At 46.7% G+C, this 72,089-nt stretch overlaps 1 long non-coding RNA gene across 1 annotated transcript; it reads right to left on the bottom strand.

Annotated features, from left to right (window-relative positions):
• Positions 1-22,227: 22,227 nt before the first annotated feature.
• Positions 22,228-53,212, bottom strand: LOC144123582 (uncharacterized). The gene is made up of 3 exons (XR_013313116.1): positions 53,108-53,212; positions 28,034-28,098; positions 22,228-22,551 (listed from the first exon to the last, which is right to left on the bottom strand). It is a non-coding gene; the product is annotated as an uncharacterized LOC144123582 (long non-coding RNA).
• Positions 53,213-72,089: the final 18,877 nt, after the last annotated feature.

Raw genomic sequence — 72,089 nt, 5'->3', positions numbered from 1 at the left:
GTATGCATTAAGAGACAAGCAGGGCAATGTCATTAGCAATATGGATAAGATAGTTAACGTAGCCGAAGAGTTCTACACAGAGCTGTACAGTAGCCAATGTAATCAGAGCGCCAATGAGAAAGACAGCAGTACACAGCAATGCGTCATCCCGCCAGTAACGAAAGATGAAGTAAAGAAAGCCTTAGAAGCAATGAAAAGGGGAAAAGCAGCTGGGGAGGATCAGGTAACAGCAGATCTGTTGAAGGATGGAGGGGACATCGTGCTAGAAAAACTAGCCACCCTGTATACGCATTGCTTTATGACCTCGACTGTACCAGAAGCTTGGAAGAATGCAAACATTATCTTAATTCATAAGAAGGGAGACGCCAAGGACTTGAAAAATTACAGGCCGATCAGCTTACTATCCGTTGCCTACAAAGTATTTACTAAGGTAATCGCTAATAGAGTCAGGGCAACGTTAGACTTTAATCAACCAAATGATCAGGCAGGCTTTCGTAAAGGATATTCCACAATAGATCATATTCACACTATCAATCAGGTGATAGAGAAATGCGCAGAATATAACCAACCTCTATATATAGCTTTCATTGATTACGAGAAAGCATTCGACTCAGTGGAAACCTCAGCAGTCGTACAGGCATTGCGCAATCAGGGGGTAGAAGAGCCTTATGTCAAAATACTGGACGATATATATAGCAACTGCACAGCTACTATAGTCCTCCATAAAGTCAGCAATAAAATTCCAATAAGGAAGGGCGTCAGGCAAGGAGACACGATCTCGCCAATGCTGTTCACCGCATGTTTGCAGGAGGTATTTCGAGGCCTGAATTGGGAACAGTTGGGAATAAGAATAAATAGAGAATACCTAAATAATCTGAGATTTGCTGATGACATTGCCTTGCTGAGTCACTCAGGAGGTGAACTGCAAATCATGATCAAAGAGTTAGACAGGCAGAGCAGATCGATGGGTCTAAAAATTAACATGCAGAAAACCAAGGTAATGTTCAACAGTCTAGCAAGGGAACAACAGTTCACAATTGGCAGCGAGAGCCTAGAAATTGTGCCGGAATACGTCTACTTAGGGCAGGTAGTGACAGCTGATCCTGATCATGAGAGGGAGATAACTAGAAGGATAAGAATGGGGTGGAGCGCATATGGCAAATTCTCGCAGATCATGAGTGGCAGTTTACCAATTTCCCTCAAGAGGAAAGTGTACAACAGCATAATCTTACCGGTACTCACCTACGGGACAGAAACGTGGAGGCTAACGAAAAGAGTTCAGCTTAAGTTAAGGACAACGCAGCGAGCCATGGAAAGAAAAATGATAGGTGTAACGTTAAGAGATCGGAAGCGGGCAGAGTGGGTGAGGGAACAAACACGGGTTAATGACATCCTAGTCGAAATCAAGAGAAAGAAATGGGCTTGGGCAGGGCATGTGATGCGAAGGCAAAATAACCGCTGGTCTTTAAGAGTAACGGAGTGGGTTCCAAGAGAAAGTAAGCGTAGCAGGGGGCGGCAGAAGGTTAGATGGGCGGATGAGATTAAGAAGTTTGCAGGCAAAGGGTGGATGCAGCTGGCAAATGATAGGGTTAATTGGAGAGACATGGGAGAGGCCTTTGCCCTGCAGTGGGTGTAGTAAGGCTGCTGCTGCTGCTGATGATGATGATGATGTATGTGACGTTCTCAATGAAATTTTCACGCGTATAGGACGAACATTCGCATTGCCATGCGTGACTGCCATTCTTGTCTTCCAGAGGCTGCGATGGCTCAGGACCATGATCATATCTTACGAAAATCCACCCTCGTTTTCAACCGGAAGGTAGCGGAGGCCATAAAGAGTGACCGATGGCTCTTTTTTGTAAAGTTGCTTGAATGAAGCCCCATGTGGAAAATAGTGCCCCAACATTCGATAAGAGCAAGTTCCATCGCTCTAGAATTTTTCACAAAGGGGACGAAGATGCCTGTCGCATCGATCCATGTGTCTACTTGGTACTCGTCGCTTTTGCTGTGCTCATGTGATAAATGGCGCATAAATGGCGGGGATTGCCCAATGCTGCAGGCGGCAACTTGACAGATGCTCAGAAGCGGGTTTCACGAAAGTATCCGGTTAAAATAAGAGGAAATCGCTTCCTTTTAGATGGCGGACTGAGTGCTCCATGTTAAGAGTATCGGATGTTTTGAAAACGGATAAATTTGGTGCATGAAGCGAAAGAAGTGCGAATTCAGAAAGATTTCGACATGGGAGCCGTTAGGTCTCTAAAGCGTAGTTCTCAATGGCGGAATGCACGTTCCTGTTCGTGCCACCAAGCGTGGAAGCTCCAAGGGAAAGAACAACCCCTTTACAAAAACCCAGACCGAGTTGTTGAAAGGGCTTTTCTAGCAATCCTAGTAAAGGAAAGTGGCGATAGGACGAAAAAAAAACCCGATCGTTTCACGCTGAACAAAGAACTGGCCAAAGTAGAGACCATCAGACCTAGGCAGGCGGAAGTTTGAGGTACGCGAGAAAGTAGTTGCTTGAAAGAAGGCGCAATCTTGCAGGATAGCCACTATTTACTGCTCCAGCGGAGCAGAGAATCTTGGTAGTCAGTAGAGGAAGCGCTGATGCTACAAACTCTTGCGATAGCATGTACAGGTGCGGCCAAAATATTTCGGAGCATGCTTCGGCGTTTGAAATTTTTCTCACGTGTCCTGTAGAGGAGATATGAGTGTGTCTTTTGTTGATACGCGAATGCACCAGTGACGTGCTCTAAGCTGTGTAAAAAGTACCTGCTAATTTTCTTTAGGTAAGGAATGGCGAGAGTTCGAATCACTGAAGCGTGCTCCGTAATATTATGGTCGGGACTGTACACATCTGCAAAATTTAGCAGCCGTAGTCTGTCGCTGTTTTTATTGTTGTCCTTAAGAGGATAATGACGCGTACTCACTGTTGTTGTTGTTGCCTCAAAAACGATGTCACTGTTGTTGTTTTTGGTTGGAAATCATCGTCATCGAAATCCTTCATCCGACCGTACTGCTCCGCGAAGTTTTGTTAAAGCCGTTGAAGATCGGGCGAGGGCTTGACACGTCAAAGAACGAAAGAATCGAGAGAAATTTAGCGCTCTGACCAGCACGAAAGAAAGGATCGGCTGAACGCAGCGCCACACAACGCACCAAAAGCGAGCGTGGAAAGCCGATCGTTCTGTGTATAGCTGAAAAAGAAGCCACTGACCACGGAGGCTCCGTCAAGCCGCGAAAACAGCCGGCGAGGCCAGCGTGCTGCCCAAATGGAAGAAATTAAACGGGCGAAGGTCAAGGCATGTTCAGCAGCCAGAAGACTTGACCACTACTCGAATGTGCATACCGCCGTCTGTGAGCTGTCCTATATAAAACGTTACGCCTATCCTGCAGTGAATTTCATGCTTACACGTACCCTTAACGACGAAATAGACTGAAAATGTCGATATCTCAGTCTACAGCGCAGTCTTAATTGATTTTCAGTATATCAAAGGCATCGAAATACGCATTGGCGGTGTCGAAAAAATCTCTAAGGAATCTGAATATCTTCTCACCGTACCACATTTTAAACTTTGCGAACGACTAGAAATGAAATAATAATAATAATTGTTTTTTGAGGGAAGGAAATGGCGCAGTATCTGTCTCATATATCGTTGGACACCTGAACCGCGCCGTAAGGGAAGGGATAAAGGAGGGAGTGAAAGGAGAAGGAAGAAAGAGCTGCCTTAGTGGAGGGCTCCGGAATAATTTCGACCACCTGGGGATATTTAACGTGCGCTGATATCACACAGCACACGGGCGCCTTAGCGTTTTGCCTCCATAAAAACACAGGCGCCGCGGTCGGGTTCGAACCCGGCTACTCCGGATCAGTAGTCGAGCGCTCTAACCACTGAGCCACCGCGGCGGGTCTGGAAATGAAATGAAAATTGGGTTTTGGTGAAAGGAAATGACGCAGTCATTGACATATATCGGTTGACACTTGAACCGCGCCGTAAGGGAAGAGATAGAGAACGGAGTGAAGGAACAAAGGAAGAAAGAGGTGCCGTAGTGGAGGGCTCCGGAATAATTTTGACCACTTGGGGATCTTTAACGTGCACTGACATCGCACAGCACACGGGCGCCTTTTGCGTTTCTCCTCCGAAAGGCACCCGCCGCGGTGGCTCAGTGGTTAGGGCGCTCGACTACTGATCCGGAGCTCCCGGGTTCGAACCCGACCGCGGCGGCTGCGTTTTTATGGAGGCAAAACGCTAAGGCGCCCGTGTGCTGTGCGATGTCAGTGCACGTTAAAGATCCACAGGTGGTCGAAATTATGCCGGAGCCCTCCACTACGGCACCTATTTCTCTTTCTTTCACTCCCTCCTTCATCCCTTCCCTTACGGCGCGGTTCAGGTGTCCAACGATATATGAGACAGATACTGCGCCATTTCCTTTCCCCCCAAAAAAACCAATTATTATTATTATTATTACTCCGAAAGGCGCCCGTGTGCTGTGCGATGTCAGTTCACGTTATTGGTGGTGAATATCTGGAGAAATAATGGAAAGATAGAGGGCGGAGGATATTAAGGAACAAATTCAAAAATTAATTTTTGCGATTTTACACCTTAGAGTGTTAATTTCTAGGACGGTGCACTGTCTCGTTGAAAGGGACCTTTCTTAAGGAGCAGCTAGCTTAGGTCTTTTCCTCTTTTTTTAAGGTCATAGCTGTGAGAGCCACCTCACCAGGTTTTGCGGAGTAGTAGGTGTTCGCAGAGGGCAGGATGGCGCCTGGTAAGGAGGTAAGGCACGTGTAGGAAGGGGGCATGTGCGAGCACGAGAATTTTCTTTTTTTTTTTTAGCCACTGCTGAGCGCAACGCTCGCTGTGATTAAGTGGCTGGCAATGTGCGGCACCTATATAGTAGTGGCCGCAGCAGTGACGAAATCGCGACCGCGACGCGGCAGATCACCTGAGTTGCGAGGAGGGACAAGGATGCAGCTAAACTAGAAGCAGACCGTCGCGAGGCAAAGGTGACGTTACGAAAACTAGTGTGCCGGTAAATAACGATGATGGCCGGCGGCGGGATGTATTGCTCTGTGCCTGTGTGCTCGATTTTACTTTTTTTGTCAATTGCCGTTCTCCAGCCCCACCGAAGTAGCCTAAGTAACGGAGATATCCGGCGGAGGGATTTATTGCTCGGTGCTTGTGTGCTCGCTTTTTCCCTTTTTTTTTCAAGTGCCGTTCATCCACAGTGGCTCTTGTGATCAATGAGTGAGTGTCTGTGCGTCTCCGGGTATTACCTGTTGGCATTTTCGGCGACGAACACATCACAGCAAGCGAAGGAAGCATGTTGTCATTGGGCCTCTCTTGGCGCCTAATGAAGGCAATCGAGCACTTCATGCGTCAGTGCGCGAACACTGAAGGGAGGAAAATTAGTGCGAAATACGCCCTAGTGCGGTTAACCACTGTTCCGGTGACGACTTAAGAGTCCCCGTTACCACTAGAGTAATGGTTGTGCGGGGAAGAAAAGTTGAAATTGAAAAAAGATCCTGACCGCCTCGTAGCGTCCTCATATGCCCGTACGCCGAGGCTCGCATCTCCGGCATAACTCATCTTGAATGTATGACACAAAGTTCGATAGATTACCGTGAATGTTAGTGCTTTGATCTGCAGTCGCAGTGTGCATGTTGTGTGTTTTGCTTGGCGCATCGCTAAAAATTTGGGTGTTCCTTATCGGCCGACGGCTGGACATTCATGCCGTGTATGATGTTGCTGTTCGGGACGCGTGCAAGCTCACATCTCACCTGAAAGATCGCCCTAGCTATCATTGGGATTTCTCCCTGTCTGCGTGCCTTTATTTCTTTGTCTTCATGCTGTAAACAAGCAGTGAGCCAAGTTATTTTTTTAGTCTTGAGAGCTAGTGGTGCTCGTTGATTTTTTTTTTCGTATGTGTCCGTGTTCAGCGCTGGTTTTATGAAGTATATGAATCCCATACGTTGCACCCACGTGCACGCTGCAACTGACATGCAATGGGCAAGAAATCTTTCATTATGAACGGGAACTGGCTGTGAAAAAAGTGAAAGCAAAGTGTTGATAATAGTCAGCAGGTTTTGAGCAGGTGCAGGAGTGATCAGCCCTGTCTAGAGCGCGCCGACGGTGCTCTGAGGATCAAGTCAGCGCCATCTAACGTTAGGCAATGGGTTTGAGTTATGCGTCCCGTGCGCATGCGCGGCCAAATATATAGCGGTGCCTGCTTGCCAGTTCTCGGCCTCATAATCGCTCAGTGCCTGAGCTTCGCGGCGCCAGAGCCGCTCTGAATGATATGCAACAGTAAATGAAAAACCAACGCGTATCGCGCGAATCACGAGGCGGCTATAGGCGAGCAAGTGATATCGGGGGATCGCACGTTTCAAACGCAAGTGCAAGTGATAGCGGGTTATCGTGCGTCTCAAACACGCACCAGGCTTAGAGTGCGAGAATTGATCCTAGTTGTTTGTTTGGTGCCTGTTTTCGTCTAGTCTGCAAAGGTTAGCTACACTTGCAGAGGCAGCCAAATTGGCCGGTCTGAACAGACGCGAAATGCACCGTCCCTCGTAGCTAATACGCAGCGTAGGTACACGCCGAAAGCATTATGGCTGCGGCGAGTGGTGCGTACGCAGAAACGCGCGATCCTCCGCTAACACTCGCGCTTGCTTGCCTGGCCGTCTCATTACACTCGTGAAACGCGGCGGCATGCAGACGCCCTGGCCACCGTCACAAATGCAGGCAGCGCGGCCCTGGCGGCACGAAACGTACTCGCAAGGGGGTGGCTGGACAAGGAAGTGATGAACAAGCATCCCTCTGCTTTTGCACACATGCGCACGGGACGCATAGCTCATACCCAGAGCCTAACGTTAGATGGCGCTGACTACCTCCGCTGAACACCGTCGACGCGCTGAAGACAGGGCTGCTCATCACTGTACAATAGTAGTTGGATTTCATTGGTCTCGACAATGCAGCTGCTTCTGTTTTTTCAATGCGCTGGTGCCAGCAGCTGCAATCTAGAGAGAGTGGGGACCATTTAAAGTTTGCCTCTTAGTAGCAGTTCGTTCCCGCTTCTTCCGTTTATTTTTAGCCTTCTCACAAAGTTATAAGGGGTGGTGATATGATGTGCAAAACAGAAAAAAACACCGCATAGTGTGTTGACTAACAAGAAACCCTTTTCCATAGCTGTGATGCCTGATCAATAACTCTGTGGTCTTCGAAGTGTCCGCGTACTTGGTTCAAAATGTCCAGCAAATATTAGCACAGCAGTTAAGACATATTTGTCATTACTGAGAAGTCAAGTTTTCTTAACACTGCCAATGCTGAGCACGACCAGCCAAATAAAACAATGAAACAGTAGTATCTTCTGTAGAATTTGGGCTCTCCGACATTGGTTTGTCGGCTTGAAGTTTTTGCCGGTGAAAGAAATCCTAGTGTCCGACTCGATTTGACTAGTTCCTTCCCTCAACACGTATCATATTAAAATTGAGTTTTCTCCTTGCATCGTTCTGTACGTATGCAGTGGTTTAAGAAAAAAAAAGAAGCTAGCAGGATTTAAGCAACATTGCTAACATCAATGACAATACCAAAATAGCTCCTTAGAGCGGACAAGCCATTTTTTGTTCATATCGTGCCTTTTACGTCGTTGCGCATCTATGTATAGTATCATTGGGGTTCTTATTCATTTTACATAATGCCTTCTCAATGCTTACTTGAATCTCATGAGTTCTCTATTTTAAGTGCCTCTGTAAACTGTTTCTAGTTTCTTAACCCTTCTAGTAGCATCACTCATCGCTTGTTCGTCTCATATATGTCAACTGACAATTGTGGCAAGGCCTGAACTTGATGCTGCACTGGCTTGTTGTAGAAGGTCATCATCACCAGGGCCCGATGGTGTGACATACTCTGCACTTGCCAACCTTGGCCAAGAAGCTCGACGGGCTCTTTTGGACACTTACAACAAGTCATGGACTGCTGGCATAGTTCCTCATGATTGGAAGACCAGTCGTCTGGTTCCACTTCTTAAGCCGGGGAAATCACCGCTCGACCTTTCATCATACCGTCCAATAGCACTCGCCAGATGCGTCGGCAAAGTCATGGAAAGAATGCTGCTCACATGCGTGGAGTGGTACTTGGAGCGATATCAGATTTATCCAACCTTCATGTCTGGGTTCCGACGGGGCCGCTCTTCTATCGACAACGTGGTTGACCTTGTAACGTCGGTGCGCCACAGCAAAAGTTTGAAAAGATTGACCGTGGCATTGTTTTTGGATATCAAGGGCGCGTACGACAACGTAACGCATCAGGCCATTTTGGATGCAATGGAAGCTGCTGAGATCGGAGGCCGCACGTTCAGCTGGATACGCAGCTATTTATCAGAGAGGTCGTTTTTTGTCCTGACTGCGGACGGACCAACGTCCTTACACCGAAATTCGCTCGGAGTCCCTCAGGGTGGAGTGCTGTGCCCAGTTCTCTTCAACCTTGCTCTTATCGGCCTGGTCGACGTATTGCCACAATCTGCTCAGATCTCGGTATATGCAGACGACATTTCTATTTGGGCATCAGGGGTGACCCGTCCTAAAGTTCGTGCAAGACTTCAAAAAGCGGCATCGATATTGACGTCTTATCTTCGCTTGCAGGGCCTGAACATTTCGACCGAACAGTGTTCACTTGTGGCGTTCACAAGCAAAATAATGTCACATTACACCATTCGCATCAATGGCGAACCCATTCCCTATGAGAGAAGCCAGAGATTCCTTGGTGTTGTCGTCGACAGGAACCTCTCGTAGAGCCCACATATCTACGACATGAGAAAGAGACTAATTTCGATTGTCCAAGTCCTCTCCTTCCTCGGGGGAAAGTCCTGGGGCGCATCAGTGCGCTCGATGCTACAACTGTACCGTTCCCTATTTCTGGGCTACATGTGGTACAGTCTTCCGATATTCAGTTCCATTAGAAAAACAAATATCAAGACTCTTCAAAGTGTGCAAGCGCAAGCTCTCCGTATCTGCCTTGGACTGCCTAAATGTGCATCAACAGCAGCAACTGTTCTTGTTGCCCGGGAACATCCTGTTACTACATACATTGCTGTTGACACCATAAGAACACATATTCGGCACCTCACACGGGTTCCCTGTCATAACCTCGCAACACTCCCAATAATTAGGCCGCGTACTGCATTCGCCAAAGTCATTGAAGCCCATCGCGCATATCTTCCATCGCAGTTCACCCCTGCGTCAAGACCGTGCTCACCCTTATGGAGTCTTCATGAACCTCAGGTTCACCTCTATATTCCTGGCATTACAAAGAAAGCTGGTGTATCACTGCCGGCTCCCAAACAACTGACATTGAACAACTGACACCTGCATTCTTACCACAGTCACCGCATACATATTTACACAGATGGATCAGTTCACTCGACCAGTTCTGCGGGGTCGGTGGTGATACCGGCCAGATCCATCTTCATGAAAGTGAAGACGACCTATCCAACATCTTCAACTGGTGCGGAACTCGCAGCCTTACGGGCTGCGGTAGAAGTCATCAGTCAAGAACCTCCACATGACTGGATGGTTTTCACCGACTCTAAAGCAGCCCTTCAAGCCCTGCAAGCTGCGCTACGCCGCGGGTTTCAGGAGCAACTTGTTGCTGAGATCCATCTACTGTACCACGGCACCGTTTCCAAAGGTCATGACATCGTTTTTCAATGGCTGCCAGGACACTATGGTATTAACGGTAATCACCAGGCCGATGCGGCTGCGCGTTCTGCTAACAACGACGGACTTCCAGTGAGGATCCCAATATCGAGACCTGACGCTGCGTGTGGGCTTCGCCCTTTGGCGCTGGAGCTCACACTTTCAGCGTGGAACACGGGAGAGTTTTGCAACCTCCGCCTCAAGGCACTGGACCCTGAACTGCGCCTTCGTCTTCCACGTAACTTAGAACGTTGCGACGCTACACTGTTATGCCTTTTATGGATCGGTGTTGCATTTACCAATTACTATGCTTTCCGGATGGGGATGGCCGACAGCCCTGCCTGTGAGAGCTGTGGTTGTGAGGAGACCATCGCTCATCTTCTCTATGAGTGCCCTGCATTTGCGAGTGCAAGACATACACTGTGTTGTGCCCTGGACCGCCTCGATCCTCGCCCATTAACAGAGCAAAATATTCTCGGTCCGTGGCCACAGCAGTCGACTGCCCTCAAGGCATACAAGGCACTCTTTGCCTACTTGAGAGCGACTGGATTGAGCGACAAATTGTGACAGCGTTGTGCGTGTGTGTGTGTTATGCCTGTTTTCTCTTCTCTCTTCCTCCTTTTAGTCCCCTAATCCCTCTTCAGCAGTGCAGGGTAGCCAACCGGAACCCCTTTCTGGTTAACATCCCTGCCTTTCCTTCCTCCTCTTTATCTATTTATCTATGTGGCAAGGTCGCGTACCGATGCCTGCAATATAAATAGGCAGCCTCCCCACCCCCAGGAAATTATGGCTGTGCAGACATAAGGATACCAAAAGCTTAGTCAGCTACAAGAGCCAACACCTGTAAATTGCAAATAAGGGGCTTTAAGGATTTTTCATTATAATAGTGAATTGATTCTTAGATCTAGGGGACAGCATTTTTTCCACTGGCTACATTACAATCTACTGCTTGATATCTGTTATTGTGTTAGCTGATTTATCAATACGCGTTGTTTGCTTGCTTGTAGGCATGCGCGTGCATTTTGGGCTTCATCTCAATTAGTAATTTTATCCTGAGGAACATGCTAAGCGATTTGACTCCACTTCGAACATTATGCGTAAGGCGGGTGGCCCTGAAATTTTATGCAAATGTTGGTTTTCGGGAGATGCCACTTCGATGGCCGCTGTACTGGCACATATATAACGGATCGAAAGTAGAGGTATCAACTGAGACGCCACGCACCCGCTGTTGCTATGTGATGTAGTGTGGGATGTGGTAACTGTTTTGGTGAATTCGTCCTTCACTGCAGGCAGATGCGCCCTTGACAAACGTTAGTAGTAAGAGCTAACGCTCTTAAAAAAAGAAACGGATCTGCGACCTTCAGTTTATTTGAACGAACTGAAACGAACGTGCTTTTGCAGGATATTCTCAGTCGTCCCCGATTCTCTTTTAACGTGCTGCGAACAAATCGGTGCCGGATAATAAATTTTACCGCTTGGAACCACAAGCTGCCGCGAATTTTCGTTCCGCATTACGTCATAAAGCAACTGTTGAAATTTCTTTTTGAAGCACGTAAAGCATCCGTGAGAGCAAAACATTTCGTTATTGTCTTCTACGTCCGGGTAAAATAAGCACCTCAAGTCAATTTTCTCACTGCGAAACGCGATAATTGCCCATGGAAGCCATTGTCTGCTAGCCGTGCTCACATTCAGGCTGAGATTGCGAAAGCGCGCCAGTCCATGCTGCTTGAGCACCGGAGGCGCCGCTTACTATCTGTGACGTCAGTCCAGTGAGAGGAGGAAACACCCACGTCTTGCATGAAGAAGGCGCTGACCCGAGACTGCTCGAACAAACAAAAATTGACAAGATCCTCTCGATAGTGTCCATAAAATCTTGAGTCCATAAAGCCTTCATTGTAACCCTCCCATAACGTAAGCAAACACGATCACCGTAGCGAAAAAACCTGATGTCATCATCGCGTTAATCAATTCGCGAAATAGCTAGCGCTGAGCACTCGCCGTACGCTTCGTGTAAGCGCTCGTTAGTATTTTCTTTCGTCAAGCAGTCCGATGGCATCGTACAGAGCGCTCCTGTTTTTCTTTCGCTGTTCTGCAAGTTGTCGATAAAGATGATCAATGGTTGCCCCAGAAAAGAGGGGAACGCTGGCCACTGCCTTGCCGTGCGACAAAATGGCCCTTGTTTTCATTGTAGCGCGTTGTGCGCTGCTTTGACTGCTTCTTTTCTTTGGAGGGCGCTGTGCTGAATACATGTTTTGTCCACAGTCAAAAATCGTGGCACAGAAGTATTGCGGAGCCGCCGCGGTGGCTCAGTGGTTATGGCGCTCGGCTGCGGACCCGAAAGAAGCGGGTTCGAACCTGACCCCAGCGGTCGAATTTCGATGGAGGCGAAATTCTAGAGGCCCGTGTACTGTGCGATGTCAGTGCACGTTAAAGAACCCCAGCTGGTTCAAATTTCCGGAGCCCTTCAGTACGGCATCCCTCAGATGGATTCTTTGTCACACAGATGCAGACTCAAAAAGAATTACAAGAATTGATGCATAGGAACGGGAGTTATTCAGTGAAGAAATTTCAAAATACAAGCAAACAAAATGCTGCCCTCCACTCGATATTCGCGCAGCTTCCCATTCCCATTTCACTCTCCCAATGACGACACTTGAGGGGACCAATCAAAACAGCCTATCTGAGCACGTCGCGGAAGTTTGGACTCCGTGGCTGCCTGTTCTCTGTAACTCATTCGTGCCAAGGCTGGCAGCGCCGTTTGCATGGTTACAACAACCATGTGAACGCCCAGCTGACCCAGCGATGCTTCATCCTCACGTCGGCGGCGCAGAAGGGAACACTGATCAGTGACGTTCCCATACTTATGGATCCGAACGCGATCCGAACTGGATCTGAACTCGAGCGCGAGGTGCTGTGACGGTGTGACGGCCTGCGCAAGATAACAGACACATTTAGCATAGCGCGTACCGCTACCGCGACTGCTCACAGGCTACCATGGCCTGTCACTCCTAGCGCGCTGGTTGGTCACGGCGAGCAAGGAGCGCGCGCTGTTGACTACTGTTGATACGAACGTGGCGCCATCTGGCGCCGCCGCCCGGTGATCCTCCACAATCTGGCGATACGCACTGCTAAATGCAAAAGGAACGGCTTTTTTTCTTTGCATCCTTCCTGGGACCGAAACGAACGCTTATAGAGTGCAATGGCTTGATCGAATCGATTCCGCAAAGCCGCTCTCAGACGCATTGAGAGTAACCATAAGTATTGTGTGCTACGTCGTAGGATGTTTACAGAGAAGCGCAAAGTCCTTCGATTCAAAGAGTAGCCAGAGCCTCCGGTGGTGTATTTTTGTTTTACTCGGTTTTCAGTGCCTTTATTTAAGGTTACTCGGGTTCTTTAACGCGGACTGACATCGCACAGAACACAGGCCTCTAGAATCTCGTCTCCATCGAAATTAACCGGCACGGCCGGGATCGAACTCCCGTCTTTCGGGTCAGCAGCCGAGGCGAGCTAGTCTCCTGCCGCACTTCCTGTGAGAATGTTGTAGTTATGGTTCAGTTTACTTCCCAGTGAACACCATCTTCAAACTAAGCAGGATATACGTCGCTAAGTTCTGAGCATTTTCGCGCGTCTGAGCAGCTCTCGATTCACCGGCGCCCCTCGGCGGTTGTACATTGGGTTCTAAATAATGACATTGATCGTCGCCGTACGATGTTCATGAACTGCGATTCGGCTTGAGAAGCTTGAAGAACATCACTTCAGATTCACTGAACATCCGTTGTAGCTTAGTTCAAGAATGCTACTACATATATGTAAGTGAAAAAAAAAGTACGCTTGTTTGCTTACGTTTTAGCTTGACGTATGGCGTCACTGCGCTTGATGCACTCTGTATTCCTTCTCCTCGCTCATGCTGGAAAGCTTTCATTTATTTAGATAGCAGGTGTATTTTTCTCATCTTGAAGTGTTCCTCCTAATGATATTCATTCCTTACCGCCATGTAGTCGAATGCAGGAGGGGGCATAATATTTAAATAAAAAGCAAAAACATGGCGACATACGAGATGGATAAGCAGGGGAGGCTGTTATCAGTAACGATCGAATTTCAAATGTTGGCAAACGCTCTCCTGTTACTCATAGCATCGTGTTATCACGGTCATTAGCTTCTCTTTACTACAGTTGTCCCGCACTTTAGCAGTGGATGCAAATTGCATCCTGTCGGCTAGCACGCTATTTGCATGCGCAGCGTTTTCCTGGCTTGCGTTTCCTTCTTTGTGAAGCGGACATCATTAGCCCGACCTGCTTGCTTTCACCGCTATTGCCACGCACCTACCATTTATGAAGTTTGGTCTTTTCGGTCACGATGTACGTCGACAACACAGCTGTCCCGGGCAACGAATACCCGTGCGCGTCTACACGTAGAGTTAACTTACTGCAGAGCGAAAGCCGTGGCAGCACTTCATGCAGGCCCCTTGCATAATGCGGTTGCTAACTGCGGTGGAAGACATTATGGAAACGCCTCTTGATGACCAATCTCTGTTAGCTCCTGATCCTAATATATTCCATCACGGCCGCTAATACCACAATATTGAAACTATTCTACGTTACTCTCTCGCAGTTTTTAAGGTCAAGGTGTTCGGAACAGAACATTCTCATCAAACGGCTTTTCGCGCTTGTCGAAACACAAAGTCTAGCGTCCCTTTTTGTGAATACATTCTGCTAAAATAAATGACGGTGGCTGCACCTCTGCGGATAACCACGACAGTATCATTATGGTGCGGCAGAGGTTCAGCATATGATCTTCATGCGGCAGTTGCCTGCTGCGGCTACCTCTGTGAAAAGAATCCACTTCAGCTCTTTGGTGGGGTTCTCCTTGGCAGCGCGAACGTTGGAGCGAAAATGAGTTGCAGAAACGGCGCTTGGCTGATCGATTGTACTCTCCGAGGTCAGCATTCCTACTGGAGAACATTCTTGAGAGTTCATTTGTTCACGTGCCGGCAGCAAAAGAAGCCCGAATGTCTGCCGATCACTCACATATCTCTTCGCTCTCAGTGCTACACGTTTCGGTTGTGGGCCACTTTTCTTATTGTGCGATATTCCGGCCGGGAAGGCTGGATTGGAGTAAAGACGGCGCAGTGCTGATTTGTGTAAGAGCCTCTTATTCTAATTAAGTGCGTGTCTTTGTAAAGGTAAGGAAAAGAAAGCATCAAGTGTAAGAAACCACCGCTTATGCAAGGAGAAATTACACGGCAAGGCTAAGAGCAATATTTCGCTTAGTGAACAGTGCAGGAAAAGCTTTTGCGATCAAGAGCAACGGCCGAGAGTAACACTTAAGGCTGCAACACTTGCGAAATCGGGCTGCCAAATATTCACTTTCAAATTTCTGCGCACGTGCGATGCCTTTTATGAGTTGAGCGCAATACTTAGACGATTGTAATTAATGGAATTGCGTGCAATTGCATGTGCACCTTCTAAGTAAGAGTTTTTCATAAATTGCTATTTCCAGAATTGGTGAGCGGATGGATTTTGCAGCTTTGAAAGCCATTGATTAGCCTACAGATGTTGCGCATAGCACGTTGACCGCTGCTTTGCTGACGTGAAATGCTGGAAGAGGGGAGAGTGGAAAAACAAGCTCTTTAAATTGGAACCAGCGCACATGGCTTGCATCATCGGGAGGTGCGCGCCAAGACCACCTTTTTGGAAGGATTAAAGTCATTCGTTAGAAGAGAAAAAGACGTCACGACTTACGCGAGGAAAAAAAAATGCCGCCCTACCGTCGAACACTGTCCACGGGCCGCTGCTGCATCCCATGTTTACTTTGATTGGCATGAGTGGTCACTGACACCGACGTTCTCCCCATGTGAGGCACTTTTTCAGGCGCTAAGTAGTTCAACTTACCAAGTTGTGTACGAGAAATTGCATTTTAAGACAACTGTTAGTGTGTAAGGATACAGAACACATTCTTTCTAAAAGCCTAGTTGGAGCTTCCAGGTTGCCTTTTGGGCATAGAACGCTGTTTGAGTGTTTGACTCAATGCTACTGAGTACACTTGAAGACATACGTGTGGTCAGGGTTTCTAGATATGTGGACGACTTCTTAGTATTTTTAAATTTAACAGAAACTGACCAGATCACCCTTGTGGCGGACGCGATTTTAAACGTTTTTAGCACCTGTTTTAAGAGCTTGGTTTTAGAATTGTCTTTTTTATCTGATCGACACGTGTGCTGGAAATATGCACCTAGGTCTAAAAAGGCGCTTTTGCCGTTCTAATCAGCACATTCGAAGTTCGTAAAGCGAAGCATCGCGAACTTGTTCTTTTTAAATGCTTTAAAGAAAAGATGCCAAGAGAAGAACGAAAGCCTAATATTCGTCTCAAGGCGGACATTACGCACACTTTTTTATTACAGGCGCTGAGCTATCACTGAACATATAACATTAAAAGTTGTCTCATAAATTGCAAACGAGGAAGGTCTGAAAGGCTTGTTAGTCAAGGCAATCGCCTTTCCATCTAGTTTAATATGTTAAAGAGCAAAAAAATTGCAGCGAGCATGTGTAACCATTATTCATATAAATAATAATGACTATGAGGAAATAAAAGGCGCAGTAACTGCATCACTCACTGCTTTAGTCCCCACCGTGAGACAGTTAATGCGGCGTTCCTTTGTTCTTAACCTTTATTATTTATTTTAATGAAGGCTAAAAGCGCTTGCAGGAATGTCACTTAGCGTTTAGTAAACAATACGTAAACAATTTTATGTGCATCGCGGCGGTTTGCGAGAATCCCAAACGAATAGAGAAGCCTGCTTTTGCTTATGACTTTGCATAAAGTGTTTTCATTTAATATAACTAGTTCCCTTTAGCGGGCTACTTGGTATGATGCTTACGTGTTGCGGTGCCTTTGTGGCGGTGGTTTAGGAGCTCTGACTATTGAGTCCAAGGTCGTGCGTTCGGTACCTGCCATGGTGGTCACATATCGATTGAGCAATATGCTAAAGGATTGTGGACTGAAATTTCAATGCGCGTTAAAGAACTTCAGGCTGTCGAAAATTAATGCGGAGCTCTAAGCCCGCGGCGTTGTCTTTGCACGTGGAAGTCCCTCGACCGGATGGCACAGTGCCTCAGTGCAAAATGGCTCTGAGAACGAGACAGGGACAAAGAAAAAAAGGAGAAAACACCCCCACGTCCCCTTCAATTGGCCCCTACCTCTCCGGAGACAATACGCCACGCGAGCACTTGTGCCGCCGTGTGGTACTACCTCCCTGACGTGCTTAAGCGCTGGGAAGAGGTCTTTCTTCGAAGGTTACGCTTCCGTGTCGCCCACGCGCCAACGGTAATCTGGTCTTTGCCGCCGCTCTACCATGCCCTCTTTGGATACCCCTGCCCGTTCTGTCTTTCTCCTGTCTGCCAGGCAGGCATTAGACACTTGCTCTGGGCCTGCCCCTCTTTGCACGCCTTCTGCCAAAAACACCTGCTCCGATGAGGCCCACCGTCAGGTGGACCACCGGATTTATAGAAATCTGGATCTCTGGGACACACTGCCGAACCTCGTTGGACTTCCTGCGAGAATCTGGAGTTTGTCTCTTTATTTGTAAATTAATACTTTATGCCATAAAGCAAGGTGCAAAAAACAAAAAAAAACAGCACATATATGCCATATGTCCTGCCTGGTTGTTCTGTTTGCTTCCCTGTCACTTTTGTGCGGCCGTTTTGTACCGAGTAGGATATGCTATCTGGAGGAATTGCCTGCATAGGCCGGTGCATGTTTTTTAATGGTCATATGCGTCATAGCGGTCACAGTAATAACACACAAAAAATACAAAGCACTTAACAGCCACATTATGAGACCTGAATTCTTGCGCATTGTTCATCAATCAGCGATCAACCATGCAGTCATCTCTGCAATGCATGTCTGCATTCCAGGGCACCAGATACGATTTAGGACTTTAGACGCGGCAGGTGCATTTTTTCATCGTGCGTCAAGTCTTGCATCTTGAACGGCGGCCAAGGATTTCCGTGTAAATAAATTTGCACCCCTTTCTGAAACGACTTATTCGTCCGCTTGATTTGCGATTTTGTTTTTTTCGATCTACTCGCGATTGGATGCTGATTCAGGTTTACCGGAATTTCCGGTATCTGTTTCAGCTTACGGTGGGAATTTATTTGCATCTATGTTACTTTACTTCTGGACTAACGAAACCACTTGGTTTATGTTCAAACAGCTCGTTCGTAATTTCTGCGGCTGTATGATAGGTATTTTCTGTATATCGCGTGTATTTCTTTTTCTTGCTGCAATGGTACCACGTTTGGTAGAAAACCTTGTGGGACAATATTCGCCCAGTCAGCGATTCACAGCGCGTACAGGTCAAGAGCCCAGCTTTGAGAACAACGTGGCTTGAAAAAATATAGAATTTTTAATTTGCTTACCCTACGGTCCGAGGTATTACACAGGTGAATGGGGTAAAGTAAATACGCAGATAATTAGCGCAGCTCTTCAACAAATGAACAGAATTGCATTTTAGTGTCGAGTAGATACGCTGTTGAATTTTTCGACCTTTATGGGATTGAAAACTTTGCTATTCATTATCCAGCGTTAACGTCTGGTTCTGTTGTCGAGCCCTACTGAAAATTTTTGTCATGGAACAGTAATTCGCCCTGTCAGCCATCCTTCAACAGTTAATTTGCTTCTTAAAATCAAGAACCTAAACTCAAAGTGGTTAAAAAACCTGTACGCCTTCTAATTACACTGATTAAATCGACGATGCGTTGCTTAAAATGTTCTTACAAATTTCGCACCGTTGGTTCCACAGATTTCTTTTGCGCGACCTGTGCCGATAGAAAGGCGGAGAAAAAGTAGCACTTTCCAGACAATTTGCCGCTCGAATACAGGCAGACCAAAAACCATGAAATCTCAACAAAATTTGTTTTCAGGTTTCATGCCGGAGTTTCAAAGGTCCTAATGAGTCTTCGCTGGCTTCCCCAGGACTGGAAAGTTCCGCCAAACACTCACATTGCCTGCGAGCGCGCTTGAGACGAATAAGCGTAAAATAATGGGTATTTCAAAGAAGCGATGGAGAAATATTTGGGGCGCCTCTTAGACACTGTGCCTACTTGTTATTCGGAGCCAGTAAGAAAAAAAAAGCGAACGGCCTACAAACAAGCACGCCAAGAAAGTCTCCTGACTAATTCTCTCGCAATTTCTTGTTTGTCTTTCATCGTGCGACTCAGGGAATGAAGTCATATCACAAGCGCCAACACGAAGTGGTTTTTAAAAGAAGGCGCATGCAAGGGGTCTAACATTCAAAATAAAATTCTTTGTCAACGTTGCGAGGGGGAGCCGTGGTTTAACAGCGCCTAAAAGACGCTCAGACATGCAAAGCAGGGCAGCCAATTTGAGAAAAATTCACGCTCTATTTGATACACCTACGCGTTTCTACAGAAAGGGCGAGAAAATTTTTACGCTGCCTAGAAAGTAGCTCGGCACGGATTAGACTTCCTATCTGGCAGCGCCAGCGCAAAAAAAAAAAACGAACCCGAGGGACTGTTCCGGGTAAGCAATGGTTAAGCAGCTCCATCGCTACAACGCTACTACGGGAACCTTACAATGCCGTCCAAAAATAAGTGCACAAAAGCTATGCTCGTTTCGCTTTCCGCGCGTTCTTGGACTGAGGCAACAGCAAACAGTATAGAGCTGGCAGCGGAGTCTACTGTTTTCCTCACGAAAACCACTCAGTCGAGGGACACTCCGCTATTGTTGTATCCCTTCTGACAAAAAAAAACAACAAAAAACTCCGGTTTTGACCGGTGGTATAATGTATCCGAGAGCGGCGAGGAAATGTCGATCTACAGTGAAAAGGGACGACGAAGAATCCGCTTTCGCCCGTAGCGCTTGTTCGCTTACTGAACAATATTTTACCTGCGCGGTGGCTTAGTAGCTGTCGCGTTCTGGTCCCGAATTCAAAAAGGCGGACCGTGAGATGTTGGTGAGCGTTAAAGATTCCCAGGTGGTCTAAATTGATCCGGAGTCGTCCACTGCGGCGTCTGTCACAGCCCATGTTGAGCTTAACGACTTTGAACCGCAGATACTTCTCAGCAGGCATTTCCTTACCTGATGTTGGTGAGAGATGAGGGGATGTAAAAGGAAAACAGCGAAATGCACAATTATAATCTGTCGCACAAGCAAGGCGCCCTATGGTAGCGAAACAGTGCTTTGTAATCCTTGAGGGCCGTGGATTGCTTTGGCCACAGTCAGAGCATCTTACCCACAGCCAGAGGGAGATTGTCGAGATTGTCCAGACCACAGCACGGCGTACCGCAACACCCTTCTGATTAACCTCCCTGCATTCTCTCTCCTTATCAGTCTCTTAGCTGATGTCATGGACTTCGCCCAATCCCTATGCACAAAAAAAGTTTGTGCATAGTTTGTTTAAATTCTGCTAATCATGATCATGTACACGGGTGAGACAGTCGACTTCTGTTGGGACATTACTAGTTTAGGTTACTCACAAACGAAACGCTTTACAAACGGCTACGAAGCGAAGTAGCTCATCTCCACTGTGATTTGCATTAAAAGGGTCCTAGAGGTGAAGTGATTGAATTGTCAGAAATCTGACCCAAGTGCAAGCAATCGGAGGCGGGGGGTGGGGGGTGGTGCCCTCTCTAGGAAAATGTAGGGGGCGACCGCCGCCTTGCCCCCCACCCTCCCTTTTTTCCGGGGTCCCTGCACACCACACCACACTACACCACACCTCAACACAACACGCCACGCAGCATGCCATGCCATGAAAGATATTTATTTCTTCGGTTCACTGGAATATATATAGATAGGTTACGAAGTAAGTTGTAGATTTTACAAGTCTCTGATAGGTGCTAGTTAGGATGTGCCACACGCTTGACTGCGCATGCGTACAGGTCTTCAATTCGTGTCGACAGTCCGAGTCATTGCTAAAAGCCTGAATGTCCGCAGTGCGAAACTGTCTTCGCCGCGTTTACAGAGCAGCTTCGCAACATGATGCTATCGTGACTGTTTCACAGCTATCGCATTTATCAATGAAGCTGGAGACGCGCGTATGAAAACTGTCTCTGCATTCTCGTCGACCCGTCGCGATGGCTCAGTGGTTAGGGCGCTCGTCTACTGATCCGGAGTACCCGGGTTCGAACCCGACCGCGGCGGCCACGCTTCGATGGAGGCGAAACGCAAAGGCGCCCGGGTGCTGTGCGATGTCAGTGCACGATAAGGATCCCGAGGTGGTCGAAATTATTCCGGCGTCCTCTACTACGGCACCTCTTTCTTCCTTTCTTCATTAATTCCCTCTTTTATCCCTTCCCTTGCGGCGCGGTTCAGGTGTCCGCCGATATGTGTGACAGATACTGCGCCTTTTCCTTTCCCCAAAAACTAATTCTCTTCGAAAATTTTGTGTAATCAGCTGTATAATAATTACAGCCGTGAAAAGCGGCGCAGCTGCTGTAACAAAATATTTTCGAAATGCTTTACATAGGTCGCCGGCTATGTTATATATGCGCCGCTTATTCCGCAAAACTGAGCGTCAAGTTTGGGTTAGAGGAAATAAGCTCTCTACCGCCCTTTTTTTTTAGCTTATCGCGCTAGACAAAGTTTATGACTATGGTCACCGAACCATAGAGTTTCTTACTATTAACTAGAGGGAAAGCTGGCGGCGCTTGGTGCGGGACAGTCGTTTTTTTTTTTTTTCAGGAACACAGAGTGGCGTTACTGAGGCGTCCCCTTCCGACAACGGCGCGTCCCGCGCGTAGATGACTTTGGCGCAAACGTAGTGTTGAAAATCCATAGTAGCGAAAACGCAACAGCACGCGACGCCAATAAAAGATTTTTATTTTCCGAAATGCCATGAAAAAAAAAAACTTGTTAAAGTGTTGAAGCGACAACATTTTTTTAAACATATTTCTTTTTAAGAGTGCGCTTGTTAAGCACGAAATAATGGCTTTTGTAGTCTGCAATACTTGGCCAATAGGAGAGCAAGCCATCGCTTATTTTGGCCAAACTTTACACTCACATGCTTTTCTGCTCATTTATTGCAATTTATAGACAGGATATTGAATTTTAGGACATTCTTGATTATCGAAAAACGTTTGTGTTTCATCATTTCTGGCGAAAAGTTGTCGTTGCGCAGTCGGTAGCTCTCCGTCCCATGATGCTTAGAGCGCACATGGTGGCTGACGTGGTATCGAGGAAGCACCATGCAAACTCCCATAGGCGGGCGCCACGTCAGCCACCATGGGCCAGCGGTAGACCTTGAGTGTCGCCACTCGCCCGGTAATTCTAGGCAGCTTGCATCTATGAATAATTCGAGTAGGAATCAGCCACTTCCTTTTATTGACATCACAGCCCAACCAGGAATTGTGTGGTTTCGTTTCATAGGGTGTAACGTCCCAAAGTGACTCAAGCTATGAGGGACGCCGTAATGGAGGGCTTCGGATAATTTCGACTACCTGGGGTTCATTAACGTGCACGGATATTGTAGAGTACACGGGCCTCTAGAATTTAGTCTCCATCGAAATTTCACCACCGCGGCCGGGATCGAATCTGCGTCATTGGGCTCAGCAGTCGAGCGTCATAAGCACTGAGCCACTGCTGTGGCATTTGTTTCCCAGAGTGTACGCGAAGTCACCAACCGTGCAATAACCTGAAGGCCAGAAGAGCCTGTATGCAATATAGCCGGATACCGCGCGCACAGAAGCGAGACGACTGCCGATGCAGGGACAATCCAGACATGACGAACACGGACGAGCCACTCTCCCTCGGCTCGGAGGAGGAACGGGAGCCTCATTTCGCACGTCCGAGAGGTCCGGTGTGTAGATAGGGCTGAACCAATGCTCGAGGGCAAAATAGTCGTTCTCCTAGGAGGGAAAGGTAAAAAAAAAGTGTCCATACAAACATTCGTGAAGTCGAATAAATGGAAAGGCGTAGGCTTTATATCGAGTACGAAGCCGCAGTGAACGGGACGGAAGAGATGCTGGGCGTCCCGCTTTATGAACAGAGTCCAATCCCGCAGCTCTTGAACCACCCATGGAGACACGTTTACTATCTTAGGCAGCACCGTCTCTTCCAAAAGAGCCGCAAGCTGCCTGTTGCCAAGTGGTCGTCAAATATCGGGAAGCGTTGAGGGCAGGCAATTTTTTATACAAGACCCCCCTCCCCCCCCTAAAAAAAAACAGTAATAACGTATCTTTCCAGCACTAAGGCAATAAATCAATTTGAACGGGGATCGAGGGTCGCTCTTCTCTAAACTCTATTTGCTCTAAAACACTTTTATTTTGTTTATACGGTGCACGTGGTAAATTTAGATACTTGAAGAGGAACGAAAGCAGGCAGCTCGGTTTGTTTCCACGGCAACGCGCTATGCGGAAAATTCATAAAGTGACAGCATGACACGCGCACTTGTTTTTATGGCGTCGTCTACGAACGACCGCCATGACATATAATTCGAGGCATCCTGCAGTCGCTTCGTTTATAGTATTCGCGTAATTGTTTTCGTTTTCTTCAAGCTTCATATACAAGAATTGAGACCAGACCAGACCAAGGTGTTTGAGGTCGGGGTTAATCTGTTTGGCTTCGCAAGTCGCACAAGTTCGGGTACTCGGAGTACCCGCGAAGTTCTGCTGCCTCTTAATGCAATCTCAAGATGCCAGGTGTGGAACGAATGCTTGTCGCACAGGCTTTTCTGAATGATGTTCGTGCCTTTTGCCGGCGTTTATTTCGTTAGTTGCACCTGTGTATCAGCAATTTTGCATGATCTATACGACCACTACATTCAGGAAAGCTTATGCTTGGGTCATTTGGTACAAACGCATTGAGGATGCGGTTATAGCGCATGTTGACAAAGACTGCAGGCAGGGACAGAAACAGCGCTATCATTCATCCGCATTTCATTGACTGCACGGAGACTAATACAATAAATCCAGCGTGCAAAGAAAAAATTTCTATCGAATTGCGAAGGCCAGATGTCAATTAGGGGTGCCAGCACTTCGGTGAGAAGCCTGCCACAACACACGACCGGAGAGATTCCTTCATCCGAAAGATCAACAGATGCAACACAGATGCATTGCGCTGGTTTCTTGCGTAACGAACGTGCCTCTGGAACCTCCCGATTCTCATCATTCCTGTTTTCAACATCGACAGTGCATTTGATAATCTATAGCTTGCCAGACTTGCAGGGACAGTCATAACAGTGCGCGGACAAGTGACCATCTTTGCTTCGCTCCACATTACGCTTTTAGTCATTGAGAATGTCGCCTAGGCATCTTCCGGTTTGAACGATGTACACGGTCACACACGTCAAAGGAGTCATCATTCCATCAGCCCTTCTGTTTGCTGAACATAGCGTGTGGGGTGTTTCCTCTTGCACGCACATGTACGGCTAAAGAAAGGGTTCATAATCTTGCACAACTTCGACAGCAGAAGAAAACCAACTCCTCGTTTGCCCTACTGCTATTTTAACTGTCTGATATGCCGTGGATAGCTTGGAATGTCTTTTGCTGATATTTTTTAATAGGCTTCAGACAACTGAAATAAGCGCCTCCTTGGGGTAGACCTCAGAAATAAGGCGATTGGCTGGCTCGTTAAGGCTAGCTACCATGAAGAGGGGACCAGACCTTATCAGGGCATTTCTGCAGCACATGATTTCTACGCCCTAACGTAACAGCTCTCTATAGCCCTCTTTGCAAGCTGCTGTTTGGAGGATGAATATTAAAGAAGCAGCTTGTTTGTTAGCATTGCGGTAGTAGAACCAAGTAACATGCATCTGCAAGAAAATAATATTAAATCCAGAAACTGCAACCTATTTGCAATTGGTATCTCGTGGTTAAAATACAGTGGCTTAAAGAGCTGGGTAAAAAATGCCTAAAAGGAATAAATTCTATTTAAAGCTAGGCGACCCATTGTCAATAAAATTAAGCAATCACCCACAAATATAAAACATTTAAACAGTTCTGTGGGCTACCGGAAGGAGGTGCTTGAGTCGGTTGCGGAATGCCTATTAAAAAATCTGGAATAGCCATTACAGGCTGTTCATCAAAGAAAAACAGAGGGCATCGATGATTCCGTACCCACTGGTCGGATCACACAGGATCAAGAGAGTTGCCAGTTGAGCAAGTGTGAAGTTTTTTTTTTGTTCCACAGACAAGTTTTCAAAGTTCTGCAAGATAGCGAATCTTTTCCGCTGTTGCACAAAGGGGTGCAAGAAAAAATATCGGAAACAACGTGCTCAGTGCACTGAAGGAGGGGTATATCGGATTCTGTTGACAAATGGTAACGTATCAATCGGGCAAACCGTAACACTTCCTTCCGACCTCTTCAGGATCACAACCTTTTAACTGATTCTTTATGCCAGCTTCTCTCAGTGGTGTGACACGTGGCAGATGAAAATTAACTTTAGTTAAACGGTCTTCATGTCATTTAGCAAATCCTTGTCTCATTCCCTTTTCACATAATCGTTTGACGGTTTGTTCCTCAGTAAAGTAACTAAATATATTTACCTCGGACTGCTTTTAGCTTCCGACATGTCTTGGCCAAAGCACCTCAATCCAGCGGGCGCGAAAGTACTTCAGAGACTCGGGTATCTGCGGGTCACATTACGGACAGCACCACGTCCTACAAAACATTTAGCTTACAAAACGCTAATCCAACCACTTATCGAATACGGCTCCGTTGTTTAGAATCTATATCAACAATTGTACTGCGAGAAAATTCGTTTTATCTACCGTCGCTGCAACAGAGAATTTTCGCCTTCGTCTAATCTTCGCGCATTATCTCTAACCCCACCTTCAACTCCCCAGTACTGCGAGTGCCTAAAGCATAACCACATGGTAATTAACTAGCCCCGCCTCATAAAAGTGAGCATCCATGTTAGTTTTTTGACTCCGTTATCAACTAGTTGCCATCATAGTTTAAATATTTTTCCACTTTACTCACGTACTGATATTTATAAATGCAGCTTTTTCACTTGCACTTCCGCAATTTTTGCCTGTCATTGAATGTCATTGAACAAATATACTTTGCTCATTTTATGTTCTATCTTGTGTGCACTTTTATGCACGTATACACGCATGAATCAACATATATACGCACCTGCTTACCATGTATCCTATATCCCCACTACCATAGCCCTGTGGAGCGGCAGTATTTATAAATAAAAATAAAATATAAATAACATGCTTACATGATCGTGTCCATACAAGCGTATTGTGGAACGACTCACAGGTGGTCACCTGACCGCCCACTGTCATGACGGTTGTCCCTGCAAGTCTCGCAACTCATTGATAAGCAAATGTACCATCGAAGTTGAGAGCAGGGGTAATAACAGTCGTGTAATCATAAAGACCCGCTCGATACGCAAGGAACAAGCAAATGCATCGGTGTGGCACCGGTTGATCTTTTACATGAAGGAAGAGCATTCTTTGATAGCACTTGGACACGCGATGCGTCAAGTTTTCTTCCTTTTATTTTGTGTGCTCGATTCTGTATATATACCTCGGTGCTGTGAGCAAATTCCGTTTAAATCACTCTATTTGTCCTTGCTTCGCTTCTCTGACATTACACGCTACAACGTCGTCAACAACAAGATTGTGTATGAACGGCAAGGAAATAAGTAACTGGAATGTGGGAATGCATCGCAAATTCTTCCATTCTTGTTCTTCTTCTCCTCAAGTAATAAATTCTTCTTTCTTCCTTCTCTTCCTTCTCTTCTTCCATTTGGACCTGTAATAACTGGTCGTATGCATTGTCTGCCGGAGAAAGGAAAAAAATCTCCAGCGCACTGAATTCCAACATATTTCCTCGGACGGACGGAAAGCGGCACCAGCGCCTCGTGTCGCTAATTCGTCAGAAAGTAGAAGCCAAGGAAGTATTCAACCAAATAATGTGCTTCTAGTGTCCGACTATACGTGAAGGTATCCGCAGAGTGATTGATAATGGAGTCAATTACCTTATGTTGCGACCCTCGCCTACATGTTTCCGTGAAGATTTCCTCAAAACAAGAAACAGCGAGTCGTTAAACAATGTGTAACTGTATCACAACCTTTGCCAAAATTAACCAGGCTGCATGGTTTGCTTCTCATTCGTATAGTAGATCCCTTACGGCTTCCCTAAAGGTCAGAAAGTTCTTGGAAAATCAGAACAAGGACTCTCCTTGCCATGCAGAGATTTAAAGCATGAGGGCTGGCATAATAGCTTGAATATACGATTTAGAAGCGAACCATCTAGCCTGGTTACTTTTGGCAAAGACTGTGCATGCCAACCTATCTTTTTTTTTTGTATTTCGAGAACAGCTTCGTGACTGTGCAGCGAAGCGTTTATGTGCGAATGCACCGTCTACTGCTAACATTTTGGGGTACAAACTTGAGCTTATGTTTAAAATGTAAATGAATTCGTGACGTATGTTTGGTATGTCGCCAATTTGTGACTCAAGGCTTTCACGCCAATATCACATTTAAAGTACGAACTGAAACCTCCACAATTATTTCTTCCTTTTTCGTCTCAAATCTTGCGTGTAAACGCCAGCGAAAGTGCGGATGAGTGTCCTGATCAAGAAAGCGAGTGGGTGCGGGGAAAAAAGAAAAAAACAGTATAAGTAAGCGCACAAAACATGTCTGTAGAATTTTGCGCGTTCACTAAACCTATGTAACCTACTGCTTACATTTCACCTGATCTACTTCTGTAAAATTCGTGTCCATTCTTTTTCAGGAGGACAAGAAGCCTTCAGCGCAGCATTTGTGGCGAGCGTCATGGTTGTTCGGTGCTTACCACCTACGCCCGGATCTGCCTTTTGGCAAGTGCGTCCATTGTTCCAGTGCATGACAATTATTAAAAATCCTTGTGCTCTATATGTATATCCTCAAGAAGGTACCAACAAAAAGGGCAACTCTTAATTTTCTCTCCTTAGCACAAGGGCATTTCCGTCTGTCCCGCAGGCAGTTATTTAAAACGAAATGCTTCTATCTCCCGCAGGCTCTTTTTCTTTTCGAAGACTTGCCATGTGGCATAAAAAGAGGCTGTAGCTAATACAGCTCGTGGAAGTCGTTCTCTTCTAGAGGCTTGAGCAGCCTTTCGCTCTGCGTGCTATAACTGGTGGCCTCTAATGATGATGATGATGATGATGCCCTCATGCTGAATAGCACGTACCCACGGCGGAAGATTGGCCAGAGTTCATTGCTCTAGAGCCGTGCCTTATAAATCGTAATCTTCTTCATCTATACCAACCATTCTTTCTGCGCTTCTAAGTGCTAACTGCCAGACAGCCGCCGTGGCAGTGCAGTTGAGTCAGTTTCCCAATATCCCTCAAGAGAAAAGTGTACAACAATTGTATATCTTACCGGTACTCACCTATGGAGCAGAAGCATGGAGGCTAGCGGAAAGGGTTCAGCTTAAGCTACGGACAACGCAGCGAGCTGTAGAAAAAAAAAATGATAGGTGTAACGTTAAGAGACCGGAAGCGGGCTGAGTGGGTGACGGAGCAAAAGCGGATCAAGAGAAAGAAATGGGCTTGAGGAGGGCCCATAATGCGAAGGCAAGATGACCGCTGGTCCTTACACTGGTCCTTAAGGGTAACGGAGTGGATTCCAAGAGGAGGCAAGCATAGCAGAGGGTGGGAGAAAGTTAGGGGGGCGGATTAAATTAAGCAGTTTGGGGGCATACGGTGGGCGCAGCTGGCAAAAGACAGGGTTAATTGGAGAGACATGGGAGAGGCCTTTGTCCTGCAGCGGGCGCAGCCAGGCTGATGATATCTCCAACCATGGCTTTATGTAGCCGAAACAGGCTAAAACTGAGGCTTGGGCGAGTTGGTAATCGATTGAGTAATACAGCGCGAATTGAAACAGGGATGAAGGAAGACACACAAGCACGGACGCTGCAGCCGTGCCGGCCACGAAGGTGAAAATGCGGCAAGGCCGAAGAAGAGCAGGCGAGCGTATATGGCGCATCGTCAAATAGCGAAAGCATCGAGGGACGCTTGTTGCCCTGCCCAACACTAAAAGCAGAAGCGGCTATTTCGTGGCTGTACTTGGAGCACTATATGCGACAAAGAAAGGCAAACGCGCTATCCAGCTAAGAAAAAAAAATGCAGTTGCTTAACTTGGCTAACCCTGGAATTCAGCGAAAAGCAAGCACTCTTGCTAAGCGTCTGAGGCTCGTCCATAGCAGCTCTGCTGCACGCTCGCGTCAGCCGTTCTATATGTACCCACACGACCACGTGGCTATGACGTGGTATCACATGTTCTTGCGACACCCCCATCAGATGTCATCACGTGGCTTCACATTACCCCATCGAATTTTCTTAAGGTCAGAGGTCAACTCAAAGGTTACCCAGTGTCAAAGATCAACTAAAGGTCAGGGGTAAAGGTCCGGGGCCAAGGGTTCGACACCATAACTGTACCACATATGCTCATACACGGTATCCTTGGTTGGACTGAAGGTCGTTCAAGGTCGTTGTGCTGCCTACCCGAAGACAGCTTTACCTAGCGTAGTGAAGCTTTTCGCTTCAAAATGACGGTGGTGGAGGCTACTCAAACTTTGAAAGCAGCCAGCGAGACATGCGTGCTGCCTAGCTCGAAGGACCGAGGAGGGCAGAGAAAGGCGTGCGCTCTGAGGAGTAAAAGCTTTGGCAATATACGAATGCGCCTACCACCATCTCGGAGGCCTCGAAGAAAGCGCGGCGCATCTTCTGCATAGTACATTTCATGCTTACACCAACTCTCGACGACGAGATAGGCTACACTTTTTTTTTTTGCAAACGACAATGCAAACGAGAAACCTCGATCTCGTGCTTCGCTCTTTGCTGTATATGACGCGCATTTGCACTGACCTTTAATTTTATAAAAAAAGATCGTTTAGCGCTTTAAAACAATTCTTAATTCAGGGGCATTTCCTTCATGGAGAAATCAGAAGATAGGTGGCTATGCACGATATTAATGAGCCCATAGTAATTTGTATGCCTGTGCCATAGGTCCTAACGCAGATCGCCGTCGCGATGGCTCAGGAGTTACGGTGCTCGGCTGCTGACCCAAAAGACACGGGTTCGATCCCGTCAGCGGCGGTCGGGTTTCGGTGGAGGCGAAATGCTAGATGCTCATGTACTGTGGGATGTCAGCGCACGTTAAAGAACCCCAGGTGGTCGAAATTTTCTGGAGCCCTTGACTACAGCGTCCCTTTTAGCCTGAGTCTCTTTGGGACGTTAAACCCCCATAATCTGAACCAAACCTTGCGCAGCCTCCGCGCGTAATGGCGCAACAGCAAGGGACTTTGAGCGAACATACACAGGTAGAGCGAGTTAAATTGTTCGCAGAGCTGGTGTAAAGACTTTAGGCACCTCGCGCATATCCTCGCGCATATACGCAGCTTGCGTGCGTTGCATTCTAAGGTCGCTTGCAGCAGATAAAGGTGGGCAGCCAGCTCATGCTAGCCCCGACTGCCTTCTTTAGTCAGGCATTCAGAGCACGTAATCTGGTTAATGGCCAAGGGAGCACTGGAATAAAGAATTCCTCGGCGTCGCGCGGGAAGTCTTGCGTAGGGACTATAGGGATTAGTGAGGGCCTGACCTGCAATGGAGGTAAACCTGCGAAGCCTTCCCCGTCTTTAATTTAACGCGCTTTTCCTTCACCGCTGCCCGTTGTAAGATTCCATGTGCACAGAGATCTCATTCAGTGCTTTTTGCATGTCGAATTGTTTGTTCTTTATTCGGTCACTGTTTTTTGTATTCAGTGTTGTGTACATGCATATTCCCGAAATGCGAAGACAGGCTGAACCCTCTGCACGGTGCTCTTAGGCCTCACCTTCTAAAGAAGGACGACCATACTTCCTTCGCCCCTTCCAAAGCCTTGGGTCAGGCTAAGACTCGAGTTTTTATGTGATTTTATTCTAATTTTATTTTTTTCTTCATGCGGTACATGTGAAGCACGTGAGATCAATACCACTGTGAGGGATCTGTGGATGCCCGCGGCTTTGTGGGAACCATCCGCCCTTTTGTTGCTGGGTTGGCGCCGCGGAGCGGCGATTTCCCCTCGCTAATCCCTGTCGGTGCGTCGGCAAGAAGCGGGCAAGGCGAGGTCGATGGACGGTGACCCTGCCCCCCCTCCTCGTCTTAGCGAAGACCGCCTAGGTTGGAAGGTCGGCAGAGGTTTTTCCTTTTCTTGAAGGGCTAAAACCGCCGTGCGAGACGGGTACGAACACTAATGGTTGACCGGAAGTAGTTAGACGTAGCGTACGGTCAGGTGCGCACGCGACTTGCCGGCGTCGCGGCGACTCCGACGCGCAAGGAAGGTGTAGGCTCTGAGGGAACGGGCCGGCTTTACGAAACGTAGCTGGAGAAAAGAAATGCCGCCGCGAAAGCAGCAACGACAGGCTTGGTGCCGCTTTGCAGATTTTTGGGGAAGCCTGTCAACAGTCGCCGCGAAGACGAGTAGTTTGTTACCCGCGGTGGTGGCGGCTCGGGTGAAATCGATAAATGCTCTAACGCTTGGAACCGCCAGGGTCACGGGTTCCCAGGGAGCCTGCGACACGTGAGGGTGTTTTTGGTGTATTTTCGTGTGTTTTAGGGCGCTGGGCTACTGATCCGGAATTCCGGGGTTCGAACCCGACCGCGGCGGCTGCGTTTTTATGGAGGAAAAACGCTAAGGCGCCCGTGTGCTGTGCGATGTCAGTGCACGTTAATGATCCCCACGTGGTCGAAATTATTCCGGAGCCCTCCACTACGGCACCTCTTCCTTCCTTCTTTCACTCCATTCTTTATCCCTTCCCTTGCGGCGCGGTTCAGGTTAATATACCTGTCAGTGGCAGAGACGCAGCAATTAAGAGAACAGAAGCAAATTTTCGGTTTTGTTTTTGTGAAATACGTGTTTTGGAGAGCTTCTGACCTTTTAATGCACGTGGGAAAAGTACACTCTGTTTTTGTATACGAGCTCGCGCTACAGGCGCTAAATGTGCTAATGATAGTACGTTCATCACGTGGTTTTTATTTCGCGCTTCATGGTGAGACCACATGAGACGGCAGAATGACGCGGCATCATTCGTTCGGCAGGCGACAGCCTGCGTCCTCCTGGTGGCAGGCTTGTAGGCTTGGCTACCTTGCGTAAAACTTATTACTTTTGGGTCCTCTTGGCAGCGAAGATTTGAACTTGGCTACATGGCTACTATTTGGCTCAATTTGAAATCGAAGTTTAGACCGAATAATTGACCTCCTTTTTAGCCGGAGGTGGACTACATTTTTGCTTGAGTACGCCGGAATGTCACGTATGAACACCATTCTATTGTGTTTGCCCTGCTCTAGAAAATTGACCCGTAATCATGTCCCAAACATAACAAAATACCCCTCCGTCCTGTGTTCATTTAATATTCCTCTGTCCTGTTCTCCCAGGTGAGACCCCCCCTCCTTTTCTGTGCAGTGCTGCTATCTAGGTTTCGTTAGAACCAGCAGTAGGACATATCCCATCTCCGCTCACTCAGGTGTTCCTAGCCGCCGCGGTGGCTCGGTGGTTATGGCGCTCGGCTGCTGACCCAAAAGACGCGGGTTCGATCCCAGCCGCGGCGGTCGAATTTCAAGGGAGATGAAATTCCAGAGGCACGTGTATTGTGCGATGTCAGTGCACGTTAAAGAACCCCAGATGGTCGAAATTTCCGGAGCTCTTCACTACGGCGGCCCTCATAGCCTTAGTTGCTTTGGGACGTTAAACCTTCATAAACGAAACGAAACGATAAACGATCAGATGTTCCTCATGGAAGTAAAGAGGTGACTTGCTACTTGGCGGATATACCTTGTTTCCACTGTGCACTACTGATACAAAGCGCGTTTTCTTGTCATCGGCGGCATATACCAACCGGATGTCCCAATTGTGCGACGCTGAAAATTGTAGCCGTGATTGAAATTCCTCTGAGCACATGGTTTCTTCTTCAGCCGTTAAGGGCAGCACCGGCGCTCGAAGACCAGAACGCTTTGAAAGGTTTAGCCGAAGGCCCTATTTATCTTACAAAGATGACAAGCTTCAGGGCAGACATTAGTGCCCCGGCACACGTCTGATAAGAAATCCGGTGTGGTCTGAAGAAATTTGGCCAAGGCTGTTTTTTCTGTGCATTGGGCACACATGAACTGCACTTGGCGAACAGCTTATTTTTTAATTGGAAATTAGCAAAAAGTAAAAAATCGCAAGAGAAAGACTGCAAACAAAATGCGCACATCAAATAATGCCGTTGTTAACTGGGAATAAAAATATGGGAATAAAGATTGTTATATCCGTGGTTAGGAAACAGTCTTTTTTCTCTGGCGACAACAAAACAAACTCTTCTAGTTGCTTTGCACGCTTTTCACTTGTTTTCAGAAATTCTTTGTGTTTCCGTGCTTCTGTCCTGAGGTATTTTTATACTTTTTTTGTTTAATTGACGATGCTCTTGTGCTTGAAAATTACAACCGCTGTTACTCAGCGTCCTACAATATTGATGAAATATCTCGCAACCTATCTACTTCTGGTAGCACTCCTGTGGCACCTTGGCTCTATTTTTGGCTATCTTTCGCACTTCGGCTGCAGGTTGGCTACTTTTTGGTTACATTTACGGCAGAATCACCTCGAACCCGGGTATGCGTAAGCTGATCTGCAACAGCGCACCGTTTAGCGCCGGGTCAGCTCCGTTTGCCTGAGGCCTAGGTAAATTGAAACTCGCTTTCTTCGATCGATTCCGCGTGTTTTTTTAGTCTTAGCGTTAGCCCCTCATCCGGCGATGGAGCTGTTAAGGCGAAATCCTTTATCGGCTCATGACTCGCCAGCGGGGATGTTCGCAGAAAAGTGGTGCCACACTAAAGCTGTCAATCAAACTGATGACGTCACCAGTAGTTTAGTATGTCGTGCGTATGTCTTTACAAATATAGCGCAATAACTACACTTAGTAATTAGTTAATGAGTAATTAGTTATTTAGTGATTATTCAATTAGTAATCGTATTAGTGGTTGGTGTACTATGTCGTAACTTGGAACTCTGTATACGATAATGCACTGCGCATGCGACAATGCACCTGCGCTTCAGCCTTCTGCGAATAAAGATATTTGAAGATTCACAAACAATTGTGTAGTCTTTAATCACAATCTTCACCACACATCAGCGACACAAGCAGCAACAGCGTGCTAAAGGCTTTCGCCTCACCGCATTTTATGCAACAAAGGGCCCCCCAGAATTTTTTTAGAGATACCGTGAGGAATTTGTAACGTGTGTTGACGCTGGCCCTCTGTGCGCGTCGTAGGCCGTGGCATGTGACTCGTTTTTTGGACGGTGGACGCCGTCGGGTGTGGCGATCGTGCGAAATTTAAACACCGCGGTAAACATGCGAGCTGAAACTGGTTCCCCCTTCTGCCCGCACCTGTTAACGCCTGTTGACTTGTCATCTATGTCATCCGAGCCGCTGCCCTCTGGTGTTTATTTTCATCCGTTTTGCTTTAAAACGGTGCTTTGGCAAATAGTGCGTTCAGGATTTGCTTCGTGAGGCTCCCTGCGAAGGAGCTTCGTGAATGAACCTTGCTCACGCTTAAACAAAAAAATATTCTCCGTTGGAGTTTTGCGGAAGGAAGAGTGTGCGTTGCTGATCTCCGATTGTTACATTATTAAGAGACACCAAAAATTTTGAACCAGTGCTTTATTTTTTTTCGGTGCAAAAGAAAGTATTTCAACATGCATTGTTATTATACTTAAGCTGCATCCACTACAACCGTTATTTAGCGGCCATGAAATCGTTATGAGCTTATGCTATTTTGTTAATTTTTTTACCTTGTTAGCAGGCCAGTGTATTCCTGCATGCTTGAACCCACTTTACCTGTAGAGATCGGACTACTCTTGAAGGAAGGATTGTGTACTGAAAATTTCGGCTGTGAAGTTAATGCGTTGTTGTCTCTAGCTCACATGCGATAGTTTATAGCAGACATAGCCGCACATGCCTCAGCTCAGTAATTGTAATGAATTGTGAGTAATTACTTTCTTACTGCACCCACAAAATTTTGAAAGGCTTTTTCTGGATCCCGCGATGAATTTTGTGTGCTGCTACCATGTACGTATATGTTCCGGTATTAGATGGTGCAGCAATGCTTTTTTGTGTTCCAAATGCCGTAAGGCTATCTATGGTCGACCGGTGCACTGTCTGCACAGAAGAGAGGGGAAAATCTCAGGGTGATTGCCGACGTTTCTACAACAGCGCTTGTCTTCCTCTTCGTCAAGACAAGCCCGCTTGCCGAAACGTTGGCATACACCCTAAGGCTTTCTAGCAATTCTCTTCTAATATGAAAATAAGGAAAGATTAGGAATTTGGTACAAGTGGCAGTCTCCGTTTTATCTTCAAAACTATAAGTTTTTCAGCGTAAATGTGGTTTGCATAAAATATTTTTTACAAGGACATCAGGCTGTATTCGTGCTTTCAGGTTTAAGTGCTTGCATTTTTCGAAATAAAACGCAGACGTTGGATAGCCCTGAAATGTAATAAGATTGGTTTAAGGACAATAGGAATTCAATGACTGCGATAATTCACCAGCAGTGATGTTCAGTGATGTTTCAGTGGGAGTTTTCCTAAAAGCTCAAGGAAGTACGTCACTGATAAAACAACACAATATCGACTCAGCGGTAATCAATAAAGTTTCAGCAATAAAGCATAAAAGATTTTCAAAAAATCTCAATGCCTCCACAATGAAATTGTAACAGAATTTCCAAATAATTTGTCTACGATGACCAATATTCTTTACATGAATTTTCAACATTTTTTTACGGGATATATATTGGTATGGGTGTGCCAAAGTGATCATGGATACCGCAATCCGGAGACTATGTCGACCGCTCGACTACCGAAAGCTCATTAAGGGGTCGCCTGATGGAATCATTTCACAACTCACTCATCCGCAGTATAAGAAACTCGGGAAGCACCAGCCGCCGTATTTGATGTAAGCTGTATTCTGTCCGCTTACAACAGCACATCAAGTGATGTCTTCTTATATACGAACGAGTACTACGAAATGCGTTGAAATATGCCTCATGGCCTGAATCCACAAAGGAGCAGTTCATCTCGCATTCGCGCTGTGTTTTCTCCGGGCCTTATCGTTTTCAAGTTTCCCAAGAGAGTGACACAGCGGCTGTCTTTGCTTGTGCCAAGGTTGCTCCATAAGGAGGTGAAACTCTGCGATGTTTTGTGACTCCATTCACATGGTGAACTTTGTGCCTGCTGGTGTCATCCTTCGCGCAAAAGCCCCCCGCAGCACGATAACTCCAGGGCTCGCTCAATGCGACGCCATCGCTCATGTACTACGCAAGGAACGCGACGGCGCAACGGAAATCCGGTAAGGGCTGGCCGTCTGCCGTCTGCGCCTGACAGCCTTCGGCGTCGTTTGGGGTCGCCCCTGCAGTCGTCGTCCTGCTCAAATAATTATCTCAGAAAGCTCTTAGTTAGCTGCACGCGACCACAGCGTTCCTTCCGTCTGGCCGGAAACGAGCCACGGTGCTATAGTGCTTCGCCAGAGAAAGCCGAATCTTGAACGTTTATAAACAAAAATTTTGAGCACTCTTCCGTAAGAATAGCGTGCAGCTTTCTGACATTGCTTTGAAAATAAATTTCTGCGGATTGTTTTCAATAGTCTTCCTCATTATTACTGTGATAAACGTGAGTGAAAATGTCACTGAAAAGGCGAGAAAAAAAATTCTTTTGTACCTGATCGAAAAAAAATTATGCAAGAACGCCTTGCCATTTTTTTCTGTTTTCTGAGTCATGCTGGCAGAATGGCATGACTGTAAGCTCCGCTCGCAATTGAACGACATCGTACAAAGAATCGGAGCCTGAAAACTTCAGGAAAGTAAAATAAAAAAAAGGTGACCTGCTCATACTCGCTACACTGAATTATACGTTAGCATAATTCCTTTTGCGATCATACTGCGCGAACAGCTTTTGCTTTCAGCTAAACTGTCACCGAATTTATCACGTGAGGTTGGAGCTGACGTAACCTTACTATCAGTATACAGTGTTTTAAGAGGGTGTCCAGTAGGATGTTTGTAGTAACAAGAAGGGGTAAGCAATCAGAGGAATATACAGTGAGAGGTGACTATAGGGACAACTTCATACAACTCCTGTTCTCAGTAAAAATGGATTCTTTGGCTCTTTCTGGTTGAAGCGATAATTATCAGGCAGCAAGAACGTCATTAGCGGCGAGAAAAATTGGATTTGAAAGTTTTTTCGTGAGTCTGTCCAAACCCGCGACGTACCGAAAAAGGTGTATTCCCACCGTTTTGAACTGAATGGCGGTGTAGCTTAGCCTCCGGGATCCGCGCCCAAAAATTTGGTGTCGACGCACGCATTATACTTGCACTCTCAACGCGAATACGTGGATATAAAATGGATTGAGTGAGTTCGAGGGCAGTTTACTTCCTTTTTACTCCTTTCTGTTAGAGTGCGCTTAATGAACCGATGACGGCGACACCTGCATTTCGCTTCCTGGTGTTTTCGAGCCTGTGAAATCTGCTTCCGGTGAGAACGGTTTATGTGGGATCAGAACGCGGTGCCCTGTCGATGTAGATCAACTTCTATTTGTCCTGAGAGCCCCTTTCACGCACAGCGTCCGGGATTCGCGACATACCGTTTGCACGCCCTGTACAAATTTACATAGAGCTTGCATACAAAAGTCTGATTTGAACATGTTCTCAGTAGCCAGCGCTCTCCGATCAGCTAAAGAAGCTGTCTGAGGAATGAAAAAAAGGGCGCGAATGTGCGATTGCCAAACGGAATTCAACAGCGCCTCGTTTCTCATTTTGTGACTTTAGTGGGGAACAAAAAGAAGTCATTTTTTGTATAAATCGTTTGCCCGCTCTCCTTGGACCTTCGAGTCGGTGCTTCCCAAAACTCTGATAAGCCGCACAAAACGGACCGAATTTCCATTGTTCAGAATACTCGAGCTACCGGTTTCTCAAATTCTAGGCGATCTAAAAAATTTTCGATGTTTGCATTTGAATGCGGCTACATTATCTGGTGCAATGTGGAGGAATTACCTTTATCCTTTGATTCCTTCATAATTTTGGGGTTTAAAGGATTACACACTGACTGCAGCATGCTTTGTTCCTTTGTTACACCTTGGTTACACCTTGGTTACAACCAAGAGTACCTCGGTTGCAGAGGGGCGCAGCTTTCTCCTGTATAGACAGATGATGATGATGATGATAATTCTTTAGGGCGCAACGGCATCTGTGGCCAAAGAGCGCCATGGCACAAGGTCGTTTTCATTGCTCAAGGTGGGGGTCAAAGACCCATTTCCCTAAGCATTTCATCCTAAAGAAGCCGAGCCCCTGTCAGGGGAAAGCGGTACCCATTGCATCACCGGTAGGTATCCGGCGGCACTGGGGATCGAACTCCGCACCTCCCGCATGCGAGGCGGATGCTACTAGGCCACCACTACGCTTTTATGCGTAAACAGCGTCGCTTCGCCGTCCCATGCCCTATCCTTAGAGGGGCGCGCGGTTTTGATTGAGAAGGCTATCCCAGAAGGCAGGAGAGTAGCCGTTCCCGTGTATGATACGGCTGTCGCTGTCATCTGTTCGGAAGGGAATGGAAAGTCTGGGAGTTGTAAAACTTCTTTTCGAAGCTATAATTAGTGGTTTTTCACCAAAAAAACCCCAGTTTCATGTAAGTGTACATAGGATTAAGCTTGCTTTTCGCGTTGTTGTAGTGAGAAGGCTCACGTTCAGCTGAAGCACAGCTTTTATCTGTCGCTATATGCCCTCGTTAAATGCTTTCGTATGATGAACACACAGAAATTCTAGTATTTGCTACTGTTCCGGCACGCGACCCCTTCTAACGCGAAACTTTTTCGTCTTCAACACCTCGATGACCATATGCATCCTGTGGAAGGTGCGCTTTGAATGGTGACAATCCATTAGCAATCAGCTGTTGGCCCATAACTCCCCCCCCCCCTTTCCCGGCAGTAAAAAAAAATACAGTGCGGCTTACGACTGCACTCCAGCTTAAAGCGGTAGTAAAAGAGTTATTCAGGCACCTTTGCCAGATGACTTGTAACATGTCTAGCATGCTTCTGACTTCACGTGGTGCATGTGTGAGAAAGCCTTGCATATACAGGGTGTCCCGGCTAACTTTAGCCAGGGTTTAAAAATATGCCGAGGCACTCTAAGACGACGCGACCAAATGCGTGTCGCTGGCTGTTGTATGGAGCAAGTCGCACTATTTTTGTATTCTGCCTGATTGCATAACTAGTCGAGATTAATTTCACCAACTTTGCAAGAATCGAAGTTAGGCGGAAAATCCCAATCAGCAAGTTGTAAAACGGCCCGCGAAACGTCTGATTGAACTGTTTTCAACTTTACATCTGTTACGTAGTAGATTTTTTTCGCTCACTGCAAGTGCCGGCGAAATGCATAATAAAAAAAATGTTACGTGAAACGCCTGCTTGCGCATTGCGATTTCGGTGCTCTCAAACGTTCCGCCTGCAAAGGAACAGATCATTTAGCCAGGTGTGCTGCCGCTTAAAATGCAACAGGGCCGCAACGAAGGCTCTGGCTGTGCGATTTAGCGCCAGCTCTATGCCTTTCAGTTCGCAAACCCTGAAAAGAGCCCCAAAAATTGCAAAAGTAGATAACATGCAGTCCAAGTGTCGCCCGGTCACTCACTGAGTCACTCACTCGGACACTCGCTCGCATGCACATTCACCTATTCTTGGGTGTTGCGGTAGAACAGCACGCACGCGCACACCTCAGTGGACCGATATTCGACGGCCATCACTGCTGCCTTAACGTACGTCACCACAGGACCTATGCAGTCTTCGGGCACTCCTTCCATTAGCAGCTCCGCATATCTCAATCATCTCGACTCGGCACGTGCGGTAAACGAGACCATCTAAGCGCAAGGTACTGGCAGTAAACGTCGCGAGCGGTCTCAGCGGGACGCCTACACAATGGCCGCGGAAATGAGATACTTCCTCTCATCCCTATCTCTGCACCGACTGCTATGCCTGAAGGCAGACGTCGGCGATGCTCGGGATGGTCCTTTCCCGCAGGAAAACACTGAATGGCACAAGTGCAATGTTACAAATACAACGCGAATCACAACCAATTGTATCGTTGTCACTGGCAGTGTATTCTTATCAGGCAAGTTTCCGCATTCTCTCCTGGGAAGAAGAAAGCCCAGTGCAAGTAACTATTTGATCCAGAACTGCTGAGTAGCTCGATTCTGGATGAATAAAGAATAAAGCGGAAATACTGTAGTCGCCCCAAAAGCAGCAGTACCATTCGGATGTTACTGCGCACTGAAAATAGAAAGGAAAACCCTTATAGATTCCGCTTACCTAGTCTCCAGAGATCTGCACTGATGGGTCATGGGCGTAGTTCTTGCGTTTCCTCTGGTAAAGCTAATGCTCTCTGTGTTCAGACATGAAAGGCGAAGACACGGGGATGCTTTTGTTTTGACCTAACTGAAGCGTATCGTTTGGTACTTAGGCCACGATGGAAGCAATGGCAGGCACAGCTCACCGCTTGGGAATTGTTGAAAGAGTCTGCGTGACCACGAGGGTAAGGACAAGTGAAAGGGGATTCATAGTTACGTAAAATATCAAAGCATTTATTCTAATTTTATAAAGGTGAAAAATATGATGTAGTTAACCATCGGGCGATCGTTATACCTCGTTGTTTTAATATACAGAAAAAAAAGCTTAATCGAACGCCTGAAAAGTTATGTGGAGAAATTTAACAATTTAAAACCTCGCCAATTTGGTTTTAAGACGAGTTTTTAAATGAAACTTGCAAGAATAATGTTAAGCTAAAATTGCGCTTCAGGCTAGTATCATTGGCGCTACTATACTCATCAATTATTTTAAGCCCATTAATTTATTAACCATGCGAAGCTGGACGCTTTGAATGTGACTTGTCCCTACCAAATGTTTAACCCTAAGCTATTTCCACGACAGTCGACAGGCACCTGAAACTGGTATTTCATGGGCCCCGATTGTTGTACCCCTTTTATTCCTTATTTATATCACTATTCTTCCGTGGTGCCTACTGCAATCTCACGCTGTAGAGTACACTGCTCAATTATACTGCTACAAATTTCTGGTTTCATTGCAAAATAAACACAGAGAAGACGCCTCTGAGACAAATAACTGCCACGTACGTGGCATGTTGAACGATAGTGCTATCAAATCCACCTATGTGATTTATACCGATCGAATATATATATATATATATATATATATATATATATATATATATATATATATATATATATATATATATATATATATATTGCAACATTGCTCTTGAAAGCATTCTAGTTGCATATTAATTAGAACACAGTAATCCTCTCAAACTGCATATATATATATATATATATATATATATATATATATATATATATATATATATATATAACCTGAATCGTTCTTCAGATGAAGGCCGGTGGCCGGCCGAAACGTCAAGTACAGTGCGCCACGTCTGTTCTGCATCGTGTGCATATATTTGTGCGTGTGTGTGTGTGTGTATATGTGCGTGTGCATGTGCGTGTGTGCGCGTGTGCATGTGCGCGTGTGTGTGTGTGCGTGTGCATGTGCGCGTGTGTGCGTGCGTGTGCGTGCGTGTGTGTGTGTGTGTGCGCGCGTGTGCGTGTGTGTGCGCGTGTGTGTGTGTACATGTGCGTGTGTGTATGTGTGCGTGTATGTGCGTGTGTGTGCGTGTGTGCGCGCGCGTGTGTGTGTGTGTAAAGAACAGCATGAATTAAAAATATTCGACTAATTATTACTCGCCCTTCTTGCATTTACATTAGATATAATCTGTCAAACCCGCTCTGGGGCGAAAAATTGGCATCAAGGCCATCTAGAATTTTTTTTTCGTTGAAAGTCAAACACCATGCAATGAGTCTGACGCCTGTGGTGGCAAAGACGTCATGTATCAATAATACGGGCCTTGATCAATTGCGTGTTGCCGAAGGCACCTCAAGTTATCTTACGTGTTGGAAGAACTGTCTCATGGTGCTTTGGACGAAAAGTAACGACGGCAAAAATGAGCACAATAAAGCCCTGCAGCGGTACTGGCAAAACAAAACTAGCAAACCAGAAATGATATGTTATCTAGAGAGTGTCACGGATTTCCCCGGAGAACACTCGGACCGAAAGAATGGACTAGGCGACAGGTGTACCCACACAGACGCACATTTAATACACCCTACGTGACACCCACTAGCACACAAAACTAAAACAAAACTAACACAAACCACAAAGACTATAAATACACACGACCCGGGAACACTGCTACTAGCGGCTATTACTAGCGTTCTACTGGTAGCGGTCAGCGTTCGTGCTCACGGTTGGTTCGGAGCGGATGCGATGTTGCATGGGTCCAGTAGCCGGCGTCGAGATGGCGTTCTACGCGCAGAGGCTGGCGTCGCTGGCTGCGTCATACAAGCTCCCGGTCCAAGCGCCCGTGAAGGTGACGTCGGTGTTGTGGGCGTCGGGGGCACCACTCGTATAGGTGGCAACAGCGCTGGAGACACCCCTGGCCGTAGCAGGTGGTTGCGCCATCTGTTGACTTCCCGGAACGGGCTCAGGAACGGCAGGAAGTCCGCTGTGCGAAGCCTTAGAACAAGAGCTCACCGGAGCAGCAGCCGGCGTCGCTCACTTCCAGCCGAAGCGTCCCTGGCCCGCCGGAGCCTCCGCTTTTCTGTTCTTCCCCCTCCTGCCTAACTTTCCCTTGCGCTTTTATAGCCTTCGCGTTAGTCCACGTTGTTGTTGTTGTTAGCCTATCAACGTATTCCTTGTCGTCGTCTTCTTCTCTTCGCCGCCAATCATCTCTGTCAACCTCACCGAATTCTTCGTCTTCAACTTCTTTAGTCTTCGGTTAATCCACGTCATCCTTATCGCCAACCTCGTAGTATTCTTCCAACCTCTTTCGTTCATAATTTTGTTTTAGACTCTCTATTATATGTGACAGAGAGCCCGTTTCGGGCTGTGTTGAAGAAGACTCTGATAACAAGCTTTAGGCCGGCTTTTCTCCGTCGAAACATATCGCAAACAGAGGTGAAGTAACCCACTTCCCCAAAAGAGGACCCTCTCTCTGCCCTCGCCCTCCGTTACACTACGCCGCTGGTGTTCCTATTCTTGCTCCCCTGCTTCTGGGTCTTTACGCCTCGTTTGGAAAGCAGCATGCTCCGCACGTTCGACAACGCGCTGGGGTTCGTAATGTGCACGGCAGCGCACGCAAGCTGCGTCGGTACTCCGAGCCCTGTATTCCCTTTCTTCACTCTTTTCTCCTTTGTCTTAATGTCTGGCGGCTGTTATCGGCAGAAAGATTTTCTTCACTTATTGAGGGAACCACAAACTGCACCTGGTTATTTTACCCCAATGTAGCCTATCAAAGCAGATCGTAATCTGATTAGTCCTTGTGCCTTTCTCTTCTGTCGTATTTCTTTCTCCCTCTCAGGGAACCCGAACTTCCGTAAATATGGAAGTACGTTACAGTAACTCAACAAGAAAAGAAAACGTAGTAGCAAAAAAAACTGCTCATGAAAGACAACCCATTTTATTTGAAATTTTACAAGCCTTTGCCAAATAGATACTAGGAATGAGTAAGCCAAATACAGGCTTCAAGCTTACTTTACTGCCTAGAGCACAAAACAAAACGAGACAAGTTCTTTTGTCCGAACGTTGCCTAAGGGATTGAGGCTCACCTCAACCCTTGTTAATTTTGTTTCGTGTTGTCAAGAGTCCCATTTTCCTTCCTTCTCTCTACCATTTAATGCCCTGTAGACAGTTATAAAGATTTTATATCGAGTTGCTCTGGTCCCATATTTAAATGCAAACTTATTTCGAACGGTAAAGATACGCAAAACACAACTTGTGGTAGAAAAAAGTTTTTAGACTCTTTGGAGGGCCATTTTTTTTTCTCACCTCAAGGCGGTAGGCGCTCGGTCACCATGAGGTATGAAATTGTGAGCTGCAGAGTACTGACGTCACGGCCGCCATGTTAAGCCTAACCATAACTAAATATTTAACCTCATTAAAGCGGTATTGGTGTCCAACATGTTCTACTTATTGATCCGTTACGAATAATTCATTATTTAGATCATGGCGTTATTGGTTAATTCTAAGCAATTAAATATAAGCCTAACCAAAACTAAATATTAACCTCATTATTTATTATTGATGTCTAACGTGTTCTACTCATCTAGAGGATTCCAAATATCTAATTCCTTTTATGGCGACCTCATTCATTACTGAGTTATAAGCGAATAAACTTAGTCACGTCACTAGTTAATTATCACGTCACAAATCAATCACCAGTTCGCTATACTAATGACATCAGCAATTGGATTGCCATATAAATTTGGTATGGGGGCCGCCATCTCAAATTCCTTGGACTTGGGAAAATTTCACGCGTAATGGAGGTAGTAGCAGACCCCATGAAATCGATAAACGTGATGAATAAGAGCTACCGCTCTTAAAAAGAAACACTTCTAGAAATGCGGCCCTAAAAGCATGAAAGGTTGCTTTATCGGTTGTTCGATAACTTAATGGCAAGCTACGATTGGGCATGGGCTTCTTCATAAAAGTCCTGTTTTTGATATTAGCAAAACCTGTTTCTGGACAAACATGCTTTTTTCATCATCTATGATCACCCGGGGTCACACTCACAAGGCCGCAAAGGCCGTCCTCCTTATTGCTAGAAATGGAACGCCATTTCAGCGAGACACAGACATTCCATGTGTCTGGGTAGAGGCTATCAAGTTGATTGCACCTGTGATCCGATTCACAGAACAATTTTTTTTCGCTTTAACTAGGCAGTGCAATATCGGCTGTTGTGCGTAATGTATTTATTATGCAAAGGAGGAGACACCAGGTCAGTGCAAGGACGGCAGACCCTGTAATTCCTAAGCGGGCGGTTTTATAATCCACGGACTTCCCAATAAGTTACTTCGGTCAACTAATGTTCACGGCCTGCGCTAAAGTTGCGAAGCCTGCGTCTCGCCATACTGCGCTATCCACACGTTTCGCGCAGACAGGCCCAAGACACTTTGTTGATTTAGCTTTCATTTACTTTTTATTGGTCTTATATTACTATCACGCGCTCAAACACAGCTGTCTTTTTTTTAGGACATTTTATTAAATCATACATGAACGAAGTCGTTTCCATGGTACCTTCCGCAGCAGTAAGTTAGCGAGGGAGTTGTGGAACGCATGCAGCGATTGCTCGGGACGACAGGAACAATATTAGTAAGAAGATATGAAGATGGCATCCAAGCAGTCATTAAAGCGCACAGGTCTCTGAAGTGAGACGATTGGGAGAACTCTTTAAAAAAAAGTAATTTTATACACGGCGACACTTCGACAACGACGAAATTTATCGATTTTTTCTGCACTTGCAGCAAAATGATCACTTTGTGTGCCTACTGAACAACCTACTTGGTACAGACTTGCACATACTCGGAAAGACAGTATATATGCTGAGCAAGCAAGTGCCACACTTCCTTTTTTTTTCTGAGGGAATAAGTAGGTTTAAAAACAATGACGATATGTGTTTCTCATTTTACGCGAAACATGCGAGGGGGGGGGGGGTACTCTCTCGTGGTTTTACTGCATGTTGTGATGTAACTTGATGCAGACTACTATGGCTGCAGACACTTTTATGAGGAGACCACTCCCACGGATAGCAGCCGTGACCTACATGATAATAAACTCATTGGCACACGGATGAGCCAGTGGTTTTCTTAGCTAAGATGAATCCAAAGGATGTAAAATTTGATTGCATTAAGTAGAATGAATAAATCTTAAACGTAAATTTTTAGACGTGGCAAGCTTCCGCTTAGAGCTCGTTGAGTTGAACATACCAGCAAGCGAAATAAACGACTCTTATGCGCTATGGGGACAGTATATTCACGTAAGGTCTCGTTTTGCGCAATGCATTCACATAACGGCTTTAAATTACAGTTTAATAACTACTTTAAACGAGACAGCGATTTCAGTGGGAGGGGTAGCGAAAGGTTGTGCTAGTGTCGGATACCCTCATACTATATTGTGAGTGTTCAATTAACGTCCATGAACAAACAAATAAAATTAATAGAAAACAAATAAAACAAACACTAAGGGCCCGGGACATTAGCACTGCGGATTACCATGGGTCGTGTGGTTTCTCTGTGCTTGCTCTGCGTAGCCTTGCCGTAATACTGGGACATGACATCAAAAATGAAGGAAACTGTTAACGTACTTTTACAAGAAAACGCGCTAACCATCCATGTATGTGTAGAATTGATATCACTTTAAATATAAGCAAGGGAAGCGAAATGAGGGGCTTGTTATGCATACGAAAGAAGCCAACAGCCGCAGAAACTGTGGCTATTGGCTTCTTTCACATGTGTAGTGAGCCCCTCATTCTGGCAGCCTTGATGCCATAGTAAGCATAAAAGGGTTCTCACATAGCTTTCGCCCTCGCCGTTCGATGACGTTCCACGTCTCGCCAGCGGTAAACATAGGACGTGCTACATCCGCCGCTTATGAACGAGGGTGGCGCTGGTGAACACTCCCAAGGTTAGGTCACACGTAAACATAAATACCCCCAAAAGCAGAAGGTTCGACAGCCGTCGCCGTAGTTCAGTTGGTAGAGTAAAATGACGCGTTATTCGGAGGTCGTGGGTTCGGATCCCACGGGTCCCACGGTTCGAATACCAACTGAAGTAGCACGGCTACTTCATGTGGAGCAACAATGAGTTCCCATACCATACTACAGAATTTTCACCAGCAGTGGAAACGTATCGAATGGGAACCCTGTCTCTAGTTCTGCCGTCCGCTGGAAACGTTGAGACTTTCTTTTTGTGTCGCCTACGCAGTGTGTGTCTATTCACGTCGTCGAGTGAAAATACGAACCTCTGTTTATGCAGCAAGCGGCTTTTTTGCGGTATTCTTCGACATGAGCCCTTCCGAGACCTGAAGTGAGGAATCCCATACGTAGTTCTCGTCTATCCCCTAATCCGCGATAGCACAGTATGTGTCCGTCCTTTAGTGCTGTATACGCCTCACCTGTCCTCCTAACTTCGCTAAGCCCTATCACATCCCATTTAATTCCCGCTAGTTCATCGAACAGCACTGCTAGGCTAGCCTCACTAGATAAATTTCTAGCGTTAAGCGTTGCCAGGTTCAGATTCCAATGGCGGCCTGTCCGGAGCCAGAAATTCTTAGCACCCTCCGCTGCGTCACAGGTCTGACCGCCACCGTGGTCAGTTGCTCCGCAGCCGCTGGGGACTGAGGGCCGAGGGTTAATTGGTTTGTTCATAGAAGGTTGTGGCCAAGTACTACACCAGTGTGACCATGTCCTGTTCTGATGAGGGAGTGCGTTGTCGTTTCTGGTCACCGAGATCAGGCCGCACACCAGGCCTCGTTATGAATTTCCATCGACGCGATGATTTTATTTTATTTATTTTTTCAAACCCGGTCCCGGTGGAGAATTGCGCGGCACCAGGATTTGAGCCCCGGTCCTCTTGCACGCTTCGAACCCGACCGCGGCGGCTGCGTTTTTATGCAGGAAAAACGCTAAGGCGCCCGTGTGCTGTGCGATGTCAGTGCACGTTAAAGATCCCCAGGTGGTCGAAATTATTCCGGAGCCCTCCTCTGCGGCGCCCCTTTCTTCCTTTCTTCTTTCACTCCCTCCTTTATCCCTTCCCTTACGGCGCGGTTCAGGTGTCCAACGATATAAGAGACAGATACTGCGCCATTTCCTTTCCCCCCAAACCAATTATTATTATTATTATTATTATTATTATTATTATTATTATTATTATTATTATTATTATTATTATTATTATTATTATTGCACGCGAGGCGGACGCTCTACCTCTACGCCATCGCTGCCTCCCTTATATATATATATATATATATATATATATATATATATATATATATATATATATATAACCCGCTACGGGCCTCAATGGCTTTGGCATTCGGCTGCTGAAACAAAGGCCGCGTGTTCGATCCGGGCTGTGCCGGCCGCATTTAAGATGTGGCTAAATACAAAAACACCCGCGTGCTGTGCGATGCCAACGCTGGTTGAAAACCCCGAGTTGTCTAAATTGACCCGGAGCGCACCGCCAAAGCATCCCTCGTAACCCGTATGCCGCTCAGAGAGGTAAAAAACGCATACAATACCGGAATTTTTTATTGTTTGTAACGTTCAAACTTCTTGTGCCTCTTGTGCATAACTTGTGCCAGACACGTATCCAAAGGGGACCCAGGAAGACCCCCCCCACCCCTTCCCCCCGCCCTCCCCTTTGCCGGTATGAAGCTCATTCCCCATTTCTCTCGGCAGGGATCTTTTTGGGAATGGACCACCCAGCTTACATGTCGACTTCCCCTTGTTCTTTTCGGCTTTATTTTTTTTAACTTCGTCAATTCCTTTCCTTGCGTGTGTGTACCTACTCTTGTTTCTGTTAAAACATGTACACATTTAAAAGTGCGCTTATTTTTTAATACCACCTCCCACTTTTTCTCGCCGTAGCCTACGCAACGTAACACGTGCACCCCTTACGTACTCCCCGGCCTTAAAACACCTGCTGAAGGGGACAAGCGTAAAGCGGCCCTTGCACCTCCACGTCTATAGCGTGCGGCAGCCGTTAGCTCGGCAATTTGTGACACTCCGATTTTGTTCATCCTTTCAGGATAGGGTAATCAGGTTGCAAAAACACTATTGAAATGCCTTTTGCTGCGATTCGAGCTTTTGGCTGCGTGCGGAAAATGTCCTGTATGCTCGTGTTATTTACGAAACGATGAGGAGGAACAGTGGAGCCCTTCTTCTCTGCAGTGTGTGTACCCACGTGTGTTGGTTGCACGTTCACGAATGACAATAAGTGCCTAAACTTGCTGTAACGCCTGTTCGAATGGGCTTGAATTAACCTACGTTCTTTTTTACTCACTCCCACTTTTTTGTGAGCTCCTGAAGAGGAGACAAAAGATACGACATAGACAATACTCACTAGATAGCGGCACAGGTCCTGGAAGAAGCCGAGAACTGTATTTTCCCGACAATAAAGCTCCTCTCCTAGCTGCCGCGTCTACGATTCCGTTCTCTAATGTGCTGAACAGACTTTCCATAACCGGGTCTCAAAAGAATATGCTTCGCTCACTTCAGCGTTACTCACAGCGATGTGGTTAGTTTTTCCTGAATTCTTTCTGGTTGCACGGAGTGCCTATCGTATCTCCTTCATACGGCTCCAACTTTGCCGCTCCACTTTTGGGCTCGAGAGATATCGAAGATGAGCTGAACGCTATTTTTTTTTTCAAAACATTGTGGGTGAAAGAAAAACGTGGCCTGGCCTGTGAAAGCTCACAACTATGCTGCCCGGATAAACAACGCCTGTTTATTCAGCTCAAAAACCTAGCTCTATTAAATGTTATCTCGTTCAGAGGCGCTATTTTAAGCAGCTTTCAAGATTTCTTCAGTGAACTGTTCTCTTTATTACGCTCTTTAATTTGGTGCGCGAGAACCAATAAACATCCTGACCAAGTGAACCTCCAACGTGGTCCCATCAATAGGCTGGGGAGCCTGCTTTCTTGGCGGCTTGTTCAAACAAGACAGACTATAGTGACCGTTTGCTTGAGCAAGCGGGCGCTGTACTCAATCCGTGCGTTTCTAAATGTGTCGAAAGAGTTGGTAAACAGCACGAAATTTGATTAGAGCATCGTGGCGTCTTCTGAAATTATGATTACTTCGCGGGGCCACACCCAATGGCAGTGTTCTATGTATAGAAAGACTGAATGGGGCGGTCTGTCAGACGCAAGGGCGCTGGGTATAGTAGAGCGTTGTCGGTAAGTGTTGCACCATCTGCTGCTCATTGTCGTACTCATATGACGCAGAGGCCACACGGCGAAAGCAGAGAGCGGTTTTCGCCCCTTTCCAATAACTTTTTCGGCGAGAAGATCGGCATTTTGTTCGGAACGTGTTTTCCGGGCTCCTTACAGTAATGTCAGCATGTAGTACGTGGCTCATTCCACGCCGAACTCACCAGACTTTGCGCTCGGTTCTCCCTGACTGCTTTCAGAAAATGTAACGCGCTGTATCCCGCTGCCAAAACTAGTTTCCCTGAATAGTTGTGGAAAAAAATTGTGGTCATGTGACAGCCCTTTCAAGTTTCGAGACGAATGCAAAGCTAGTTCACATTAAATAAAAATTACAAAAATTAGTCCTTCTACTTGTACTCTCTGAATTTCTTCTTGAACAATTCAGAAGCAATTCACTTTTTTAACAGATCAGAATCAACAGCCAGCATAAAATGTTTTATATATTTTCATTTACGAAATTGAGACCAAAAAGTACCCTTTTTACAATTATTTTTTTTAGAAAACGTATGCGACTTTTGTGAGCAGTATAAAAAACTTATCGACGCGCGCACTACTTGTTAGGAATGTTTGAACTTGAATAAAACACAATAAGTTAATGAAAAAAGTTCCGAATCTGCAAAAAAGCGTGATTCGCCGCGTGTTGAGCCTTAAATGTTTCAGTGACGTGGTCCAAGTAAAAATGTAAATGCCCCTCATTATATACGCTCAGTAATAGCGCTCAAAATTGCGCTCGGTGATTTTTGCTTGGAGCACGTTTTGTTTTAGGCGAGAAAAAAAAAGTTGGGCTGAGGCTTAGCTAAAGTGTTAAGCCTGGATATCTCGAAGCGAAAAGCGTTTAGCAAGACGTGCCTCTCGTGATTCTGGCGTTTCAGCCGCTTGTCTAGCTTTGGACTTTTCATATCTTCGCTGCTTTTGAGCCAACTCCAACGCTACCACTTCTGGGTCTTCTCCTTCCATGGCGAAAGTTCAGACGACGGAGGCAGCGCGCGGCGGCGACGACGGCTGCGGCAGCAGCGGCCACCAACGCTCCGCGTGACGTCACTCGGTTTCGCGCATGCGCAGTTGTAGCAAATCTGTAGTGTGGCTCACGCGAAGCCCGGTGTTGACGAGCCTAGTGAAGCTTTTCGCTTCAAAAATCGGAAGTTAATGCTTCACCGCTGGGGATTGTTGGCCCATAATGCCGCTGCACTGCGTTGCATGCTTTCTCCAGTTTCTAAGAGGTGCACGCCGGCCACTTTGTGTGTGCGCTGCTTTTAAAAGTGCGCCCTGAGAGTTGCAGAATAAAGTTGCTTCCTTCCTGATGAAGTGAAGATTCGAGTTCAACTTTAGGATACGCCCTCGATCCTGTCCTGCGGGGCTGGGTACTATGTTCGTATGCAGAGGTGGTGTTCGCGCGTCTGTATAGCTAACAGCTCGCCCTAGCGGCGCCGTCTTCGGTTGATCACAATCCCCTGCACCCAGGAAGCACAAGTGTTAATCCACAGGGCTCGCATGGGATACGCGCTCACTGCAGACGTGATTGGAAAATGATGATGATGATGATGATGATGATGATGATGATGATGATGATGATGATGATGGCCTCAGGCTTAATGACCCACACCCACGGCCGGGGATTGGCCAGGATGCATTGTTGAAACAAACGTACTCATGGACAAGAAGTGGAGTATTTGAATAATTTTGTGTCTTAGACTAGAATTTGTACAAGCAACTGAAAGAAAAGGAACGGAAAAGAAAAAGCAGTTAATTCTCATTCTAGCAGAGGAATCTCCCTGATGTAATTAGATAGTCATGAATATAATCGCACACGGGTGTCAAGGCATATCCCTTGGAGCTTGCCCCGAAGGAGCTAGAGGAGAATCGGAATAAATAGAGGAAGTCCTAGTCGAGCGAGGGGGATCTCCTGGTCCATTCTATGGAGAGAAGCGGAATGCCGGCAACAGTCACGTGCACAAAGTGTAACACGGGTGTCCGTCCGCCCATCAGTACAGCACACGAGGGACTGTCCCGGCTACCACGAAGTCGTCGCGATAACCACCCTGCTACTAGCATGCATATTTGAAGCCGTCTGCTGGTGTGTGGTTTCAGAAAGTGCGCTTTGAACTTAATATTTCGTGCAAAATAAAAATTCGCAGTAAACTTTCCGGAAGAAAATCGATCGGCATACGATACTCAACTTATTACCTCTTCCATATTTACTGGGGCGACTTTAGTACGTAACTACAGGTGAACCTGCCTTATAGATCGAATATTATTATTAACACTTTCATTATAAGAACACGCCTCAGCACCTGACCACGCTGGATACTTTACTGGCGCAGCAAAATGCCTTGCTTTGTATTTGGGATAAGGGCTGTATTTCATCTCCACTATTAGGCGAATAACGGCTTTTACACATTTCCTGACCCCGGCGAAAGGCGTCGTCTCCATGCAAGAAATGGACGGGCGCAAGAGAAGCCAAAACGGAACTTCCGATGGCAGGACTCGCCCCTCTATACTCTCTGCGCCTGATGCCCGAGTCACGTGATACCGCGCGCGCCACTGCTCTTGTAACCACCGTGAGTGAGAAGCGCAGATTTCGGCTACCGTACAGGGTGCGGGAACATGAACACCAGAACGTGTGAGTGAATGGCACATTAGGATTTCGAAGTGCCGCTGCAGTGTTGTGCAGAGCAGTGGCATTACGAGACAATAATCACCGGTGGTGATAGCGCTGAACTTCAAAGAGTATTTTCTCGCTGAAAACAAATAGGCCTAGGATAAAAATCTCTGAGCGTAATTAAAGTAGCATTAGCTGTACAGTGAGCCGCATTTTGTGTTATTAATTGGACCGCCTGTTTATGGAGTTTAATGCTCAACACGCGGCGAATCGCACTTTTCTGAAACTTCGAGCATTTTTACGTTAACTTGTTCTGATCCAGTTGAAACATTTTTACCTTTTTTCTGCGCACATTCATTGAAAAAAAAAAGAATTGTAAAAATAGTACTTTTTGCGCTAAAATAGAGAACTAAAGACTATATAAAAACTTTCCTGCTTGCAGTTTATAATTGATTAATATCAAGGTGCTATGCTTCTACACTGTTCAGGAAAAAAGTTGAATGTAGAAAATGAATACCTAATTTCTGTACATTTTTTACTGTGTTGCACTTATGTGGGAAATTCAAAGGACTGTCACTTGACCAGAAAATATTTTCCCCCTATGGTATTGAGGAAAGTTACTTTCGGCAGTGCGAGAAAGAGCCGTAAATTTTTTAGGAGAAATCGGGGACAGTCAAGCGCAGACTCTGGTGCGTTTGGCAACGGATAACCCCCGTACGAACTGCAAAAACATGCTGAATTGGGTCAGTAGCAGTAGCTTCATAATTTCGCCTCGCTTTTGTCTTCATCTCTTTGCGCGGGTGGAACTAAGACGCACATAGGATTTGGTGCGATCCGTTTTCCACGAACTATTTCAGCCAGGTTAAAAGTGCGCTCGTGTCTGGTTTTAAATATCTTTCTTTGATGCTAGGTGCAGGAAACCTTAGCTTTACATTATGCCGACAATTTCTACGCATGTGTCTCGTAGCCAAAGGAATGTGCTTACCTATGTTCCCTGTCCCAGAAGGGCAGCTATTTCAGAAAATTCCAAAGGAGCTTTGCTATTGCGTGCCTCTCAGTTCGTGAACACTCAAGGGACTCAGTGCGAACGTTCTCCACTGGCACAATCCACCTCCTTAAGTAGAGCAGATAATTTTCACACTCACAGCGACAGCATGAGCAGCACTCGAGGTTGTGTTGATTATGATGCCTTTGTGGGTGATATTAAACATCACCCATAGCGGTACAGTTGAAGCACAGAGGCCAGTGAGCTTTATGTAAATATAAGCGTGCAGGCCGAGTCCGTGCACAGCCGATACAGAACAATGGGGAACCTGCGCTGCCAAGGTGGCACTGCAATTGTTTCATTCGGTGACTCAAAACTGCTTTTGTCAGCAGCTTGGGCCGCTGCAAACGCGAGAACACATTCTGCGCGATTAGATATTCGCGTTTGGCTGACAGCATTCATTGCCTAGCTTCTCTCGGCGTAGCCCGAATAGCTGACGCACGGCACGTGCGCCTTCGACAAAGCGCGGAGGCTCACGCCAATAAGCGACTGAAGGTGGCGCGGAAAAGTACTAATAGTACTACCCAAAACTGCTTGCTCTTCTCGCTAGGCAGTATGTTATGGCGCTTTAATCGGCACCGCAAACTTCAGCGCAAGTTCCCCATTGTCTTCTCTCGTGGTAAGCCCCGTGCATCACAAAGTAGGCAGAAGGGAAAGCCGCCGTTTCGAAGTGATGCGTCACAAGCTGCTTTCCGAACTTCTCGCAAAGCAACCGTCGTGAGCATCCTATATGTGAAGATGTTAAACGGCCACACGTCCAAGTTGTATGCTCAAGATCCCCACTCGCAGAAGGGACGTACAGTATATTTATAGAAACAGGCTGCGCGTTGCCAGCAATACTTGGAGCACCGTCTTGTAATGGTGACCCGCATTGCCGAACAAAGTTGCCCGCATAGGCAATGCTATTCTATCCGCGGTACACATCTTCAGCGACCAGGTGCGTTAACTGCGCTCATCGGTTTCATAACAATGCGGGCCGCCGTCGGTCACCCAGAATGTGTAGGCGCTTAGAATTGTCAAAGATTACGCCCTCGCTGCGTAGTGGCATGCTTGTTTGGTTCAGCAGCCGCTTCGTGGCGCCACTGTCGCCGTATCGCCAGAGGGTCGTGCATCGCCGCTCCGCCCGAAATGTGACGCCGCGAAAATGACGTTTTCTGTCTTTTTATTTTCGAACATTTTCCCAGCGAAGATGGATGCGCTCGCGGCTCATGAACGCCCCCTGCTGGCGACCTTGTTGATGACCTTGGTAGCTATCTCCAGATAGTGCTGCAGCTATCACTGCTGATACTGTAGAAGCTTGGGAAAGTTGGCGTGACATTGTTTTTCAGCAGCGAATGGGACAAAGGACGAGACAAGTGCAGACACGGCACTGAACTTACAATTGGTTTTTATTGGGGCAATTTCCACTGCTTAAATACAGTGGCAACCAATCTCAAATCAAAAGACAGATACACAAAACAGATTGGCGATAATGACAATTCCTGAGCACAGGTTTCCAGTGGCGCAAGACCAGCTGCGCACGTTTTTCTATTCTCATCAAGGAAACGTAGTTCTTTATCAGAAAGAGCTATTGAGGCAACGCTTACGCATTCATCTTTGAATTTATGGATTTCATGGGCTTCAATGATTTCACGGATGATTTTAGTTCTATTATTTGTCAGCACTCGGCACCGACTGAAAACAGGATAACACGACGCTTTCGTGTTCTTTTTTCTTTCCTCTATGCAGTCTCTGGAATGAATGCCAAGGTGACAGGATGCGGTGCCGCTCACGTTGTTGTGTTCCCGCAGCCGGTCGTTGAGGCAACGACCAGTATGTGCCGTGTAGTGCTTGCCACATGAAAGCGGAAACCTGCACACAACATTGCTGCTACATGGTACAAAACCTTTTTGGTGTTTCTTATCGCAGCCTATCATCCTTGCATTGCTGCTGTTTACAATATGGCAGAGTTTGAGCTTATCGGGCGCGGAAAAAACAACGTTTACATCGGCACGCGCGCCCACCCCTTCCAGATTATGTGAAATGCGGTGTAGATAAGGAATAACCACACACTTTCTTTTTTCTTGCTTGAGCCTTTCAGTGGAATCTCTGCGGCCTCAATTGATCGACTTCTTGCAAGAAAACCCAGGGAAAGGCTTTTCGGCCTGATCTATCGATATAAAAGATTTATATTATTCCTTTCCCAAAAAGAAACTGTTGGCAAGCGTAGAAGAATGCATTGATTCCTTTGGTGCGGTAGCTTTCCAGAATTCTGCAGGCATCAGCAATAGCAACTTCTTGAAACTCCTTACTTTTTACCTTAACTCGACTTTTTCCACCTGGAAGGAATCTGTTTACCTCCAGAGCAATGGCGTCTGCATTGGTTGATGTCTAGCTTCGATACTAAGTGACATTTATCTCGCGCACCATGACAGGCACCTTGACAGTCAACTAGACGAAAGCATGGCTCGTGTTTTTAGGTTTGTAGATGATTTTTTAGTTTTGACGACATGTGCAGATACTGACGCAAAGACCTCGGTCTCAAAAGTTTTATCAATTTTTCACACCTGTCTTCACCCACTTGTTTTAACGCATGAAACGCCTTCTGAAGGAAAGTTACGGGTTATGGGGGCTTAACGGCCCAAAGCGACTCAGGCTATGAGGGACGCCGTAGTGAAGGGCTCCGGAAATTTCGACCACCTGGGGTTCTTTAACGTGCACTGACGTCGCACAGTACATGGGTCTCTAGAATTTCGCCTCCATCGAAATTCGGCCGCCACGGACGGGATCGATCCCGCGTCTTTCGGGTCAGCTGCCGAGCGCCATAACCACTGAGGCACCGCGGCGGGTCTGAAGGAAAGTTAAGTTTTTTAGATCTTGCCATGTTCCTCAAAAATAGCCATGTGTGCTGGCGTTACGAGCCACGATGCCAGAAGCCCCTCACGCCTTTCGCTTCTGCACATTCTAAGCTTGTAAAGCGCGGCATCATGTGATGCAAGAGAGCTATAAAAATCATGTGGTACGCTTACAAGCAGCAGGATACCCTTCCGACCTTCTGATTGCTGTATCAGGGAAACTGTTAAGAGAAATCATTAATTCAGGCCGCAGAGATTCGACTGAAAGGCTCAAGCAAGAAAAAAGAAAGTGTGCGGTTATTCTTTATCTACAGTGCATTTCACATAATCTGAAAAGGATGGGCGCGCGTGCCGATGTAAACGTTGTTTTTTCCGCGCCAGATAAGCTCTCCAAACTCTGCCATATTGTAAACAGCAGCAATGCAAGGATGGTAGGCTGCGATAAGAAACACCAAAAAGGTTTTGTACCATGTAGCAGCAATGTTGTGTGCAGGTTTCCGCTTTCATGCGGCAAGCACTACACGGGACAAACTGGTCGTTGCCTCCACGACCGGCTGCGGGAACCCAACAACGTGAGCGGCACCGCATCCCGTCACCTTGACATTCATTGCAGAGTCTGCACAGACGAAAGAAAAAAGAACAATAAAGCGCCTTGTTATCCTGTTTTCAGTCAGTGCCGAGTGCTGACAGATGATAGAACTAAAATCACCCGTGAAATCATTGAAGCCGATGAAATCCATAGATTCAAAGATGAATGCGTAAGCGTTGCCTCAATAGCTCTTTCTGATAAAGAACTACGTTTCCTTGATGAGAATAGAAAAACGTGCGCAGCTGGTCTTGCGCCACTGGAAACCTGTGCTCAGGAATTGTCATTATCACCAATCTGTTTTGTGTATCTGTCGTTTGATTTGAGATTGGTTGCCACTGTATTTAAGTAGTGGAAATTGCCTCAATAAAAAACCAGTTGTAAGCTCAGCGCCGTGTCTGTGCACTTGTCTCGTCCTTTGTCCCCTGCGCTGCTTAAAAACAAAACTATCATTAGCCTACACGCTTCCTTGTTTCTGTAAACATTCTCGACGTCTCTACGCCATCAGGGTTGTGCAGTCCCGCAGGTTCAATTTTAAATAATGAAAAACCTACTTACGTAAGCGTAATTAAAGAGGTTACGATGAGGCAGGGTGTGTGTAGAATTTGCAGTGCCGGCTTAGAAAGCACCAAACCGTTGTAACGCGACAGAAAAAAACAAATTCAAAGGCGGCAGTGATGGGGTGACAGTGCGCTAACAGAGGTGAAGGCACGAATACCTCGTTTTAGGTTCGCAATTTGCTGCAGGCGGATGTTCTGATTCCAAGGCCGGAATCGCCTAGGAGCGTGCTGAAGATCCAGCAAGTAGCGAGAGGCGTCCGCTGTTTGCCGGGGCACATGATTAGAGGGGTTCTTAGGGGTGCTCACGTAAGTTCTCTGTGGCTTTAGTTTGCTACCCTTACGTGTGCGTGAAATTATTTCCCTAGAGGGCTAGGAGAACGGGAAGGCCGCAAAACAAGACCTTTACGGAGCGCTGCGTACAAGTGTGGAAAGAGCCGTCAGAGCATCCGCTTGTGCTGTTGGAAAACACACGTGTGATGGGGGCGAAACAGTGGAAGTAATACTCTTGTCTGGGCGAGTCGGTTCATCTTTGAAAGAATACGTACTTGAGCGAAGAGTGTGTGTTGTGAAACCTGCCTGTACCCGATGGAAAGGTCTGTAAGAAGCAGCTACTTTGAATTCTTTTGGGTAGTACTTGGAAGTGGGTTCTGCGCGTGTCGCGTTTGTCTCTTAACAGCTGCCTGGTTATTTTCCGCAGTTCTTAATTTCATCTTATGATGGCATCACAGAAAAATTTTTGATACCACAGCATATTACTCTCATCTTTGCTGTTCGAAAAATTCACCTCTAAAATGTTTTTGCTCTTTCGCGTTGAATTTAAAGGCCATTTTTTGTTTCTTGTTTCCGGATTTTTTATTTACAGTTTTACTTTTGAAGATCTAAACTCCTCTCTACTGATGTAGCGGGAGCTTTTGTTTGAAGAAATGAACTCTGATATTTCTCCTGGGGTTCGCCTCCCCATATATCGCCTTAATTTAAGATCTCGCTTAGTTTCGCGTTGAGCAGACAATCGCCGCTTTTAAGCTAGGGAGAAACAAAACCGTAAAATTACTCCACGTCGACTAACATCGTCTATCATTTCACTGGTCTCCATTTTCCTCTCGTAATAAGAGTTAATGGTTGGACTCCGCCCCTATAAGGCACAGTAATGACTCGCGTAGTTCTTGGAACTCACAAAAACCTCGAGAGAGCGATATCAGTTTATTTTACTCTTTTCCACGCACAAGTACGGCTTTATTACTCGTATGCGTACTCATTAGAACATCTTTGTCTCTGCTCCCGCACCCCGAGAAACGGAGAGATGCTCAGCGGGAAATGTGAAGGGCTTTCACGAAAGAGTGAATTGATTGCAGAGCCATGCGGTAAGCGCATTCCGTTAATCATTCCAAGAATGGACTTACCTGCGGAGTAAACATCCGCCGCACGTGCATGAAAAGCTATCGTTTCCGGCGAGCTTTATGGCGGCCACGGGCGCTGCATTCATCCGCACATTTTTTTCTCCTTGGCGCAAATTTTGTTCCGGGTACTTAGGAACACAGTGTAGCCATTTAAGTGGAACAGCCAAGCGTAGCGAGGGCTTGCTCATCGCTTAGTGCTATGAGTAGTGAAAATTCTTGGAAGCGTGCAAAGGTGCATTAGGCCTTGGTACCAGCCTGAAATAATTTTTTCCTCCTACTCCTGCTGTACCTAACATATGGCACTTGATAAGCACTTCTCAGAGAAGTGGCGGTGCTATTCTGCTTTAGCCACACACACAAAAAGAAAATGTAATGAGGAACTAGAATTATATCAAAAGGATGTTTTCTTGAGCTAGTCGGTACATGTTCACCCGGTAAAAGCACAGCACGACTAAGACAGGACAAAAGAAGGGGACGGATACAGCGCTGTGTCTCTCCCCTTCTTTCTTCGTGCCAGAGTCGCGCTGTGCCGTTACCTGCAGAATTATATCGCAGTTTACTGAGCATCTACTTTCTAGTTCTTTTACTATGCTAGTTGAAAACGAAAAGACAATGAGGCTGGTGCAGCGTGCAGTTACCCCTAAAAAACTTTGCGGGGCCTCTTGCAAACTTGATTTTACCTTATTCCCGACCAACGCCGCATCGGAGCTCATTCGTCTCCGCTATAAAGCGTCAGCTGGCCCGCCGCACTAACCTACTCACAGCGAAATGTACTTCGTTTTGAGAACCGAATGTAATTAGAACCACAGTTGTTTTCCTTCAGAACGTGCTGTCTTAGCAAATGACAGCGAGAGAATGCCACGCGCAGGCTTCCTTCGAGTGCAGCTGCAGCTGCCTTGAACCGTACGTCGCCAGGTTATTCCAAAGTACGCCCGCTCCAACAATAGGAGCATTCCCATCCCATTGTTCCCGCTCCGAGAAAGGCGGGAGCACGAATTTCTCGGCTGTCCCAGCTGGCGCGTGGTCTGGCTTTGCCGAGGAAAGTGCGTGGGAAGTCGCAATAGCTTTTATTTCGTTTCCCGTTCTCTTCTTCCTTCGTTCAATTCTCTCTCCGGACTCGAAGTGCTTTCAGAGTGGCTCACTTTCGCGTGTCTTGAGGTGTCTTCGGCTTCATTTTTTATCTTTTTTTTCCCAGTTCCATGCTATATGCAGCCTTCTCCTTCCTGAGCTTTCCGACCCGGTAACCTAAAGGGGTGGTGGGACAGGGTTCTGCGCTGCTACATGCCTGCCAACACCTCTGACGCAAGAAGCTAGGCGCAATGCTCCATATTTCTCTTGTGTGTCTCGCAACCACTGCACATTTCTCTTTGCGCAAATTCCTTCACTATCTGTGTTCTTATCCTCGTTCAACAATGTACAAGGAAGCGGAGGATTCGGAAGACACGGCAGTTTTCTGTGTTGACGCCTTCGTAGCAACACCACAAGAACAAGCGGTTGGCGAAGTCCTGAGACAATGGAAAGTCTTCGTGATGAGTTTGGGGCGTTTGCGGATGAAGCAAGGTTTGACTTTGTCATGTGGAAAAAAAATTACGTCTTGACTCGAAATTAAGCTCCCTGCTATTCTTAGCACTCCCCGTCTTTTGGCGGCCGTGTTCAGAAAAAAAAAATACTTGCAGTACTGAACTTGAACACACATCGATTATAAACATGTCCCTGTATGCATGCTTGATTTATGAGGAATGGTCGCCAGCCCGCCTCAAGAACATGCGCAATAGCGACATGTACCACTTCGGCTTTTCTCCGGGCCTATAACTGTTCAGGTTTTTGTGACCTTATGATTTCGTCACAAAGTCACATGACCTTTATCGACCAGTCACCGTGGCCCACCGTGGCAGGTTGGCCGTCTACTTTCTCGTGACCCGAGCGCATGAACGGACACCGCCTTTTCTTGAGAACGGGACCTCGAATATGCTATCACATTAAACGAGCCTAACACAGTGCAACAAGCACAGATTGTTGTAGCAAAAAAAAAGAGAGAAAAATATGGGGCAAAAGACAAAATGCACCACACCCTGGTCTCGTTTTTTCATCGTCAAACAGCGCACAAAAAAACACCAGGACACTTGGAAGGAAGGACACGGGCGAGAGCGCAGTGGCAACTGCAGTAAACGGAAAAACACTCAATCCCTCGGTGAGGACGCGTGCATCGTTTCCGCACGTGCCATTAACATAAAACCAGACAAAACGTGCTTTGTCTGTATCTCGGTGCACTGTTGTTTTTGTGCACTGTTTGACATGGAAAAAATGAAGTACCAACTGGCCCAACGTTTTACCTTGCCTGGTTTTGACTGTGGTGCCTTTCTTGCTACGGAAACTTGTGCTTACTTTGTGCCGATGTGCCTAAACTTATAGAGGGCATACACCGCGGTTTTGCGGAAACTGCGACCAGCAGGCGGCTAAATGGAGTGGTGCTGTGGAATGTGCGCGCAGTGCTGCGTTTTAAGATCGCACGTAATATGAAACGGAGCGGGTAAGCGCATTCCACTCGTTGCCATATGTGGATCCTTGCATACAACGGGAGCAGCTTGGCGCATTGCAAATGCCTTGGAGCGATGGGCGAGCATTCAATTTGCGAGCAGCGACCAGCGCACCTAGCCCACGCGGAAATTTGGCAGCCCGGTTTACAAGGACGGTGCCGCTCTTCGAGGCACACATTCTTTGTAGCGCAATTAGATTGGCGGCAGAGACTATATATTTTTTTTTTTCTAGATGGCGAAGGCATGACCAAGTTTCTTTTTGTCGTTTATAATGCGAAAAAAGCCGGCGGCCACTGTTCGACGTTGTCCACAGACATTCTGACTGGAACTGAAGCCATTATTTACGTCACCAAAGCACAGAAATCCGATTGGCCGGATGGTTGTGACGTCGCTGCATCATTTTGATAACGTTACATCAGGATGGCCGCAGCGATGTTGACAGTAAGGAAAATTTTCACGAGCATTTCTTGTCAGAACGTCCAGAAATTTGGAATAAAAGAGAGCCGCAGTCGGTTCCTTTTTTCAGCTTTGAGTAGATTATTTAGGATTTACACAGTTGTATTTGTGGAGATCAAGAACTTCACCACGGATATACGCCTGCCCCACCCATCACGCCTCTTGTTTAATTTCTAAACGAAGCATGGCATCAGCTTGGTCTGCCAGTACTAGTACTGCCCGTGCATTCTGACATTTAAAAAATCAAGCGTTATTTCAAAGCCATGGCACTTCAGTGCACCGCAGAAATAAGACACCGCGATAGGCAGTGCAAGAGAAGAAAAAATGCAAGACCCGCCGTGGTGGCTAAGTGGTTAGGGCGCCCGGCTACTGATCCGGAGTTTCCAGGCTCGAACCCGACCACGGCAGCCGCGTTTCGATGGAGGCGAAACGCTAAGGCGCCCGTGTGCTGTGCGATGTCAATGCACGTTAAAGATCCCCAGGTGGTCGAGATTATTCCGGAGCCCTACACTACGGCACCTCTTTTTTACTTTCTTCTTTCGCTTCCTCCTTTATCACTTCCCTTAGGGCGCGGTTCAGGTGTTCGCCGATATGTGCGACAGATACTGCGCCATTTACTTTCCCCAAAAACCATTTTTCAATTTTTTTCCAATGGCGATCGAACCCACGACCCGCAACCGGCAGCTACAGTGGCGGCTGCATTGCTTCCCATTCTATAGGGCGCCTCTTGCTTGGCTGTACAGGCTAATATTGAGTTCCCACTATCTCAATAGCGGCGGACTGGGTAGGGCTATCAGACCCTATGCGGTGAGTTAACATTTCTAAGATGGGCAGTGTGCGCCCTTTTATTAGCCCGCATTATATAGGAAACCTCTCGTGGTCGAGTGCCGCGAATTCGCGACAAACAGTTCGTGAGCTCCTGCATCATGCTGGAACGCACGATGAACTATACCCCTATTTAAGAGAATATTTGAAGCTCTTCGGCAACCACATAGCAGCGAAGTTCCATCTCACGCCTCATAATCGAAGTTCAATATGCCGTTGTTTGCTCGGAAGAAACACTGCAGGAGCCCCGTTGGTTTTCTTTCACTTTTATCGTCATCGCATAAATGCGGTAAACAGATGAGAGTTGCAAAAAAAAAAACGCATCTCACTTCATTAGATTCTATGTAACAGCTCTGTTTTGAAAAAAAAAAATAACAAACGATGTTTTTATATTCGCATCAATAGGCTACAAGAGATCGTTTAAAGGTGGTCTTTTTGCTACTTCAATTACCATTCAAAAAAAAAATTCTTGTTATTTTAGCTAACACGCTATTTCTTTAGGTTCCCAGATGACCCATAAGACATCTATAGACGAAGTGTGACGTGCAGTAACAAGGGGGAAAACAGCTGTCTTAGCGATAGCGACAGCAATTCTGGAATCCTGCTCTCGAAGTGGATGCTGCTGATGAAGCGGACGTCACATCCGGATTACATCAAAACTAATACTTAGTCGGTGTTTGAGGAGTGGTGCTGAGATGAAGAAAAAAGGAAGGGGGACTTACGAAGAGGAAGAGGACTCTGCCTATGGGGCAGGTGTGACGATCAGGGGCAGGTGTGACACTGGCCAGTATGAGCGAGAGTGTTTTGCCGGTATAGGACAACGCTAGAGGTATGACATGAAGGAAAACGAAATACGGGATGTACTTCAGCAAGCAAATTTTGCCGTGTAAAACTCGTTTATGGGTGATGTTGGTTTACTTGGCATGCTGATCGCATATTACAGGATTTTTCTGAAGTAGTGGTGGTGGTGAAAACATTTGTCGAGAGAGAGAGTGAAATGCTGCCAGACTGGTGGGGCCCTTAGTTTTGGGCTCCAATGCTGAGGACCGCAAAGCGTATAAGAGAGTGGCCAGCAATAAATGTGAAACTGCACCCCTTCAAGATGTTAAGATGCAAAGATTATCCAGGGTTCATTTTTGCAAAATGCAAGCGTCAGCTCTGCATTATGAACAACTGCTTAACAAGATTCTATATACGATGTGAGGCGGAGCTTATCAAAGTAGAAGGAAGCCCAGCAGTAAGCGAAAGTTAATGAATTGATTTTTTCTGCATACGACGCCTGTTGTCGATTATTCGTGACGAACCTACAAAGTGCGCACCATTGTCGCAGTTGGCTTGAAAGTTTTTGCATGTTTTCAGAACAGTGCACGTTAAAGAACCCCAGGTGGTTGAAATTTCCGGAGCCCTTCACTACGGCGTCCCTCATAGCCTGAGTAGCTTTCGGACGTTAAACCCCCAAAATCATAAACCATAAACAAAGGAATAGTTTTAGGGACGAGTCATTTCTTTTTCTTGAGATACTAAAATTCTGGTAATAGAAGATTAAAAAGCTGTCAGCGGTCTGGCCTGGCTTAGTAGCACTGCTGTCAATTTGTTTGAAAGCATCCAGCTTATGTGAGCATTCTTTGTCTTTTCTACTTTGCTCTGCTGATGGCATTGTATCATGATTTCATGACGTTTGACTTCGCTTCTTAATACCAAGTAGCACTTGTCCATATTACTAATTCTTGGGCTAAAAAATTTCGCTTTCACTTCGAGGGCGTAGAATGAAGCGGGGACGGGGTGACATTTAGAGCGAAACTGCCATGCTTTACATTCCTCGATGAATCTGAATGAGCGCTCGGCTCATCTAGACATTCGAAGTTTTCTGTGCTCATGATACTGCTGTATTCTAACGCCCATGAACTTCGCGGGTCTTTCTGTTTCAGAAAATTTTATTCCCAAGTTCCTTGCCAGCAGGCGTGAAGATGGACAGATGAGGCGCGCTCTTTTCAATATAACGTATTTTATTTTTAATTTTTCTAAGGCTATCAGCAAGTGCCTCGCGGTCCTCTAGTAAAGGCTAAATAAAAATTCGACACTTAGTTTCGTGAAGAAGCTATCACTTTGTATGAGGGGCAAAAAAAAAAACCAGCCTTTCTATGCTTTTTGCTGCTTTGGGCACCCCTGCACTGCTGGTAGCACAGCGTTATCAGGAAGGGGGACACCACGAATGTCTACACGTCAAAAGCTTGAGCATGTTGGACTATATATTTTAACAACATATTTCGTTTGTTTACTTTTTTGGGGGCAGTGAAATCAGCTATCATAATTCATACCAAAAAGAAACTAATCTAAATGCATGAGCGAGAATCCATCTGCAGGAGTTTTACGGCGCCAAGTATTCTGCCGCCACCGGCGTTACAAAACAGGCAAGGATTTGTGTCTTCTTTACAGCCTGCGTTTTCATTCTTGCAGACACGTGCATAAAAGTGCAGAACGCTGCCTCAACGCCCACGCTTTTTTTCCGACCGCTGGTCTCACTGCTCTTCGTCAGTTTCGCAGCAGCGAATCCCCGCTGAGAATGCGGCGAGACCTGGCGCGCAATAAATCAAGAAAACAACCCATTGTGGGCGATGTAATAAAAAGAAGCGAGCGATCTCTTGTTAGCTGTGCAGCATAGAGCGCAGGAGAGTTCCAGGAGCGAGGCCAATCGCCTTTCGCGCGCGAGTCGAGTGTGCCGCGCCGATATGGCCCGATCGAAGGCCGAGGCGCAAAGCGGGCTTCTGGAAATGAAAATACATGCGCGGAGCCAGCGGGATTGGGTGAACACCGATCCCGGCTGTGTGCGAAGCCACGCTGCATCCGGGTGAGCATCAGGTGCTGTATGTAGTTTTGGGCTGCTTTTAGACGTCAGCTGCACGGGTTAATTAACTTTTGTCAATCTGCCAGTCGACTTTTTTTTTTCAGAAGAAGTTTTGTTTCACAGATAAGATCATCCTTATCACCTTTGCGAGCAGTTGCAGAAGAGAAAATCTAATATTTACAGGAAGTCAGTGAAATCTGACTGAAGCGGCTAGGCTGCCAAAGTGTCGTCTTCACCATAACCTGGTGTGCTCTGTCTCAGCGTCACTGTCATGCGTCGCTACTAGTGCTCTGACCTCAGCACAAGAGCGAAGGTCAAAGGTCCGAAAAGAGAGAGAGGGGGGATGAGAGGGAAGCAAGGGAACGTTAAGCGGAAGACGCTTGCGGTTCGCTACATTACGCGGAGGAGAGAAAAAAAATTGGCACTGGCTTAGCTCGGCTATGCCAGGATATACGTAGCGAGAGGTACGTTTCCCTGACTGAGCTTGTTCTGGTCAGTGTATGTTCAGCAATGATAGACATTGGGTATACACATCTTTTATTCATTTTGCTTGACAAAGACGAAGACTGCCCGATGATCTGTGAAGTAGCATGCAGCGGTCTCAATTTTGTCTATACAGTATTTCGATTTGGTAGAGTCTTTTTCGTATACAAGGTCCATAAAAGTTCCCCATTGTGTTGTATGGACGTGAGGGTCCGAAGCTAAATTAAAGTCACTTTTCTTTAATACACTGACTATGAGAGTTCTATATCCTGTTGAAATCCCCCAACGTCACACAACTGTGAAACCGTGTCGTAGGCTGGTATACACGTGGAAACCACATCAATCGCTTGCTTGACAGATGTTCCCGGTGCCACGTAGACTCCTTGGATGATAATGCCGCTCTCCAGAAGCCGAACACAGCAGGCCTCACCATTCACTGCGATTGAAAGGAGGGAGATGTCTGACGGCGGTGATACCTTGTTTCACGTACACACAGACTCCAGTGTTCTTATTTGGTTCAAGCCAACTGTCAGGCGACAACCTCAGGATCGGAAGAGCTAATCTCTTGTCTATACCACCGTTCAGCAGCGCCTGGACTCTCCTTATCTGCATGCATGTCAAACGTTGTGATACAGACGCCCACTACATCTCTGCCGCAATGCTGCGCATGCGAAGCACGGTTCGGGGGATAGAGCGGCGTAAGGCGAGGCGGCGACTAAGAACGCGGCGCAGCTGTGGCGTCTCCCTGGTTACCATGGTATCGGCGCATGCGCACAACTGCTCATCCGCGTGACATCATACTCGGCTCCGACGATATGGAGCAGGCGCGCGGCCGCGGCGACGGCGAAGCGTAAGCCGCACCTTGCTCCTCTCCGGTTGCCATGGTAACGGCGCATGCGCACAACTGGTCTCTCCCATGCACCGCGAAATGTTCGACTGGTAGCCCAGTGTAGCTCCCGCTACGAAAGGGAATGTAAGGGGTAAAGCGAGTGTCAAATTAAGGAGGAAGGACGCCAGTTTAGGACTTGCATCCTGTGAAGTCGTCTACTATAGAGCAAACATGACGCCTTCATAAAGCGAAACAGTGCTTGACATGCCTGGACTCCAACCTACCGTTCTGTCGTCTCCCTTGCCTCCCGCAGTGTACGGAAACTTCTCTATGCCGCCTGTGGCTAGGCATCGCTTTGACAAACCACTGCTAATTTCTCATTACCTTGGCTGACAACCCTGTCCATTGAACCAGTGGATGAGACAACAATGAGACAATAGAATAGGAACTCTGTGTGTGCCCTTTATTAAACGCTGAGAGGCGATGACTTCGCTATGCACTGGACCACCATAATCCGCGCTCGCGGAAAAGATGGTAATTCCAGGACGGTAGCCACAGCGGGAAGTCTGAGGAAAATTTAAAAGCGTCAAAGGGGTCGATGCATTGGTCTCTGTAGTCGCGCCTGGTTGGGCGCTGGATAATATACTTTATTCGTCACAGCCCAAGTAAACTCGGGGAACCTAAGGGTATTGTAGCCCATTGCCCGCACACCTATTTTTACGGCAGGGAGGTTAAACGAGCGTTGTTTGCTCTGGAAAGAACCCAGGAGCGGGTTTGCGCAGGGGAACACGGGCTGATAATAGCCACTGCTTTTACGCGCTGAGTTTGTCATGCATATATGCCGTAATGCTTCTATTACGTGCAATACGTTCCTGTACATAATACCCGCGGCTTTTACGCGGCATCGCGTGCATAAGGGAGGGTAACTATTGCGTGCGCTACGATTAAAGTTCCTCTCCCATGAACTCACGAGTACGTGCAGTAAACGCGAACTAAACAATGCACCATGAACGCTGAGATTAATCAATTCTTTACGGCTCTGTGCCGTGCATAAATGCAAAACGATCAAAACAAGAACGACGGCAATCGGGAAAAGCAGAAAGCAGGAAACGTTCAGAAATCATTTAATCAGGTGAAATAAACAAGTAAAATAAAATAAGTACACCGTAGTTTGCTTATAATAAGGTCTCACATGTCTCTAAGAAAAAAATTTTCACCGCAGTTGGGTTTCCACCCGACGACATATTGTTTGCTAACCTGTGGCGTTCCTCCAAGTATTTTTTGAAAAAATCCGTTAAATTGTAATCCGCTGAGAACAACTTCGCACAATTAGTAATATTATTTTACGCCCAAGAGCTTTTCTTTAAAGCTGTAGAGAGGTTCAGAAGCAGCGGATCCCTTACGCCGTCCTTTTTGCCAGCATTGGAAAGTCCTAGAAATATGAAAAAAGGTAAGTTATAGCTCTACCGGACTGTAGCGGTGTCAAAGGCCCTTTGAAAGAAACGTGGGCGCTCACCGTTACGAAGTGAGCGGCCGATTTCACTTTCAGCATAGTCGTGAGTGTGCGCCAGCGCATCCGTCCGAAGCGTGAAAATCGCCCTCCGTGATGTGTGATAATTGATAAGCAGGCCTCCGGCAGCCAATTCAGACGGAGCTTTTACTGAGCAACCGCGCAGGCAAAATAAAAAAGGAAAGGGAAAACATTGAAGTAGCATGCTTCAGTGCAGACTGCATTTTCCTTATTTCTATCATTGTTGAGCGGCGCCATTCACTTGGGCGGTCATTGCTTGGGCACGGTCGGCGGGAACGTTTCGTTCTTTCAAATCACGGTTGTGACCGCTGTATGGTCGTGCGTAAGCGAAGCCTCATTTTTTTTTCATATTTCTCGGCCTTTCTTTACATGTCGGAGGAAAACAAGCCAAAACAGGCGGTACTACCGACAACAAATGAAATGAGAACAGCGGGCCGTGTGAATAATAATAATAAATAATAATAATTGGTTTTTGGTGGAAAGGAAATGGCGCAGTATCTGTCTCATATATCGTTGGACACCTGAACCGCGCCGTAAGGGAAGGGATAAAGGAGGGAGTGAAAGAAGAAAGAGAGAAATAGGTGCCGTAGTGGAGGGCTCCGGAATAATTTCGACCACCTGGGGATCTTTAACGTGGCCCAAAGGTCCATTTTACGCCGTCTGCCTGTCGTCATCAGAGACGTAAGCACGCTCTTCAGGTTTGCGATAGTTTTGCTTCTGTTTTCTTTGAAGCTCGTTTCCTCGCTTTGGCACTGGAGCGCCACATTGCTTTCTGGCAGCACTGAGATATAGTTTCGCTCACAGCAAGAAGCAAGCTATTCAACAACGGCCACGCTCGACACCGACTGCCAACTGTTCGGTCTTTTTCACTCTTAGCATCGCAACCAGACACCGATAAGCAGCCGAGGATAGAAGCAAAATCGAAGTTCTGCAGGCCAGGGAGCTCACAGCGCCCTGGCCTTCACCCACGCGGGCTACAGCCACTGAAGCCAGAGCAAGTTGTGATCGGATTGGTTCCCACTTGGGACGCTTGTATAAACGTATGAATATACTAACGCCCCATTCAAACATATACGCCATACCTTTTAGGACGTCAGTTTTAAGACAGCGTCTGCAATGGTGTTAGCAGGGAAGTGGCCGGATTCATTAAAAACAAACTGGACGATTAAAACTTAACCGGATACACATACAAAGCAAACTCGACCACTAAATTCTTGAAGAGGTTCAGATGATCTGCAGAGTGTCGAAGCACCCCGCTGACGTGTCTCGTTCGTCTCTCGCGACGCCTGGTGTTCTCTTCCCGCAGCCACCTGGTCGGCGGATCACGTTCTTTCGGAAGTTCCCGCTCGTTAGCCGCGTAATGCCGAGGCTTGGAGAGTTTAGGTTTAGAGCCTGAATGCGGGCGTGGGCACGCCTCGTGAACACGTGGTATATGTGGCACGGCGTCGAATGTCCTGGGACGGGAGGGGAGGTCTGTGTTTTGACAGGCTTCAGAACGAATGTGCAGCCGATCCCCAATCAGCATGGCTCGAATGCACCCCCCCCCCCCCTCTTCCCTCGCGTTGTTCAGCCCGGCGCTGACGGCTTGGAGAGAGTCGGATGCTAAGCGACTCGTGATCGCTGCGCAGGAGTGTTAAGTGCCTTGTGCTGGAGATTTGGGTCCGCGTGGCTTTTGAGAAATGGGACTGCTATTAATGATTATGATAACCGTAACAGAGTTCAGCTTCTAGAGAGCGAACACAACGTCTGTTTGCTTGATACCCAAGGTGCCTTGGTCATTTCTAAAAGTATTGCTAATTTTCGAAACCGTCAGTGTAGCAGGGGGCGACAGAAATTTAGGTGGGTGGATGAGATTAGGAAGTTTGCAGGCATACGTTGGACGCAGCTGGCAAAGGACAGGGTTAATTGGAGAGACATGGGAGACGCGTTTGCCCTGCAGTGGGCATAGTCAGGCTGGCGATGATGATGATGAGCAGAGGTCACAGAAGCTACGCAGTCGGTTGCATGACAGCATGCCATAGCACTGTTTGCATGTTTCGTCTGCCATGAGACATCCATGAACAGCCGGCAGCCTCCTTCAGGTCAGCAGCCCGTCGGCTAAACATAAAATTATGCCCAGGATACATTCAATGCATCTTTTCAGGCTTCGAGAGTCAAAGATTACCCTCTTTCAAATTGAAAGTAAACATTCTGCGCTCACCATCGCCGAAAAAAAAAATTTCTCTGCTCCTTGCCATAAATCTCCTTTGAGAGATGGAGCGCTCTCTGTTGCAAACAGCCGGATGACTGCGGGCTGTAAATGTACGTTGTTGAGAGGTCAACGATCGGAAATAATGCGTTCTTTTGTGGTGATTCTAAAAGGCCTCGAGCGATGGCAGAAAATTTGTGACGCGATACAACGGCTCACGAAGGCGTTGTTTATATTACCCGTCCGCCCCAACTGGGAGGCCACCCTGACCAGCGCGGTCCCGAAGGAGCAGCTTTAGATGATCCTCAGGGCGAGGGCGATCGGAGAAGCCAACGGTGCCATGCACTGAGGGCAGCGACCAGACCAGGCGTCACGAGCCCCTGAGGCCAATAAAATTTTTCATCATAATCATCATCATCATCGTCATCTGCAACAGAAGCCGTTCAGCGGCTGTTCAGCACGGAGCTCGTGCGCCATGCTGGTGGCTTTCGTGAAGAAGCTGAATATCCACTGCAGCCGCTTTTTGGCGCTTCTGGATGTCATCAACTGGGCTTGCCTGTGTCTTCCGCGGTTGTTCTTTCCATCGGCGCTTCTTTGCTTGGACGAAGCGACAGGAGTGTGCGCTCTGCTGTGCAAAATTTTCTTCAAGAAACGCAGCGACTCCCATTCTAATTTCTTTTTCCCGCCCTCAGTCAGTACGACATTGCAACATTGCAGGCATTGTGTACTATTATGCACATTAAGCAATTGTCCCGTCTTTGATCTCCAAGTTAACTGGACCCCTTTCCTTCCCTCTTCCAATCTATCAGACTACATACTATTACCACTCCTTTTCCCGTCAAAACTTTCCTGTATCCAGTAATTAACCGCCTGTGTCTTGGCCACTGCCCCGCAGTGGGTATGTGCCAGCAACGTCTGAGGTCTTCCTTCCTTCCTTCATGTCTGTCGGCGTTCGTCTGCCGTCGAGAACCCACCTGTTAAAAGCCTTTAGTTTCTAACCGAAACAGCTATGTTGCAATATTGCCGCGAATATTTGCAGTGTTTGTTCGTTCTTCAAATCTGCCGCCACAACACTTTATCGCTTTGTTTGCGACGCAAGACCGGACTAGATTTATCTCGATTGATTGCAGCCAGGCAGATCTGATTCTACGTTGTTCCGGAATGTTCTAGTAACTTTGCACGCTTTATCTCGAAAGTTCGCTATCAGCTTTAAATCGAGCACGGCCGACAGCGGCGGGCATTCTGTTCGACGACCGCCGAGCACGCTTGTCGCTTCGCCGCCGCCGAGTGATTCAGTCCATTGTGGGCGCAAGTCAGCCCAATAAACAGTTTTCTTTTAGAAGACCTTTTGTCCGTCTTCATCGCTGCTTCGACTGCCGTCACCACTACGTGACAATATCATAACAAAGTTGACGATTCCTGCTGCCATACTCCGCGGTATTTTACGCACAGTAACACTCGCGCGTGGTGTCAGTATTCAAGGTTAATTGTTCTGCGAAGTGTCGCTCGACGTGCTCACAGAGAATGCATGCACCAGAAGGTTTCTGCATATTTCACTGCATTTGATAGAGCTCAAACGTCTACTGCCGAATATGTTTTGATCAAGTGCCCATTCATTTGCGCTTTTTTCCGAATTACACCCATGTGTTACGCGCATATTAGCTTGATTTTCATAGCTTCCTTAAAGATCAGTGAAGAAGGTAAATTTGTCAACCTTATACAGTAGCCTTAAGTTCGACTACTAACACGGCAAAAACCTCTAAAAAAATTTACCACGCTATAACGTCGGTATTCCTTGTATATATTTTGATATGGGTAAAATGAAAGCAAGTTTAGTCGTTCATTCGATGA

This window comes from Amblyomma americanum, chromosome 3 (assembly GCF_052857255.1).
Source record: "Amblyomma americanum isolate KBUSLIRL-KWMA chromosome 3, ASM5285725v1, whole genome shotgun sequence".
Taxonomy (NCBI): domain Eukaryota; kingdom Metazoa; phylum Arthropoda; class Arachnida; order Ixodida; family Ixodidae; genus Amblyomma; species Amblyomma americanum.
This window is presented reverse-complemented; position numbering and strand designations above follow the sequence as displayed.